Raw genomic sequence first — 72,089 nt, forward strand, 5'->3', positions numbered from 1 at the left:
TATTCCTATTCAACTTTGACATAAAGTCTGCTTAGTGGCAGGAGTCACCGAATCATCGGTAACGCGCAGCGCCGTCTTCAAAAATTGGGTACTTTCAGTTGCAGCAGAAAAAGAGTCCTCGAATGACAGAAGTCATTCACGTAGGTCAACGGCTGCGCGGTATTTAGGAAGAAAGTCCATTCCCGCCATTCATTGCCCGAGGGCACAGATACAATACGAGCTAAGACCCTGTGAATGTCGACGTACGGATTTGAATGCGTGCTACGCACGTTCCAATAGGCATCACCAGATGGGCACGAGTCGTGTGCAGCTTGGGACCTTGCCATGGTGTGGTAACCTTGTTTACTCCAGATGCCAGTGCGGTGCTCAATACTGAATAGTCGGTGCTGGTGTCGACGAGGGCTCTCACAGCATGATTTTTCACGAAAACGGCAATTGTGGCAGAAACAATGTGTTTTGCTGTCGGAGAACACTGAAAAACCGGAACTGTCGTCCTAGGGTTGTTCCGCCGAAGGAGGTTCTTTGGCTGTTCGCTGGACCGCGACATCATCTCCAGAAATCGTCGTTTGTAGTTTAAACTGCGGGGACTTCGTGACTGGCTTCTGAAAGGAGCAGAAGACGATGAGGGTAAACTAGGTGACGTAGACCGACAAGGAGGTGGGGCCTCGATTGGTGGGACTGAATAGCCGAAGGTGTTAGCCGGCCTATGAGATACGCGTCAATTTCGCGGGGGTGCTCACCATAGCGTGGTCAACGAGCGTGAGGGTGGAGACATAGTTGGCGGGACATACAATGTCGGTACGCGAGACCCACTCAGCACCGTGGCCAGTTATCCGACGTGTGCTACCTGCTTGCCTTGCTACAATTCTGTCTTGAGGCAGAGAGAAGAGAAGGGTGCGCCTGGTTGAGAGTGCGCCTGGGTAGCAAGATGTTAGTTCTTATCGCGAAAATGCAATGCAAACTTCCGGGGCATCATTTCTAGCTCTTTTAGCTTCAGCGTCAGCATCTTCATTGCCCATTATGTCACAGTGAGCAGGTATCTACTGCAAAGTAACATGATGTCCTATATTTGTACCAATGCAGATTTTGCTATGGCAACCTTTCTGAAGTATAGACCTAATATTAAGGCATTGGATTTGCAACGTAATCTGATCATCAGCGTGAAAATGCGTCTCTTCTGAAGGCGCGTCTGTATTTACCAGTTATGAACAATCCTTTAAAGTGACAGCGTTAAAGAGCTCCTTTCGCGGAAGTGCTGGTGCCATCGTCGGTGTCGTTAGTTGTGAGCGTAAAATCATCATCTTATGCAAGACCTATAAATTGAGAACGATGAAATTAAATAAGCGAATGATAAGAAATCCTGAAGAAGAGCAGAGTTCAAACCAGGGCTGTTTTGGTCCAAGTGGGGATCGGACCCAGCTTGTTTGCGTATGTTCTACAACACGGCCACACCTCTGCTTGGGAAAACAGTGAAAGCCGGTACCACAATACAAAAGCCGCACACGCTACTGCGGTATTTTCTTAAGGCCACGTAGTGCATGTATAGCAAATTCGTAAAAGTTTCATGCACTAAGTGTTTGAAATAAGCACTAATAACAGGATGCCACTATCACGTTGAACTCCTAAAGGCGAAGATTTGGGTCTCCTAATTTTTTGTGCCATTGGATCTCGTGATATCTGCAGTCTCATATGCATGACACTATTTAGTGTATAAATGTCAAGGAATTAATGAGAGTTTGAACATTTTTACCCAGCTAAGCCGTCCGTTGAAATAACTCGCTATCCCGTATGAATATCTTCATTATTACAAAAATAGACCCTGATTTTTTTTGGCATGGCGCATACATTGAAGAAAGCGCATTGGGAAGACCTATGTTTAAGAAACAAAATAACAAAGCAGGTTGCTGAACGCACTGAAAGCATCTCTATTGCTCATATTCAAAACCTTGGAGCACCGTTCCTTGCCTATGAACGAAAATGTGTACGTGATTCTGCGGACATCGCTCTTTTGATGTTTCGTAAACTTTACGGGGCATTAAAGAATCATAACCATATCGGCTTCTATATTTCGTTTTTTTTTTTGAAAAATGACCATCTCAAGTGAGAACCAAGTTTCTCAACCGCTAAAATATGTCTTGATACCTACGTGCCGGGCGTTCAAATGGTTTGGAGCCTGACTCGGGAACAATAGCTCTGTAAAATGTTTATAACAGGCAGCGCTGGAACATCAAACAACAACAAAAAACATGCGAAGCCCTATATAGAGGACAGGAAGAGCAAGCGAAAATGTGATTTACAAAATATATAATTGAAGTGCACTAGTCAACACCAATGGTATTGAAAATTCTACGTCTCACTTGGCCATTAAGTCAGCTACTGCTTATTCGGCTTCTCAGCAACAAACTCTTTTAAAATTTACCCTACATTCAAAGTAAAGAATGAGGCATTTTAAAGATTGTAACAGTCGTTTAAACTGTAACAGTTTAAAGAGTGTAGTCGTATTTTGAGATTAGTTTAAATATTGCATATTCCTTAGCCGTCACCATGAGTGAGCTGACGTTGCATGAAATAGGATGTTGTGTTAGTTTTTGTTCGTCTATGTTCATGCGGATAAAAATGCAGCTTTCACTAATGATATTAGGTCAATATAATAATACAAAACCAAACGTTAGATCTTTGAAGTACAACTCCTAAAGGTGGTCGCGTTGATGGCGTCAACTTTGTGTAACCGAGAAATTGCATCCAGGCTGTGTCAACATTGCTAAAATTCTGTTTATTCAGTAGGCACTGATTATTTTCGTCCAAAACTTAGTATAAACATAAACAAAAGAATGCTAGAAAAGCAGCAAGAAACACGAGAAAACATATAGAAAGACCTACTACCTTCATTGCTTTTACTGACATCACTTTGTCGCCTACATTTGTGCAATGTACAATTGCTAAAACCAGGCATAATAGGGAAACTACGACCTCATTATATGTTCACTGCGGAAAGGGCAAAGTTGGTGGCTTCAGCTCCCCCCCGCGTTGTTAAATACAATGCATGGCCATGATATGCTTTATTTTTGTGCCTTCCTCGATATGTCTTTCTTCCCTCCTCTCTCATTTTGTCATTTTTTATCTCCTTCCTGAGTCTATGGCGAAAAAAAAATCATATTTACGAAAACGCTTACTCGAAGAGAGTACCCGGATCACTGTGCGTTTACGACCTTCGCAATGGGTCTGTGATTACGGGTGTTAGAACGCTGCCTTGCCAAAAAATTATTTTGTGTTATTTAATAAAGACGATGGTGTTTCTTGGGGACCTTGGACGGAAAAATTTGGTCTGTCTGTATGTCTATCCGTCTGTATGTCTGTCTGTCTGTCTGTCTGTCTCTCTGTCTGTTTGTCCACTCTTACCGGCATCGGGTACTTGAAACGGCCGACCCCATCCGCAGCGATCACCAATGTTTCTCAAGGTTGAGCGTTCATGCTTGTGCAATTGTTAATTAATAAGCAATTAATGCGCATGTCTGGGGCACCATAACAACACGCATATATTCTGCATATGCATCTCTTATTAGAAAACACATACCAAAGTAATTTTAAGGACCGTAGCGCTTAACACGCTGGGCTTACCATGCAGCGCTTACACAGAACGGGAAGTGTTTGCAACGCTTTGCTACGATGAGATGGTGGTGGCACATACCCGTCACCTCGCGTTCTACAGCTTATCACCTCTGAGACGGGCGCGCACGGCCGCGCGCTTTGTTTGCCAAAAGAAACTGCCAGATGGCGGTCATGTCTCACGTTCGACGTGACTTGATGCACTCGTTTGCCTCCGATGCACGCTCGAGGCACTGTGACGCAGCGCCTCCGGAATACCATTCACCAATTTTCTTGCGCAGAACATCAAATCAACATTTTCTTCACTCTCTCCATACGCAAGAGTGTCGTTTTTCGATGACATTTGCAGATTACATGCAGATACGGGGCCAAGTTTTTCTTCTCGATTTTGTTCTCCGTTTCTTCTATCCACCTTTCTTTCAAGGTGTTCCCGAGGGAGGCATGTCGACGTTATTGTTTTGGCGAGAATTTCTCGCAAATGCCTATTAGTCAAACTTTATGTTCCATTATTTATTTAATTATTTTACAATATAAGATTACCGTAGTGCATCACACGAAATGCAAAGTTTTGAGTCACCTGAGTAAGTCTCTAGCTAAATTGCAAACTTGAGTCTTCAATAACTGCGCTGCTAGAATGTTCTGTTTAAAGCCGTTACTGTACGCTTGTGTACCCTTTCCTGACTTGCCGGCACGTTCTGATTTTTTTTAATTGTGCCCACCCAACAATGTATTTATTTGGCCAATATGTGTGTTCTCTACTGCGTATTTATGATTTTTATTATAAAGTGCAGCTTTCTACAGCTCATCATTGTGTGCTCAATGTTTTTTTGTCTACAAACTAAACCCACTCATTCATGCAAGTGTAATTTTCAGCTAAAATTTTATATGTGTGGTTTAACGTCCCAAAACCACCATATGATTATGAGAGACGCCGTAGTGGAGGGCTCCAGAAATTTTGACCCCCCTGGGGTTCTTTAACGTGCAGCCAAATACAGCTAAATATTTGCGCAATATGAAAATTTTCTACGTGCTTAATTTATTTCAAGAAAGTTTGAACCCTTGCCTTGCTGTTTCATTCGTTATGTGCACTAGAAATTTCCGTATTCATCATCAGACGCATGTATTAGGGTGTGTTCCCTGCTGCATTGTGCCATTTATATCACTAGTCAGGTCTGTGCCGAGCTAATCTATTCGCATTTGTTTACATGCATTTCTGCAATAGCCAGACCAAATACGATACGGCGTGCTCAGGTAAATTCACCGCGTCGATCACTGTTTAGTTATGTGCATGCATAATTAGTCAATACTCCCACCCTACACAGTCCTACGCCAGGATGTCGAAATCGTATCCTTCATTCGCAGCTGGCTGGTCCGTCTTGCCGCCGGTAACCCTCTTCCTCCATTCTACATCTGTAGTTATCATGAACAGCCTTGTCGTCAAAGTAAACCTATCGCCTCTTAAGTGCTTAGAGCGAGTTCGAGGTCCATGTTCAAACTCGCTCCTAGTTCACATGAACAGTGCTAGTGTCAGCGCACGCCTCGCTTCCAGCGATCAGAATTCCGAACGCAAACAAAAGAGCGAAGTCGCTAGCGTATGTATTGTGTATGTGCGGTGAGTTCTTTGACGATGACCTTCATAGGCTTTAAAAAGCAAGGAACCTGATTATGGTATCATACGGGATAAAAAAATGTTTTCCAATGTAGAAAAATGGCCCCGTATCTGCATGTTTCACTGCAAACGTCGTCTAAAGATGATTGTCTTCCGTGTCAAAGAGTGAAAAAAACGTTTACTTGATGTCCTGCGCGAGAAATTCGGTGAAAAATTGTATTCTGGAAGCGCTGCGTTAGGGAGTCTCGCTCCGTGCAGCCAAGGCGAACGAGCGCATCGAGGCACGTCAGACACGAGCGGTATCTGGCAGTTATCTTCGAAAACGAAGGAAGGCGTGCGCAGCCACGGAGAAAGATGCGCGCCTCACTCGGGCAGCGACAGGTAGGTGCCACCACCATGCCATCTTAGCAAAACGTTGGAAACACTTGCATTTTTTACCAGTGCGTTGCATTGTCAGCGCAGCGTGATAAACGCTAAGGGGTTCTTAGGATCACTTATGTGTGCCTTCTCTAGTATAGAGCGACACATAGAAAATATTGACGTGTTGTTAGGGTGTCTCAGATATGCGAAATAATTGCTTTTATTTGACAATCGCACAATTATGAGTGCTGAGATTTGAGCAACATTGATGGGCGCTGCGGATGGAGGTGGCCTTTTGGGGTATTGCTTGGTGCCGGTTGGGGTATCGTTACGGCGGAGAAACAGACACTTGTACAGACACAGAAAGACGGACGGGCAGATTGAAAATTTTGCTTCGAAGTAACCCTAGAAAGACTATCGTCCTTAAAAATGATTAAAGAAGATCCGAAGATTGATAACAGGTCCTGGCGCCTAAAGGCGTGGGCGCGTCGAAGCGCTCAGAACAATTTGGCGCAAAGCGTGTTCCAACAGAATTCCTCGCGGGAATAAGTGAGCAACGCAGTCTTGCTTGGTCTATGTTTTGCCGCATAACTCAGGTGTGTTGGGAGAGAAAACAGGGGGGGGGGGGGCTGTCGTTCCCAAAGAAATATTAAGGCACATGCAGCAGCCTGAGATTCACGCTGTGCCAGGCCGCGCAGTATTTTATTATATACTTAATTTTTGTGAAGCCATGATCTTGGAGCACCGGCAAAATTTTGGCGGCCTGGAGGCGAGATAAACTCCGTAGGCGCTCTGAAATGTGCATCGCAATATTCTCCTCACCCAAGACTGACGAAGCTACAGATGACATTTCTCACGGGCATTGCTCCCATTTAGTTTTAATAACGGGTTGCACAAAGTAAGAATATGTTCTGGGTGTTTCTTTCTTTCTGTTTTAGCCATTGGCAGAGACCTGCTACGTGGAAGAACTTTTGAAGCCTTCAAAAATATTTCAAGCATTAGTTACGTGGTTTCCGCCATAGTAAACGTCACTCGAAATCTTCGGAATTATATTAGGGCTGACAGAAAATGTGATACCCGAAAATGCTCCCCCGAAAGTGTCGATTTGCTGGGCTTGAACCCATATCTGAACATTAAGTCAATTCATGTATTCGTTAATTGATGTATTATTGTGTTTATCATGAAAAGCCATTACTAGAAAACAGTTCAAATTAATCTGAGTGCTCTGGACACTTAGTAATCAAAACTACAGAAAAAACCTGCCCTGGTTTAAACATAACCATCAAATCTAACAGCTCCTGCTATGACACGCACTCTGTAGGGGCACATCAAGCAGACCATCAAAAACTGCGCGTGCTGAATCTTGCATTACACATTGTGCACAAGATCAGTGCACAGTTTCCAACAGATATATAGTTATCGCAGGGAAGTTACTAAAATCTGTAAAGCAAACATATTGGACCTATAGGAAGCGTATCTCACAGCTGCTATTGCCACTGTACCATGCATCTTAAGCGCAAGTTTTATGGAGCTTCTCGGATGTTTTTGCGTTATATAAAGAATTCTTTGAAGCAGTCACACCTCTTGAGTTTCGAAAATGATAAAAAAAAGAACTTAAGCGTCCAGCATAAGTAGTGATTGTCACCAAAATTTGTCATGTTGAAGCACAGGCAGCTCATTGCTTATATGCGATTTCAATTTGGATTCATGGGAGCTCTCATCTTGGGCTGATAAGCGATTGTTATGCCAGTTTTATGTCGTAATAGGAAATTATCATGGTCATGTAACGTTTGGTTTACCGGTCCAAGTATTTTTGTGCGTGCGAGTTCGCCGCAGTACTATTTGTTTATTTGATACAAATACAAAACTGCCACCCTGTCAGTCTAAAGGGGCGGTGCTCGAGCGTGTCTAGAAAACTGAGTATAAAACAGAATGGCTCAAAGTGTTCATATGATTCACTCCGAATATCAGCTCACCATTACCATTGCGGAAAAAGCAGGCATGCGTGATGCTTGAATGTTCATCCCGGAGGGTGACTCACATACTTTTTTTTTCTTTTTTCCTCCCAGACTGTGACAGCAACCACTTTCGTATGAAGATTACTGATATATTTATTATATTGTTCGCAGTTTTGTCTGTCACTTAGTATACTTACCAGTGACTCATCAATAAAGAACTCAGGTGAGTTCTCAGTCAACGGTGCCCGAACCAGTGGACAGACAGATCGATACGCAAAGAAACAGTCGGGCAAACGAAGTTGAAGTGTAAACAAACCACACGTATTTTGGCGAGAAAAATAAAACAATGGACTCCTTCTTTGAACCATGTTCTATTTTTTCCTTAAACAAGTTCGGGCTCTGATCTTGTAGCAGTTTTTACAGAACTTTTGTAAGACAAGTTGGGAAGAAATTGTTTATTTGGCACGTGAGTGTGAGGTTGTGGTGAATATTTCTGGTCTTTTATTACTAGAACAAACGCACCTTGTTCTGCCACTTTTCTGGCACTTGCGCTGCGTCAAAAAAAGACAAAAAATTGGTGTAACCCACCATTTTTTTGTTTTTCAGCTAATATAACGATGTACCTAACGTTTTCCTAAACCCGGAAATGGAAAGACTGCGTCACATAACATGCCCAGCTGTGGTGCCGGCCATGCATCTTCCAAGAGACACTTTTTCAGGCAATAGGCGAAATCATCTTGATGGGTGAGGTAGGTAGCAGCGTAGCTTGTTCTTGAAATTTGTGAAATTCATACAATTCAGTTCACCGTTTCAGGCGCCAGGTGAGTCGAGCTTGCGTCTCGTTTTGGCCATGTGCTGTGGTGTATATAATAAAACAAACATTAAACATGAGTAAGGTGTCAAACAATTTCATTTGAAGTTCAGCGAAAATGAAGTTAGGAAGAATAATGAACCCGGAAGCCTGCTTAAACAAGAAGTGTGAGCATGTATCCGATGTACAATGTAGGCCTAAGCTGATTTATTTTCAAAATATTTGGATGCCACAGTTTTATAGTTACACGGGCATCGGGTGTAAGCATTATTTACATAGCCTGTGCAGAAAAAATACAATGCGGCTTAATAAATAAATGCTGTCATGTTTGCACCATTGCCTGATCCCAAATAACTAGTTTAATAAACTAGCTATAGTAAGTTCTTTTTCCCAGTTTTGTACACAGCACAGTACGTTCTCTGCTAACAGCTAAACAACGTAATTAAAAGAATAACGCTTGGTTCGTGTAATGAGACTAACATACATAACACACAGCTGAACATATGAAGTAAATATCTGCACAAGATGTGAATGTTGCCTTATGGCTCAAAACTATTGCAAAAAGAACAACGCTATTCCTACAAGAGACAGCATGTAGAGTTAAGAAACACTTTGAATGTGTTAGCTCTTTTATGTGAATAATTTTTATTGTTTACCCATTTTCAAAACCTGACAATTTAAAATATGCCATGCTAGAACATCAAAGGTGTAGTCGCAGTACTTCTAATACAACTAAATAATATACTAAAATAGCGGATGCCACTTACCATGATAGTTAGTAATATGCGAAGCATGCATCAATCATGTATCTAGATTTTCACTCATTAGAGTTTATTAGGATGGAATGCTTGTACCATTGTAATAAAAATAATTCTTGACGCCTGTTAAGTTGTGTTATCCAAGTGTTATTCATTTAAACACTCACAAATGTTTGAAGAATATGTTCGTCGGGCAAGAGCCTGACCGTTGGCTACAGGCATCAAAGTTTGTGCCGTGGAGATTTGCTAACACCCCTAATTTACGCGACTGGTGAACATCAGCTAAAATCGTACACCAAACACGCAACTGCGTGGAGCAAGCTGAGCACGAGGATTTCACGGCGAACAGGTGCACGATGCTCTAATGGAAGATATCAAAGAAGTGTACACTATGTCAAGGAAGGTCTTTCTGGCCAAACTTCTCGTATAGAGCTGCGGAGTGTGGGCATGATCAGCTAAGGTCTTAAGCTGTTTTCCTCTCAGTGACATGTTTATAAGCAGCTTGACCGGTCATCTAGCTTGCCAGCTGTGTTGGCTTAGGCTGCCATTTCACTTTTCAGCGCATATTTATTTTTGGCTAGTGTACAATTACTTGGGCCATGCCTTTTTTTTATTGAATTTCGAAGATTTAGGGAAAAGTTAATTTTTTATTAAGCACAAAAACGTTTTTATAAGTGTAAATCATGTGCATTTAAATCAACGCTGCTGCCGCGTTGGAATTTACACTTTGGTAAAGTCACTTTGTCTCATTGCAAGGAGCAAAAAGTTTCTTTTCTCCAAGATCTGGTCAATAAAGACGTTAAACATCTCAATTGTGTTTATTCGATCAATTTACTATTGTAGGTATAACCAATGTTCGCTACAGGCAACGTTCAGGTGGTAATACTAACAAAAATTTTTCACACACAAAAAACTATGGAATCAAACTTCAGATACGTTCGCAAGTTGTCGCGAATCCTCTGAGTACATATACAATAGAAAAGAGTACAAAAAGAGCAAAACTGTATTAGAATGACTAGTATAAACTGGTCGGCTGCACAAACAGAGCACACAAAAATAAATAAATATTGGTACTTCTGCGTTTTGTGAACATTCTGCTGCTTGCGCAAAAATTTTCCTTTCGGCCTCTTGTGTGTACAAATGCGTTTCTTCAGTTTTTTTTCCTATGGGGACCGATCCAAACACTGTTTCTCGTGTATTTGTCTTCTGCATCAGATGTCACAAAAAAAGCCAGAACGATAGCGTCGTCAAAGTATGAAGAAGAAACTTAGGGAGCACAATAAACTAAATCGAAGCACAGGAAAAAAACAGAACAAAAAATAAATGAGGGCAGCTTGCGCTGCAGACGCAATGCGAAAGTGACAGGGGAGCTGATGACAGAGGAGCGTATATGTAGTCCTGGCTCTTGCCGTCTTGCTATATTTTGCAATTTTTCAGTTTCTCTCTATATATTTATGGGCAGCATATGTTGCCGTGTGATTAGGAGGCTTGCCTTTGAAGCGAACGGAACGCGTGCTCGACAAACACCATGTGAATTTTTTTTTCGCCAAAAATCCACGTGTTTCCCTTTGTCTACTTTCATTTGTTAATTCCCATCTATTTATACTTCCCTTATCCATGCGACTTACTACAATAGACACCGGAAAAAATCGTACTGCTCTTACAGTACAAGCTAGACGTTGACGAGGATGAAGATGACGTAATAAACGTATGCTGCTCAAAATGATGATTTCTTATATTTCTCGCATAAAAAAGTTCGGCATCTATGGGGAAACTGAACAGCCATGCCGGCAAAAAAAAATCTATTAACCGAGTCGCAAAAAGGGAACAAGCACCATTAAGAGTGTCGACATGTATTATATCACAAAGCCTTATGTAGGTGTGACGTTAGTGAAACGTCAAATATGGTGACAATGCTGGCTGTCAATTTCAATGAGCAATACGTAAGTACTCCTTGTTACAGCCGTCCCATCCTGTTCATGTGAATGGTAGTAAGGTGCCACGCACTAAAGTCGGTTTCAGTAACACAATCCAGGCCTACCGTTCTTGCAAGCACAAGGGCCGCATATACCGCTACTACACCCTAAAAAAAACAACGAGTGAGAAGGGAGTCTTTTTGTCCCACAACAATATTTGTCATCTATATTGCGTGCCATCCCTGCGCTATCGCCCCACGCCCGGTACATTCCGGTCACGATCGATATGCCCATTATCAGGGTTACATTGCATTCTCAATAGGAAAGTGGCCAGTGCCGAGTTTTCAAGAAAGGAAGCGCACGCAAGCCTGATGACGATTATTGTTGGGGGGCCAAAAGACACCCTTCTTACTTGATAATTTTTAGAGTGTACCTCTGCGGTAATACCTACGTTGCTGTAGGCATCAGTGATTATTGTTATAGAAGGCATCGTGAATGCCTATATATAAAAACATACGCGACTGTTTAAGATACGTCTGTGCGTACTATTGCAGATCTGTTCAGCGAAAGTTTGTCGCGTTTCGCTCAATAAAATCTTCACCACAGTCATCTCGTCGCCGCATGTTTCGCATAACATTGTTTTTCATGGTACGTGAGATCTGCTCAATGTATTGTGAAATATATTGCTTGAAATATGAACAAATATTTCGGAATACTGATGCAAGAGGGCATGTGCTTGGATACAAGAACTAGAATATGTTTTATATTAGGTAATACTGATCCTACTAAGAGGCATTCTTTTGGCGCAGAAGAGTATTGTGATTAATGTTTCACTTCCCTCAAACTTTGAAGTCAAGAATATCAATCGAATCTCTAACGCACTCCAGTGTATAAAAAGATCACGAATTTTTTCATCGCACAATTTTATTATTGCTCAGATAATTGTTGCAGTTACGAGCAGAAGCTTCTAAAATAGGCTGTCATTTAGACAACGTCGGCTCGGCGTCAACACAAGGCTACGAAATGACTTGCCACTCAGAAAAAATATGATTGCGTCATGACGCAGACTAGGAGCGCATAGCACAAAGACAGTGAAGAGGCTTGAATAGATATGAGCTCAATGCTTGGATGTGTCATGCCTCTAGTCTTATGCGCTTTAACCTTGTACATGTCAAATTAACAATTACGAACAGCTACACTGGAGATGTTTCATTTACCTCTAAAAGCAGTAACATTCATCAGCAGAGTGTGACTACGGCCTCCGCAATTTTTCTATCACAGCATCAGGTACATCATCACTTATGCCAGTCTATGCTTGTGGGGAACCCTTAGCCTTTTCTCACTCTGTCAGTGACCAGCGGCGTCTCCTTGCTTAGTGTAGCACAGATGTATTCTGCTACCCTTTAGAAAGAGGTAAGCTCTTTTTCGAGAAAGAAAGTAACGAGATATCCCTGTTATGTGAATTATCGCAATGTAGGCGAAGAATCTTAAATACATTTCTCTACAGAGATGCAGATGCATTTTGGAATATATCACGATACAGAAACACGGATGCCAAGAAAGTATCTCTACTATATCACCGTGATGAGCTTGTCGCACGATACTACCTAGCCCTGATGAGCCTAAAGCCTGGCAAGACACAATTGTCTAGCATTGGCTTTTCGCCATGTGTTAAAAAGTAAAATTTACGTTTCTTTCTTTTTTGTCGTTTATGTTATTGAATTACTTACTGAACTAGCTAGAAAATGCAATAAATATAAGAGAGATTTATTATGTACACTTCATTCTTGTATACATGTCTACCAGGTCATTAGAACTCCAAAGGTACCGAACATTCATGCACGCTGGGACGTTTTCTAGCATTAAATAAAGTGAACTTCTCATGTCATATATGCTTAGGTGATAAGATCTAGGCTTTGCTGGGCAGAGGATCAAAAGAGAGTCGAAAATTTTGATCTAGTTTATGGTAACATGTCTTGTACCCCAAGCAATAAATTCATCGTCTGCCGTCAACGGAGGCTGCAATATGATTATATCTTCACACCTGAACTTTGCATAGCATCACCTGAATGTAAGAGGCAACTACGTGTAGTGCCTGAACCACGTAGTTCTCTGGAAGCAGACAAAAAGTGAGTGGATATAGTATTCTCACAGTGATAGAATGATAGACGCTCACAGATATATCACACGCAAAGCGCCACTACCCTACTGCTGAAATTCGACTAGCATATTCCTTTCCATGAAAGCATGCAGCCATTGCTTCCGGTGGTCACGCAGCTCGGAAGTTATTCACGTTCCGGTTTCATACTGGTCCTTTTCTGACATTCTTGTTCATTATCCTCGGTCGCATCCGGGTCATAATGTTACTACTCATCTCAGCTCTCTTTCCGCGCTCTGTACTGACTTGTCTTTCTTCTTCCCGATAATACTCTACAAAAAAGCAAACTGAGTGGACGGAAGTTATTCAAAGTGAATGCGCTTATCGCGCCAGCCGCAAGAGAAACAAATGCCACGCTTGACCACCAGTGCCAGCTAGAGGCAGGAAAAAGACAACTGATAAGTGAAGGGTGGAAACGTGAAGAAACCCTGTGGTAATACGCGCCGTGACCCTTGGACCAGTCCTCTTGCGATTCTCCGGGGGCATTTGCGAATTGCATTCGCCTCACCGCTCACGGTGCACCGGGAAGGCTAACTCAATTGGGCTGCACCAAGTATGCGGGTGGCCTCTCAGCTACATCGCGCGATGAATGCAGATGCCGAGCCATTATGCAATGCATACCAAGAAAATATAAAATGAAATTCGCCCTATTAGGAAGCCGCTGAGAGAAACGATGGCGCCAGACTTAGTACAGAGCACTACACCCAATAATTGCAGAAATCTTTTTGTTTGCCGGCATTGTGTTGCGAATGTATTGAGCCCTAACCCCACGGCCATATTTCAATGTCGTTGCTAATTTTAACCTACAGGGCACTCTCCTACATGCTCTATATGTCCCCTCTACGTTTTTTTTTCTTTTTTTGTTGTTTAAATATTGATACTGTTAGCTTTTTTTTCATCGAATTAAAAATTCCAGGTCTGCAGAAAAAGTGTAGCCCAGTCACAGCGAAATAAGAAAGCACTGGTTTCGAAGTGCTTGTTGTAAACTCTCCTGAGGCTACTAATACAAGTACGCTTTTAAAGTACACACTACGCCATAAATTATAATTTTTGTCAAGTTGAAAAGCACCGAAACTCTTCTTCGTGAGGAACACTAGTTACTGAACTTGATTAAGATTGATTCATTGCGTTTCAGTAACTGTCATTCAGACCCAAGGGTTTTGATGTCACGCCTTCCACACATGTATGTTTCAGTGGTCTCAAACTGACAAACTCGTTTAGAAAAAAAGAAATATAATTCTGAAGGCATTATGTTTTTTAGCGCGATGAGAATCGCACCATTGTAAGTGCAGGTGTGGCACTTCGAAAATAACACGTTAAAAAAAGTACAAACTGTCGGTGCTGTGGACAGCAGAGCTCTATTACAGAGCAATAACATTACTTGTTATAGGTAAATGAAAACTTCGTATTCATAACACGTTATTTACTTTGGTTACGCATGCGTAAAGATGCCTTTCAGCGCAACCGTTTCATGGAAATTGTTGTTTTTGTATACAATCGATAATATGCTTCAGGCACTCAGAACAGCTGATTTACATTACCTGACATCACTAATAATCTACTTCCTTGCTGGCCATGTCAGGTACTCTAACATTAGCATATACGACGCGCTACACACACACATACACAAACACACGCACACAAACACACAGACACCCATACATAGAGCAAAGAAAAAGAATTAAGGCAGCGTTAAACTGCGTGTAGGAAGCCCCATGGAAGTCGAAAGCTGGGCCTCGTTTTTTGTTTCTCTTCAGTTTTTTTTTCTGTCCCCCTCACTTTCTTTGCTCTTTCTCTTTGTTTTCCTCTACTTCCATTTGTCTCTTCCCCTCTCTATTCAACATGTCTTTGCTCTTTTTCGTTATAAATGTTAGCTTCCCATAGTTTTTCTTATCTTTATTCGTATTTGCTCTCTCTTGTTTTTTTTTTATTTTCATGCGTCTTTTGCCTGCTTTTCGTGTAGTGGACAAGTTCTTTGTGTGTTTATTTGTTTTTCCAGTAATCATCATCAATGCACTCAAATAACAAGGGCAAGAAAACTTCTCCTTGGCGCGAGCTAATCCTCACAATGCAGAACATGGAGTGTTACGGCTAGCGACGACGGCAGAATACAACAGCACTCAGCAACCTGGTCCCCTATAGGATGTTCCTTATTGGTAACGTTACTTTTATGCCACCAAGGAGAGCTTGATTGATTGATATGTGGGGTTTAACGTCCCTGAACCACCATATGATTATGAGAGACGCCGTCGTGGAGGGCTCCGGAAATTTTGACCACCTGGGGTTCTTTAACGTGCACTCAAATCTGAGCACACGGGCCTACAACATTTCCACCTCCATCGGACCCACCAAGAAAAGCTATATTCTGAGTTGAAAAAACCGCATCGAGCATGCCTAGCTACCTTATATTTCATGATGGTGGAAGATCGACTCAGCAAAGCATTTTATGATCCGGGCACTTTCTTCCCTCATGTTCGCTTTCGTTTAAGCTATCGAAGAAACGAAAGCTACTGAAAGAATTAATGCGCTTTTTTATGTTACTTTTTTTCTAGCGTGCTGAGTCTGGATATCGCACTATACCATTTCACAACTCTACCGCCTCGTCACACGTGATGTGTAAAACGTGGGATCACATTGCTTCAACTGCTTGTTTTTGTGGCTCCACTGTGTTCAGCTTATTTGTAAGATCAGTTGGCCAGGCAGGCCAGCGCTGGGCAAGAATGTAAGCGAAGCAGCGTTTTGATACTAGCGAATGCATTGGTGTTGCAAACTCCAGCGAATCGGCTGTACCTTAAAATGTATATACGTTTGAATAAATGGTCTTTCGCAGTTCATTTCACCTTTGGAGACCAACAACGTTAGCCCAACTGAGGAAGACCAAAGCTTGACAAGCCGAGGTCACTCAAGTGGATAAGAAAACACTCAACCATGTTTGTCTATTTTCTGCCCTACGTGGTATTGAAATAAACAGACAAGAAGCCAAGACCTCAGTTCCTCCGTTATGAATACCAAATGTCACTCAACTTCGCCTTCTAAAACTGCAAAATTCTACAGCTCTCGCCGCTTAGAATAAATAGTTTGATTTCTTTTTACATAGAGAAAAAGAATATGGTGGAATCAAGGCTTTTCTTTTCTGAGCCTGCAAAGAGGATTCAAGATTTTCCATGTGTGATATTTGAAAAAGAATTGCTGAACATAGTTTTGCCGAGTTGTCCGTTTCGACAAGTGAAGTGAGAGCTGGTAACAATAGACGACCTACATTTATGTGTGATCTTTTGGTGAAAAAACGCCTTCGAAACACGAAGCCGATTTTTCATGACAGTCAAATGGGGTTTCAAATGGCACCAAGTTCACGTACTGCGTATATTTGTTTCACATTTACACTTCAGTGAAAGTATACTGAAGCACAAATTAAGGTCATTATCTCAATCACTACTGCCAGCTCAAAAAAACTTGATGTTTGAAAGTCTAGAACTGTTGCGTTCTGCTGGTACTAACCGAGCGGTAGAAATTCACGAGTACAGTCAGTTAGGCAACTCGAGTGTCAGTACGAGTAAGCTAAACAAACCTTCTCAGCTAAATGAGACACTAACAGCAGATGTATATTGTGTTATTATACACCTACGTGTTCATCCACACTTCCCAACAATAGGTATGAAATTTTCGCTACTTCCTGTCATAACGAAAAGATTTATTTAAAACCGGTGCTTCAAAGGCTGACAAAGATCACACACACAGCGCTGATTTTTGATAAAGTTTAGTAGTACGTAGGCATGTGAGCTCATCCAAATTAGGTGCTGTGTGTGATACATGTTTGCCACTCTTTGTAGCTCTGTTCATCTATTCAATTATACCCTACAAACATACATAGCTTTCTACACTTCATTACTAACTATGAATTACTTCGTACACCTTAACACCAATAATGAGTTCGCACTAAATCACTGAACCGTTTCACATAAAATGTTGCGTTGACCACTCACATTTCGTCGTCAGTCGAAAGACGAAGTAGTGAATATAAATGACAAACTTGTGTCGTTGCGGCTCGAATGGCTGTGAGTTTCTGCAGCCTGTGTCGTCATACCCGGCTTTGTGGCGACCGTCACTGCGCGTGCCAATACCGAAGCACACGTCGTCTCCGCGTTTTGCTGCGGGTTGGACGTGATAAATAAATGCTACCTCGCTACCTGGTAATGAGCTCGTTTGTATGCATGTGCGTGCCTTGACAAAACGGGAACGTGCTCGGCTGGACCGTGGTCAAACTACTAGGGGAAAGCGTAAGCTCTGCGTTGCCACATTCGCTCAATGATCCGGGCTGGTTTCGTGGAACAGAAGTAGGCGCTGTAGGAGTGACTACACATTCACTGTTGCTGTTTTCTCATCCTTTCAGCGGAGGAGCCACATTTAACGAGTGAAATATTTGTACGTAATGCATTGAAAGCTCGGTGGTGAAACAATCTTGGCAAGAGAGCCGTAGTTAAAATTATAATGAAGGAAAGTTTGGTGAGTTCATACGTGTGTTTTAATAATACTCACCAGTATGCTATACGGTTTTGAAACAACCTGCTTTTAGTTTAGAGCAGAAGTGATATAGCAAAATATAGGACTTCCACCACTACCTGACGTGCTAGCCTCGACAGCTTCTTTTGACCAACTGATTGCTATTGATTTTGCGTTTCTTTAATACAGTAGAGAAAATTCTAAGAAGGCAAAACCTTTAGATACCTTTTAGAGCACCTTTCTGCACTGAGAATCAGTTGCCACAGTGAAAGCGTCATCAGGAGTAAACGAAAGTAAAATGATTATCAATTGAAGAAATTATCATCATGTCATATATATCCAAGACTTGTGACCTTATAGTGACATCACATGACGTGATGTCACACGAAGACATAATCACATGACATTATTCCATGCCGATAGTTCGCCTGAAATCGAAAGCAGTGTAAAACAAAAGTACGCACAGGATGCTTGCTATGCTCATTATTCCCGAGTCAGTGCTATACCGAACCGCGTTAGGTGCAGATTTTTATCGTGAGAACGGGTTGAGAGGAAGGCCAGGAACGACTCTTTTTTTAGAAGAAATAGAAGACAGCTTGCGCCTTCCAATATATTTTTCGTCAACTTCTTTGCGTCGTGGACCCGCAACGCACTCGTTTATGAAACGATTGCATTTATCAACTGATTAGAAACAGGAAGTAGGAACCTCATAAAATTGGAGCTCGAACAGTATGTGCTAGAAGGAAGGAACGAGTCGTTAAACTATATGCACGAGGCATTAAATACATCTATAACTTTTTTAGCTCTATTCTATGTGTTAAACGTTCATAGAACTTCAATGTTCAATTGAAGTAATGCGCGAACCACAATAGTCAAGGTATCATTAGGGTAAATGCACTTCTTTTGTTCACACAATGTGCGTTTATTTTTCACCCAATTGTGGCTAACAACCTAACAACAGAGGCGACGCACAATTTTCTGCTCTACTCGCTCAGTTCACTAATCCCATTGATACTTCCTGCAGAAAAAACGCAGTATTCATCTAAAGGAAAGCACAACTCTGAGTAAAAAAAAAAAAAACATCTCAGCAATTGGGAATGAGAACACAGAAAAGACAAGTGGTAGGAAGTTTCTTTCAATAGCTGCTGTGGGCGATTAAAAAAAATATATCCACGACGAAATAGCGTTTTCAGCAATAATAAATCTGCAATATATACAAAGCATCCTAATGCGAGAACATTTTCGCAAAAGCTTAAAAAAGGAAATTCAATGTCTGAATAATAGCATAACAAACCCGAAAATACACGAATGAATATGCTTAACCTGTCCTGCCAGTACTTGAAAAAAAACAGCTGCATATAGTGAAAGAACCCAATTATTTCAATCACACCAGCTGACCAATACTAAAAACAACAAGCATTTTATTACTGTTAGAACAGTTCGCAAGTTTTAGGGTAAAGATAACCAAATATTCCTAGAAGAGATCTTCACGGCCAATCGCAGCAATTTTTTGACCATGTCGGCGTAATGGTGCTTCTATGTTCCTTTGATACTCTTGTAAAGAGCCCGATAGCTCAACTACGCAGCCAATTCAAAAATATCTTAATTAGCAAACAACCACAATACCGAAACAAAGAGAATACTTGTTACGATGTTAATTCTCAAAACCCCGCTGTATATGAATATGTGAGACGCTTTACAGGAATGCTGCAGAAATTTAAGTGACCTGTGGTTCCTTAACGTGACCTAAGTTTAAACATACTTATTTCCAGCATTTTGCCCGCAGCACAAAAGTGACCTTGTGTCTCATAATATTCGGTTCACCAGCCAAGCACCGTGACGCCTGAAGCACCGGGGAGTGTTTTAAAAGTAATGACCTGACAACCTTCACTTCTCTTGAGATTGACACTTTTGTGCTTGCTTTATTTTCAATGATGTTCGCTTGTGGGAACACGAAAGCTATTTTTTATGAGAATTTTTTTTGCTTTGTTCTGACGTATGATTTATTACAGCTTATACATCCGTCAACTTACAAACCAGTGATATTTTATTGTTAACACATATACTCAAAGTTCGCCATGGCAACTATCTGCCTTGTTTGATTACCTACGCTGCATTTGTAGCCTTACTAGAATGTGCGACATTGCTTTCGATGGCTAATATACTGTTTACCTATCTTAATAGCATACACAAATTTCTATTACAAATACAACATGAAGCGCAGGTTGTGCAACATACTCTATTACACTCACATACTCTAACATAGAGTTGTGTAACACACAGAGTTGTGTAACATACTCTATTACAAATCGCTTCGTGGCAATGTTTTGGCGTGAATGCCCCTGCGTAGGTTCCTGCAACAATTCTCGACATCGGGATATTATTTACGTAAACATAAAGTACAGTGAACAAGGATCATGCTCCAATTATTGGGCTTCCTCCCTCCTCACAGTGGAGCCTGCTGTCTCAACATGAGCGCATGCCTCAACTATTGCAAGAAAGAATTGATTGAAGTGAGAGTGTTGAATACGTTCCGCCAAAATAAATAATTTTTGCCAACTAAGGTCCTGGCAATATGACCTTAAATATATATATATATATATATATATATATATATATATATATATATATATATATATATATATATATATATATATGAGATCTAACAGACAGTAATGCCAAGGAATGTATAGTGGAAGTTATTAGAACAAATGGAATGTCAATAAGAAGAAAGAAAGGTGGGAGAAAGAATAACCAGCCGTAACCTGCTCACGGCTGGTTATTCTTTCTCCCACCTTTCTTTCTTCTTCTTGACATTCCATTTGTTCTAATAACTTCCCGTATACATTCCTTGGCATTACTGTCTGTTAGATCTCATTAATATTGTGTCAAAACAAAAAGCGAGCCCTTAGGTATACACTTCTTTCCCTTATATATATATATATATATATATATATATATATATATATATATATATATATATATATATATATATATATATATATATATATATATATATATATATATATATATATATATATATATATATATATATATATATATATATATATATATATAGCGTGTTGTGTACGCGCCGCGCAGCTTTGCTCAGGAACGAACTTGGAGTTAGGCTTAATAAACTGGACGCGCGCTTGTCGGGAATTAAGTCTTATATCTTGAGATAGGATGCACTCACCCAAAAGAAGCAAGTGTCCGCCGATTCCTCATGTCTTGGTGGATGAAGCTGTGAAACTCTTGTGTTCGTCACTGGCCTTGTGTCGGGTTAAAAAGCACAAAAAGCAGGAGCCCATGCGAAACGCGTCTGGTCTACGGCCCCCTAGCGGGGGATCTCCTGCAGTATGGAACATTTATTCCAAAATTACATTCCTTGACAAAGTGGGCATTTCGTATCCCACAGACTTGTGTTGTATATAGTACTTCAGCACATTGCTTTCTTGTTTTGCGAAAATAAATAACTGCCTTTTGTGTCTGAGAAAGTTCTACAATTAAGCCTATTTGATTGACTATGTGTGCAAGCGTTGCTACACACTCTCACTCTTTAAAGTATTTTTCCTTAAAAGGTAGCTGTAAAAAAGAATAACGAAAGATTTAAGCACTTTTGCCAGAGCGCAAAAAAGCAAGTGCAGCAGAAACTTCTGTGTCAACATCGTCATAGTTTGTGTTGAGAGACAAATTAGCACTCGCCGAGAGCGGAACTTTTATATAGACGCAAATAAATATTGAAAACCTCATTTCGAGTGACGTGACAATTCAACTAGGTATTCGGCGTGGCAAGCAACCGTTCTACAATGTAGCCAGGCAAGAGCAGGGAGCTATTTCGAGGAAAAACATTAGGACCTATTCATGAAGTGAATGATGATGAGTGAACGAAGCAGTTGGACCATTCGGTGTTAGCGTAAATCACCCCTGACATTGACCTCTCGCGCATGCAACTAAAAACCAAGCGGCGCACAGTTAAATACAGGGCTTCTTAAATAAAGCTGTCAGGTTCTATTAAGCTTGGACTTTTTTTTTCATTATCACTGCACTGTGGTATCGGATGTAGCCTGAAGTTGGCAAAAACATGTCTGGGAAAGTTCACCTGGTGTTTGTTAGTGTTCTGCAGTTGTAAAAAGCGCATAGTAGACAATATTAGGACGTCATTACTACACAATTCAGCCATTTGTCGTAGTCATCATCTGCATGACCTTTGATCGTCATCATCGTCATCGCTATCGTCATGGCGTTAGTGGGTACCTTGTATGCGCTGTGCTGTGATGGTAGAAAAAGAATGTGGGATCCGGAACGCGCTTATTCTTCATAGTAATCAGCATCATTGTCCTTATCATCAGCGGCTATCCAGCAGACAAGCCTTGACCTTAAAGAGCTCCACTCCTAAAAATCTTAGGAGGAGTGGAGCATGTAGGGCTGCGCTATCGTGAACCCTGGGAAAAAACGAAGCATTCGGTGTCTTGCGAGACATTCGGCTGCTAGTGCCTCATCAACTGAATTTCTCCCAATGCACTTAATCTAACGCAAAACACCAAGCCTGAAACCGGAAGTGAAGGAACGCTGTTTTCGCCCCTTCGACGCCGTCCGAAAACTGCGTGGAAATGCAGCTTACCTTATAAGCTGTTGACGCTTGTTTTCTCGACGTGCCCGGCTTTTGTTCCTTACGGCATGCATGGACGGGTGTTTTTCGCCCACTAACGTCATCGGATTATTGCTGGGCTAACCGATGTCTTCCTCCTTTTTAGTAGACCGGCAGTGAGTCGTGGAGATTAAGCCTTTTGTGGCATATATCCATTTTCATGATAGACCTCGATTGCTGGAAACACCGTGATGACAGGAAATGTCGAAAAGTGTTGCCTATGATGTGGTTCGCACGTAAAAAAACAAACAAAATATAATACTTCTCTCCTGAACGCAATGAACTGCAACATGGCTCGTCAAAAAGTTTAACGCTCATATTTAAAGCATGGTATTGCCGCACGCGTCAAAACATCAGTTGCACGGTGACTGGATGCTTTAAACGAGAACTATTTACATATGCAACGGCATAAACAATCATCATAACAAAGGACAGCTTCAACCGTTTGTACAACTGCATTGGTGCACATGGCCTCTTGCGGAGGTGCTAAGAATATTTCTCCATTTCGTGAAAGTTCAATCTTTGCCGTAGTCTACCCCTAACAGCTGCACCCGCAGTATACGAATTCTAAGGTTGTTTGAAAAAGCCAACGTTGCACACGCAGGCGTAAAGTTTTTTTTTTTTTTTGCCACAATGTCCCAACAGAGGTGAAGTGAGGCTAGCGATTGGGAACGTTGTGCGAACGGGACCCGATTAGGCTTATGTTATTATCTAGAGAAGTGCAGTCACGTGCTCATCATATCTGGAACTCTGCTACTTGCTGTCAATGCAAAAAAACGAAACCATTTATATAAACTTGGAGTACATTAAGCTTCGCCTACACAAGAGCACGAGAGCATAATCGGGTCTCATTGACATCGCCTTCTCAATCGCTCACCTGAATTCACTTGCCGGTGGACACTGCGCTACAAAGAAATGAACTTCTGTGAGCGTAATAGTAGCTGCTTATAATTACCCAATGACACCTACAGCAAATGCAATTTCAAGCAGTAGCGTGCGTTTATGTAAACACCTCATCACCACGCAGAAGTACTGTATTTGATTTCTACTTGATCCAGGAATTTGTGTGGTTTATTTATTTGCATTCATTGCAATTGTCACTCACAACCATTGACGCCTACACCAAAACACATGTGAAACGAGCTTTTGACACATTTCGCGTTCAATATTGCTAAGAAGAGCAGCGAGTACGTAGCGGATACATGTAGAATGGAGTTGAACAGAAGAAAAGGTGAAAATCTCAACAGCGCCTGCAAGTAAACTCGAATTCGTAACAATTGCTTTGAATGTGTCACCTGTTTACAATCAAAAACAATAGATAAATGCAATACTGTTCAAAGAGAGAATTTACTCACTCAGCTGCCAGCAGTTCGAGCCGGACCGACACAGGTAGTTATTCATAACGCAAGCCTTCTACCTCTGTTCAAAAGAACACGAAGATTCACAACTCGCTGTTCCAGCCAGATATATATCCTCTGTCCGGCTGAAGTGGACAGAAAATTTCAATCCAGGGATTACGACTGGGTGCAACCGTTGTGACGTGAGCTTGAGGACTGAGAAAGAAGATGAAACGATGGAAATTAAATATCGCACATCAAAAAAGAAACATTTGACCAGCATCCTTCATTCAACCACGCAGAGCGCTTGCAAATGAACAGCAAATCAAAGGGTCTGCAACGCGTTCGTGGTCTCCAGGAATAATAAACTTGGTCACGTAGATGACAAACGTTTTACGATCGTCTGTGCGGAGTTTTATTTCGAATATTGATGTGACCAATGTTTTATAACCACAGGGAAACCACATTTGGTCATCGAGAACTTGTTAGCCAATGCGTCTACGACGAAAGGAATGACAGCAAGAATAGTCGCATATCCACTTGCACCTTTTGGACAACACGATGCAATCGTTACAGGTTCACGGCATTTCATTATTAGGTAACGGAGAATGCTTTAATGAACATGGGTGAATTGTTTCACACTTAAATAAGACCTTAGTTTGGGGGAGATGGTGGTTTCGAGGTCAGAGAATCTTTAGAATATTCATACTTCACTACAATTCCCGGGCACAATCAAATGTTCTTTTTAAAGCAGAGCTGTTATTTTCCAGCTTTTCCAGGCTCCGTAGAAAAAAAACATTATCATTATTATGAGCTGACACGTGATTTCTTTGCGCTTTTCTTTGGCGTCATTTTTTTCCTGTTATGACTCACTCCCAAAACACGTGGTTCAATACCTCTGGCCTGTAATAAAACTACTCATAGGACAGTGAAAATACTAAGAGGTAAACACAGGAACAGAAAAAGGGACAACAAAAAGACGACTAACAATGAAATGAGAGAAGTTTTCATTGAAAATTATTTCTTTGTAGGATGACATTGGAGCCACATTACTCAACGTTTGAAGGCGAAAGTTGTGAACTTTCAGTTATAGACTGCCGGTAGCAAAGCAACAGGATATTCTTGTAGAGTACATGGCATGGCGAATGCTGGCAAATGGAAGTGAAGGTCAGGAGGACATATGTTAGGGTGACAAGAAAGAATGCAAGTCAACAAGGCTTCTTGCTGAGCTAGTTGGTTCGTACTCAAGGAAAAATATTACAACATGTTCACGAAGTGAATGATGATAGTGGGACGAATCGTCCATCCGTTAATCTGTCAGTGCGTTCTTTCATCCGCCTATTTATCCATCCATGCATCCGTCCTGGGTCTGTCTGTCTGTCTGTCTGTCTGTCTGTCTACCTTTCTGTCTGTCTGTCTGTCTGTCTGTCTGTCTGTCTGTCTGTCTGTCTGCCTGCCTGCCTGCCTGCCTGCCTGTCCGTGCGTCCGTCAACAATATGAAGTCGTGGCTTTACGAAAACCATTAACGATATCGCAGGGTATTCTTTTCAAGGATATATACAAACAACACCATCTATTTTATGATAAGGGAGACGCTATTGAGTATGCCGAAGAGACAACAGATTTCCAAAGACCATAAGGAGCTTCACAAAAAACATACACGGTGCAAATAATAGTGTGATGAACTGACAGACACGGGCGCGAAATCGCAACTGTTTATTCACCGAAACCACGCCGATCTATAAAGGCTGTCAAGCCAGGCATTCTCATATCAGGAATAGTCACATATGCGGTCGCCGAATGCTCCAGTTTTGTTTTAGTCGCTCATGATGACTCATTTTCGCCCAATTATCTGTTATGCGTGCCGCGCCATGAGAACAGTTCGTATTCGAGATCACATATCTTTACCATACATCGCATGAGAAAGGCCACTGCACTAGATATCAGTGGCAGCCCAATGAGAGTGGCATCACACTATATGTACGCAATATAGGTAGTTCAACGTAGATGGCCTGGCGTTTCTTACTCGCGGCTACGGAATAGCTTTGCAGGTACAAGAATATCCAGGAAACTTGTTGTTTTCGTACATTTAGGACCTCGAAATGAGAACTAGGTGTGTTAGTGAGTTTTACGACTACTCTTTGTTGCTTGTAAACATAGCAGTTAGGCCTAGAGCACATATCTACGCGAACATGAATCAAAGCAAAATCGTGCAGCACCAATTAATACATCAGTATGTAGAGATAAGATTGAAAAAAGTTTCTCATAACATTTCACAGATGCATCAGCGTATAGTCGGTACAGGGTGGCACGCAGCATCTATATAACCATGCAGAGTGCTGTTATAGCAAGGCCGCGCAGGTGAATAAACACGCAACGCGAGAAGTAATGCATGGTCCTGGGTGCTTTACTGTAAAAGGTTGTTATAAGTGCATGCAAATTCATATCGAGAACATGGTGAAAGTGTGTCGCGCTCGTGGGCATGTGGGCGTGCATATGTTTGCTTCAATGCGTGTGCGTAACGTCTATAGCCACATGGCTTGGGCTACAACAGCAGGTATTTGACGACGTCGCAGGTACAGACAATGGTCGACGCAAATGAGTGTCCATGTCCCCAGAAAATTCTGTCGATACGGTAGCGTCAAGTGTGCGCAAGGATAAAATAATATATCTGCAGAGGAGGCCGAGCCTTGTCATGTGCACTATAACGAAGCAAGTGCTTCGTGTCGGCACAGGCGTGTTAACGTCCGTTCTTCCACTTGCGTATGCAAATACGCTCGCTTCTTTCCAGCCCTTTGGGAGAATGATGATCAGTGAATAACTCTACCGTAAAGGAGTGGTGTATGTTTGAGCAGATAAAAAATGCGCCGTTGGTTGTGGAAATGGGGCCACAGTCATATTACCATATGCTGGAGACATAATGATGAACCAGACAGACTGTCTTGGTTATCCATGTTTTAGGGGCGAAGCTCCTTAGAGCGGCACCCGTTCATCCCTCGTAGCCGTTGTAGTAGTGTGTAACGAGTATAACATCTTGACCTCCAAGGTGTTGGCGGTGAGAGACTTCTTCTGTGCGTTGTTGAACAATCAAAGATAGTGCTGTATGTACATGCCAATGGCTGCTAAGGGGGAATGAGAGACAGGAGAATTTGGCTTTTAGTTAACGCGCATGCTGCTGGTTTTTATTGTTCAACTATGCACAGAAGACAAGAAAGGATTGCTACGTTATACTCACTGGGCGTAACCTCCTAGGTTTTAGAAACCTTTAGCGAGCGTTGTGCCGCAGTGCCATAAATACAGTGAACTTGTAAATACCATGAACTCGAGGTTGTTTAAAGGTGACAAGTAGACACGAAGCGCGAGCCGTAAGAAAGTGTGCGTGTGCCTCCTCATGTTCAGTCCTTGGAATGTCCGCTGGATGGCGGTGCTTCTATAAGAGGAATATATGATGAAAAGATGTGAGATGGTGGTACTTGGAGTGTTGAATAGGTGGACGAACGGACACAAAGACAGATGCATGGACGGACGCACAGATGGCTGCACGGACGGATGGGCGCATGGACGAACGCAGGAGCGGATGCATGGGCGAAAGCAGGGACGGACGCACGAACAGACGCACGCACGGACGGCCGGACGTGCGGGTGAGAAACACGGGGCCCGTTTCGATCTGCTTGTTATTCTGCACGTGACCTACCAATTTGTTGATATCACGTTCATCAGTTCGCCTTTGCGGCAAAGGTGACTTTATTTGGTATGGGGGCTACAACGAACACGAACTTGCAAAAACTGTACCTGATGCAAAAGAAGTATATCAGCATAATTTTTAACTTGTCGTATGATGCTCACACAAGCAATTTGTATTCACAGGCTGGAATACTACCCGTACATTATCTCTACGATTTTAAGTTAGTATTGGCGATCAGGCTGGAATTGAAAAAAAAAAAAGTCGACATTTTTTGTTCGACCTCTCAAAACTGCAGCCATATACTACATTGCTTCAAACACAAAAAAAAACATGGAAAAGAAAGACTCGGAGAACCAACTACTCCACAGATAAGTTCTCGTACATAGTTTCTAAGTTACCTAATAAATATGTGATAGCTGGCATAGATTTCTTACACTGTACACAGACTCCATTGCGCGATATACACGTGTTTAGTTTTTAATATTTCTTTGCAGTTGCTCTATTGTTATCAGTGTTGCTAGTTTCATTTCTGGAATTTGTACTTAATTTGTTTTTTGCTTTTTTGAGTTCATATTGCTCACTGTTTGCCACTGTTGTCGTGCTAAAGGGTGGCTGTAGGCCTTTGTCAAGCTGCCTCTTTCAAATTGCAGCTTTAACCTTGATATGTGGGGCTTAACCTCCCAAAACCACCATGTGATTATGAGAGACGCCGTAGTGGAGGGCTCTGGAAATTTCGACCACCTGGGGTTCTTTAACATGCACTCAAATCTGAGCACACGGGCCTACAACATTTCCTCCTCCATCAGAAATGCAGCCGCTGCAGCCAGGATTCAATCCCGTGACCTGCGGATGAGCAGCCGAGTACCTTAGCCACTACACCAAAGCGGCGGGGCACCTGCGCCCTATCTGCATTCTCGAACGCCATCGGAAAAGGATGGATAGATGGACGGACGCTTCGCCCCACTCATGTTCATTCACTGTATGGATATACTGTGATCTTTTTTTTTACAAAAGCACAAAGAAATCATTAGAAACTTGCCTCAGAATGTCGAGCATTGCTTATTTCTAACCCATTACATCTGCAGATATTTAAATATCTTTAGGTGCTGTACAGTGGACCAAAAGTACGTCGCTACAAAGGTGTAGATGAAATCATTTTCCTCCTTGTTTAGTGACCAAAAAACCATGTTGTTAATTATTCTACGTGTAGCTGTATCGACGAACTCACTTCTAAATGGACTCACTCAGATTCTCATCATGTCCTGAATCTCAATGTGTCCAGCTGAAAAAATTCATTGGGCTCCAAGTTTTCAATAGGCCTGTCTACAACTTTTTGCCGAAAAATTCCCAGACGTTCAAACTGCGTCATTGCTGCCACATTAACTTCGGCGAAACTTTCATTTTCATCAAGGTTGTTCCAATTCTAGCAATTGAAAGAGCTGTAAATAGTAAACTAGATCTCTAAACATGCAATACCGGTGTCGTCATGAATTTCAGGTCCCGCCAGATACATATCCTCGTTGCTACCATAGGGGTTTGAGTCTGATCACTTCAATAAGCACCGCCACTCGAACAATAACTATTCTAGTTTGTTTTGTGCGCCCTACCCAAGCACATCATTTTCCTTTAGTAAAGACGTACATGTACGTTTTGAACAACACGTTTGTCGAAAATGCAGATATTACCACGTCCCTTTTCCCAACGTTTCTTATCGCCCCGTTACAATATGTTCAGCGCAAAACGCGCCTATGGTGTTAGAGGCTCTAGGAGTTCGTTTTCCTTAGATTACGCCCTCCTCGTGAACCTTTCAGATTATTCTGGAACGTACGTAGCCGCTAGCGATAACACTAGAAAGTTATATAGCAACTGTATAAATGTCGACATGCTTCTGCGCTTGTCAGTTGATTGACGACCGACGCTCTGTTCGCCGCTATCGTGCCACTGTGTATCGCTTTAATCTTACTTTCGTTCGTTGGCCATAGGTTTGACCCGAATAAAGAGTTTCATCTGATCATCAAGTCTGCTACTTTGGTCCACGTTATGACTACGTGACAATATGTAAAAACGTCAAAAGCAAAAGTAAAAATATCACGTGTATCTGTGACGACATAGGAACGTACGTAGTAGACAAAGAGGTATTGCTATATGTAACTTAATGGCTGTTCGTCAAGCCTACGTTTTTTTTTCTCTCTCTCTCTTCTTATTTGTACTTTCAATCCTCAATCCTCTTACCACGCAGAGTAGCAAGTCAGGGAGTTTTACATGCCAGCTAAATTCTCTGCATTTCAATAAAGAGTTTTCTCTCTCTTTAACGAACAAGCCAAGCGACAAGTTAAAAAAAATAATTCTGGAGTTCAAGTTACGTGGTCGGGGAGCTTACACCAGTAGCCAGGCGTGATTATATATACCAGAATTGTGGTACGAGTTGTTTGATTGTGGAATAGAGTGAGTTTTAGGGGCGAAGCTCCTTAAAGCGGCACCCGTTCACTCCTCGTAGTAGTGCGTAACATGTCTTACGCTTTGACCTGTAAGGTGGTGCCGGTGAACATTTCTCCTGTGCGTTGTTGAACAATAAAAAATTCGCAGCGTGTGTGTTAACTAAAAGCCGAATCCTCCTGTCTCTCATTCCCATTAGCAGCCATTAGTATGTACGTTGAGCACTATCTGACAATAAAGGGTTGTTACGTTATAGTCGCTGGGCGTAATCTTTTTGGTTTTGGAAAGGTTTAGCGAGCGCTAGGCCAGAGTGCCATGAATACAGTTAACTAGTATATACCATGAAATCGAGGTGGTTAAAGGTGGGAAGTAGACACGAAGCGCAAGCCGTAAGAAAGTGTGCTTGTGCCACCTCTCATTTAGTCCTTGGAATGTCCGCTGGATGGCGGTGCTTGTATATGGGGAATATATGATGAAAAGATGTGAGATGGTGGTACTTGGAGTGTTGACTAGATGGACGAACGGACAGACAGATGCTTGGACGAACGCACGGATGGCTGCCCGGCCGAATGGACACATGGACGGACGCAGGGGCGGATGCATGGACGAACGCAAGGATGAACGCACGAATGGACGTGTGGACGCACGATAAGACGCACGCACGAACGGGCAGATGGACGCACGAACGGTCATACAGACGGACGTATGGATGGACGGAAGCAAGAACGAATGGACGGACGGAGGCTTCGCCCCACTCTTCGTCATTCACCCCGTGGATATGCTGCCATTTTTTTTCTAGCCCGGAACAGTTCAAAATGAAAAACCGAAAAACAATGAGACATAGAAGAGTGATCTATGATTTATTTTGTTTTATTTTTTCTACAGAAAAACAACCAGTTATTTTGAAGGTTCTTAATCTTATATCAGTACATCACAGGTAAAATGCGTAACAAACATGCGTACTGCTACGTTACATCTTCTTTCTTAAACCACTGCTAAAGAAGATGTACTTTTTGAGGAGTCATCTTTATCTGAGTCATGCGAAAGGCATGATCGGTATATATCCTGTGTTATGTAAACGTCGATGCTTTGAAGGACGGAATGATAACCAATTTGTACGTCATGCAACACATTTGATCAATTCTTGTTGGATTACCAGACATCAATCATACAACGTACAGTACAAGATGAAGTTCATGTTTGTCCTTAGTGCTCAGCACTAGATGTATATTTAGAAAATCAAAGTGTTGTCGAGGGCAATTAGCAAAGTGTGCACTAATTTTAATAACGGAAGTATGCACACACTTAAACTCAATCTTACTGATCGAGTTTAACTCGGGAGACTTACCCCAGAGCCCTAACATGTGCTAGAAAGATTTTATTTTTTATCTGCTTGGCTTGAAGGCTAACGTTTGTGTAAGCTACTCAGAATGCTTTCAGATGCACTGAAGTCATTAACCTAATTGGAAACTTCCTAACCTCTTCTGTAGCTTAACCGAAATAGTTCGTGAAATCGGCGCCTTTAGGTGCACTAAAAACGAGGGAAGCACATAGCAAGGCATTCTTCTTAAGCATGTAATTGTCAGTGCGAATTTTTACTTCGCAGCGTCAAAGAGATCAATTGTTCATGAGCCTTTGGTATTGGCTCTGTGCCCATTGAAGTTGATTACTCTAAAGTAACAATACGAAAATGTGGCGTGTAGCCACGTAATCATACCCCATTTGTCCCCCTTCATTCTAAAGGTTTAACGAAAAATTTATTGCTTCAAATTGATCTCGGGGATATGCTTTTAATGGCTGTAGACTACACCGCGAATGAGATTAAACGTCTGTCGCACTGGGCATCGCTTTACGCCATCTGTAGAAAGTAGCTGCACCAGTTAGTTCAAACTTAAGCCTAAAAATATGGAAAAGTGCACTATGACTTTCTATTGCGTGATTGAGAAAGAACAAAAACATTGATCACTGAAGCTTATTGCTGTAAGGGATGGCTCGGAAGCGTCATAACACGCCAGCGGAGTTCCAGAAAGCAACAGATGAAGACAAAGGATGAAGCAAAGGATGATGACAAAAGATGAAGCAAAGGATGAAGATGTTGCAATAATGTTTTCGTATTTGTATGTATTGATGCAATGATGTCGTCTTAGTGAATTGAATAAAATCAACATTTGCTTCGAAGTTTGATGCAGACATGCTAAAGTACATGCATGTCTTAAGAGGAAAATAACAGAAAAAAACAGCTTGTAAATTTTCAATTTTTTGTAACTGTGCTGACGAGTTACGAAAGTGCCCAAATAGCCATTGAAACATTTAAATACTGGGAAAATCCATCACTGAATATTTCACTCTTTCATAATTGATACTTTTTAAAACGACAATGATTGCGTAAAGCCGCAAGGCTTGATGCAGCAAAACCGCTTCATTATGAAGGTTATTCTAGGTCCGTTTAGATTCTGTAGAGGCACGCCCAACTCCCCCTCCCTTTTTCATAAAAAAATTGTTCTTATGCCTCTGCGTTTCAGATAAAGCACAGACAGCCACAGACATGACACCGGCATGGCGTCGTTGGAGTAGGTCTTCCATCCCATCAGGGTTTTCTCACAGCCACCGTTGCCTATCTCGTTTGCTGCAAGCCCATTGGTGAGTATTGATATTTATCATATTTACTCAAGTATCAATTTTCTACGTACCATACCACATATGTAGCACCTCCAATTGAAGTATGTGGCCGTCTGAGGTGCACAGTTTTATTCTTGTGCATGCAGGCTACAAACAGAATATTCAGAATAAGACGCACGGGGCTGCGTACAGTTTATATGCTTTACTCCGGACAAAGATTTAGTGATGAAGATATACACGCATAAGGTTTGATTTCACTGCCGGAAGCGATTGTTCCGATTTCAAGAACAGCAATATTTGCGCGTTAACGCTCAGCCATCAAAATCAAAGGCCTCCTAAACAACGCTACTGATGTTGACAAAAGCACTCCGTCTGAACCTAACTTTCATTTATTACGTATGCTAAAGATGATGAGGACCACGCTGAAGTAGAGCAGTGGGCAAGCAAACAGGCCTAGAATGATGTTAAACATTTTCATATTCCACATCCTTAACACGATGAACATCCTTAACACACATCCTTCTACATTCCTAAAACCTTAGCCGTTGCTGATGAGGATAATGAACGACGACGATAAAAATATAGAGTCCGGGCCCTTAGCAAGCAGCCGAGTGAACGTGTATGATGATAATGACATCTTTGCTGAACGAGTTGACTTAAATTTCAGTTAGGTACTGGATAAAGAAATGCGTAGAAGTGTTATGCTCTTACCAATGCCACGAAAATAATTTCAGGCCTGCCGCAAACTATGACGTGACTACGTTTATACTGCCGTGTTGCGGTGCACAAAAGTGCACCGAAACACAACAGTCCAAACAGAGTCACGTCAGTCCGATGCTTGCGCACGCCGTTTGGCCGAAGAATTGCCAAGCCTGGTGAAAGTTTTCGTAGCGTGCTGGTGTGCTCGTTGACGACTCAAAATACCATGTTTATTTGGTGCCTGTGAACTGCAGCGTGGATATGTGATGCCGACTGCGCATTTGATACTCACATAGTGCACGGCTACAAATACGCATGGAGGGATGATGCTGCGTTACGACAATAGATGATGGCTGTTACGACAATAGACCTAGCTGGTGTGAATTTTCTCGTTTCTTAAGGGTGACCGAAGAACTAAATAAGAGCTTGCCGTTCGTAGAATTTACGTCGACATCCGCCGGGTTCATGACCCGAGTGCGCGTACGTATCCGTACTAAACACTTCCAAGTCGTTCCAGTAGCACAATTCGAGATACAATTCGTTCTTGCTCTAAAATAAAAATTTCGTGCGTGCTTCGAACTCGTAAGCGTAAGCCTTGATGATGAAGAAATAAACGCGCGTGACACTACGCTATCAGAACAGGCGCTGCTGAGTGTCAATCAGACAATAAGACATGCTGTTTGTGCAAGGCAAATCACGCTGCAGACGATCCTAACTGCCCTGCAAGATCAAAGGAACTTCAGGTGATTGAAATCATTGAAAGGAGACGATGCTCTCGTAGAGAAGCAATTGCAGAAATTCAAAGCAGGAGTCAGGGTTATGCCGGCATAGCAGCTCGTCCACCTCTTTCTATGGATGCATCACTTTCTCAGTCTACTTCTGCTATGGTAGAAAAGGCCGTAGAAAAAGTATTAGAAAAATTTTTACTCAATCTGTGTGACTCACTGAATATTATTATGGATTCACAGATGTCGGGCGCATCTGATTGAATGACTAAGCGTTTGCAACCTCCTAGTGCCTCAATTATAAGCCTGCCAAACATCAGTCAGATGTCTCTATCGATAATGTGGCAATGCTTTCCAGTACTAATACAACTGAGCAGGAAGGTATATCTGATTCAGAATCAATAATTAATCATGATGTAGATATGGATGCTCGCCTTTTGAAACGCACCAGATCACCCACTAGCAAACTTATTAATTCTTCTCATCCAAAAACAAAAAAGAGTGTGAAAGAACCTAGGACTAAAGCGGACTTCTTAAAAGATAGTATATTAGATCAAGCAGTTGCTACTGCTTGCTTATCATCATACACTCTAAGCCGAAATTCGGCAAAGTTGGACTAACTGCAGTCGTTAAACCAATGAACGAACGGTTCGTCAAACAGGGACTAAATGTGTGACAATGCGTGTCTTGCGCAAACGCCCGGCAATGAAGGGACCAACGGGGAGGGCAACTGCGCCGCGATCGCCTCCTGTCGATGCTGCACTGCAATGCTCGGCGTGGTCGGCGATCATGAAAACAAGTTAAATAGGCTATACGCCACTGTGAAAGTGAAGCACTATGAAACGAATAGAAGATGTTATGAGAGGAAAGTAGTACAACACGCTGTCAGTGCACACAGCAAGTGCCCTCGCGTTTCCACCATGCCGGCATGGGCGTGCCGAAGCCAAGTGAAAGTCTCCGCAAACACGGGCAATGCCGAGAAGTCGCTTTAATGTGCTGAATAAGTTCGAACTACGGTGAACACTGACAATGCTAGGAAAGGTAAGCTGTTCATCAGCGGTCGTCTACCCACACAGTGACTACAAGTTCAAAGCGATAGATAAGAAAAGTAGGCTTCGTACGTCATCGGTATCAAGCGGGCTGCCGGTGTGAGTGCATTGCCGGCACAAGCGAAGGAAACGTCGCGTACAAGTTCACAAAAATAGTAGCTCACGCAAACTTATGTCTTTTTATCCATGCGACAATCTTTATCAAAAATCCAACGTGTAGGCGATCGCGGATACGACTAATCGTGCGGCCAGCGGTACACAGGTTTTGTGCCTTACCAGCACGATAAAAGAACCGTGCCTGCGAACGGTCTCGTCGCTGTAAGTATACAGATATCTACATCACTCCGTAAGACACTGCGAACATGGGGCACTTACCTATTGTTCATTTGTGACTATAAAATAACGACGACGAAAATTTCACGCGAGCCGCATGTTGCGATCGCCGGCGGTCGTTGAGCCGTACTCCTCGTAAGCCTAGCGACGCCGTCGGCAAGCCGACACGGTATGGCATCGGCGGGGCGCCTGCAGCTGCTTCGCCGGCTTTCCCGCACAAGCGCCGCTGCTATGTTTGTGTTTGCGGACTCGTGCGCCAGCACTGCGAACGCTGGTTCGGCCGACATGATCGAATACCAGCTGATAATTCGTATTCTCGGGCTGGAGGCATGTTGAAGATTAGATGGATCCATATTAAAAGATCGATGCGCATCGGTGCTACGAATAAGCCCATGTAAATTTTCGCGTTACGGTGTCAATATTTATTGTTTTCTTAAGCCGAGTAAAAGTCGCCCACTGGCACTAGATGGAAGGTCAAAATACTGTGCTATATATACCCGAGAGTCTGTTCTCTGTAGTACAGCGCGGGCCGTCAGTGTTTGCGGTGTTTTACTTTGAAATAATAGTGCGTATGTATGTGTGTGTGTGTGTGTGTGTTGCATGAATAACATACTATGATCTTCAGTGCTGATTAAAATTGGAATAAACATAAAATATACTGCACAAACGCAGTGTCGCCATTTTTTTTTGCCATTGGTCCAGACGGTTCAACTGTTAGTCCCACTGGAGCATTCTACTTGGCCAACATTTAAACCAAGCGGAGTAAGTGCTTGGGGTAACAGTTGAGCCCTTGCAGTTACTCCCGCAGTTAGTCCAAAATTGGTTCGAAATCTGTGGCAGCGCATTTAGACCCCTAAAGGACCAATGACATACCCCACTTTAGTCTTTTTTGGCTTAGAGTGTAGGGTACCTTAGAGTACTTCAGTGGAACTGCCGTTCAATTCTCTCTGCAACTACAGACTTATTACACCTAATTTCTCAACAATATGCAGACGTCATAGTTTTACAAGAAACTTGGCTGTCTGCTGATCAAAACTTCTATCTAAAAAACTATCAGTGCTTTCGACTGGACCGAGACTCACGTGGTGGAGGATTAATGTTTTTCATTTCATCCAAAATTTGCCATAAAGCACACTTAGTTTACCAACAAATATCACACGATTATGAAGTATTGGTTCTGGAAATTCACTTTCCCGGATGCGTGCCACTATCTATAGTCAACAACTACTTTCCGGCTGGAATACATGATGAAAGAGCCCTTGACGAGACTGTGAGTTTTTGCAGAAACACTATACTATTTGCGGGAGACTTCAATTCCCATCATGTTTCATGGGGATTCCGCACTGACTCATCAGGAAAATGGTTGTGGGACTGGACTAATCGGAATAACGTTACTTGTTGGAACTCCAGAGTTCCGACACTCGTTCGATGTAATTCGAGGTCCGTCTTAGATTTGACATTTGCTAGCTCAAGTTTGACAATATCGTCTTAGACTGTTCTTGATACAGCTACAAGTAGTGATCACTACCCCCTGGTATTTGAAGTCAGCATTCCTTCAGTGACGGTAGATCGCCAGTTGCAAAGTTTTGTAAACTACTCTAAATTTAAGAAGAACTTACAGTCAACGCTGTCTTCCTTGCCCAATATGAAAGCAAATATGAAAGCTATGAGCCTTTGTTCCCCACCTAAAGTGTACAATTAAAAAATCACAGTTCACTATATCTTCAACAAAGGGAAAATTCATATCTGCCTGGTGGAATGCGGATTGCGCCAGAGATTATAGACGCCGCAACGCTGCATGGAAAAACTCCTCACCAACCAATGTCCGACTAATTGGAGAAACTATTTATTTGCTAAAGCGACCTTTAAAAGAACAGTTTCATTAGCGAAAGACGATTATGAAGAAAAACGGTACAGCTACTTATCCAAGAGTGGCAACAAAAAAGCTCTATTCAGATTTCTCCGTAATCCTAAAGCTATTACAGCACGCGTAAATATTGACTCAGTTATTTTTTCTCAAACTGATTTGGAAGATACATTACCGGAAATTGCAATAGGATTGGAGAAGAGATTTACATCACAAATCAAAATAAAGTGTGCGAAACCGTCATTCGGAAATGATTTTATTGAAGTAAGTAGGGATGAACTTGCGCACGTCGTTCGTATTATGCCAAACACAGGTCCTGGACCAGATGGCGTCACTTCAGAAATGTTAAAAATATTATTCGACATCTCTCCTGAAGACCTTCTTAACGTTGTCAACTATTCACTTGAAAATAGTTGGATACCTCCTGACTGGAGACTTGAAAAAATAATACCGCTTCTTAAAAAACAGGGAGTAGGAATGCAGATAGATAATAACATTAGGCCAATCGCTTTAACATCACATGTAGTTAAGTTAATAGAAAGAATACTTTACATTAGAGTTACGAAGTTCATAACAGATAATGCGATACTCAGTGCGTGCCAGATTGGATTTAGACCAAGTTACTCTATATGGTGGGCGCATGTTGATTTAGAGGCTCGTATAAAGCTTGCTCGGCAAAGACGACAATATGCGGCCCTAGTAACCCTTGATTTAGCCAAGGCATATGACAATGTTGAACATCCTATTCTTATCAATGTCCTAAAAGAGCTTACGTTCCCGCAGTACATAATAAATTGGATATACAAATTTTTAAAAGACAGAAAATTTTATTGCTTCCAACGAGGTGTTTCCACACCGAAGTATAGCCAAACGAGAGGTGTTCCTCAAGGCTCTGTTCTGTCGCGTGTGCGATTTAACATTTTGTTAAGTTCAATACCACAGAGTGATAAGGTACAAGTATATGTATATGCAGAAGATATCGCGTTCTTTGCATCTGACAACAATATTTATTCACTACATTCGACATTACAGTGTTATTTGCCAACATTGGAAACCTGGTTTCATAAAATTCATATGAACCTGAACGTAACTAAAAGTGCTCTAATAGTTTTTTCGTTGGACGCACCAGTTACTATTTCTCTTCAGTACTATCAAGAAATAATACCCCAGGTTAATTGCATTAAATATCTGGGTGTACTGTACGATCAAAAACTGAGCTGGCGTGACCGCATTGAATATATTAAAATTAAGGCTACACGCGCTGTAGGAATGATAGGTATGCTTGGCCGCCTCCGTTCCGGTCTTCGCAGAGATATGCTGATCATGATTTATCGCATGTACGTTCGTCCAATTCTTGAATTTGGATGAGTACTATTCTCTGGTGGACCAGCATACAAAATAAACCCCCTCATTCTCTTAGAGCGGGAAGCCCTACGTAGTTGTTTAGGTGTGCCAAAATTCACAGCTAACAATGTTTTGTATAAGAAGCTCGGATATCCACCCTTGATTGCAGATTTCGTATTTTAACAGTAAACACCTTTTTAAAATTTTCTGAATCCATTTTAAGAAGGCGACAATTTGTATTCTTTGCCGAGCCTGGTATCTTTTTCAATGAGCATTGGTCCCGTGTATATAAACCCCCCGTGCGATTTCTTCAAACACTTCTAGATGCTTTAAATAATAATATATTTGAGATCACACCATCTGTCAAACCAATCGGCCAAGTGCAAATAAAATTTGACGATATCTTCCTCATGAACGGTAAACACTTCCCCTTTAAATATTATTAGTTTATTAGAACAACACCTGTCTCAATTAGGTACTAATATAGTAATTGCAACGGATGCATCTCTGAGTGGCGAGAAGGCAGGTGTGGGTATTTTTCTCTCTCATTATTCTGGTCATTTTCATTACGCCTCCCAGATTATACACTAATATTTAAAGCGGAATTAATGGCCGTTATACCAGCTATTCGTAAACTTCCTGCGACTCAATAGACAGCTGTGATGGTGTCTGACTCGTATTCCGTGTGTCCATTCTTATCATCGTCGTCGACAACAGCAGTACTAGAGACTTTTAAATCATTATTCCCAACAAACATTCGTCTAGTGCGAATGATATGGGTGCCAGGCCATCGTAGTATATTTATAAACGAGATGGCTGACACACTTGCGCGAACATCTCTTGATCTTCCGATCTTGCCAATCATGCCTCCTACAGCTTATGTAACAGCAGCGAGGTTTAGAAAACTTTCCCTTCTTCAAGACTCATCAAACATCATGATACCGAACCCAGATTTCTCGCACCTGCACTTCACATGGAATAATAAATGGTGTCCCACGCGTAAATTGGAAGTCTTGATAACAAAATTACGTTGCCGTGTACCACCTCTTAATTTCTACTTAAACAGGTCTGGTCTGGTGCCATCCCCTCTGTGCTTAAGCTGTAACGAACCTGAACATATCGATCACTTTCTTATCACATGTCACCGATTCAAAAATCAAAGAAAAAACTGCTTCAAAATTTTATTCAGAAAACTAGGAATATCACTTAATACTCCCAATATATTGTCTTTTGGGGCCACTTCATTAGGACACAGCGACAGGAACATCTGCGGGCCTCTCTGCGAATTCATATATAACACAAGAAGATTACCTTGCTGAGTCAGCGATCAGCTCTCGAATTTTACTAGCCACACTACCACTTATTATTTAGCTGATGCACTGCAATGATTCAACTTTCAGGAGAATTTCATATAACGATTCCACCTCAGATATTCAACAAATTCTATTATTTCTCCCCCCCCCTTTTTTTCTTTTTTTTTGACATTGCGCCAAATTAATTTCACAGTCAAAACACAGTAATCATATTCCCCTACCCTAGAAAATCTATAGGTATTGACTTGCATTAACCACCTGCTTCTTGGCCAATCCCCCTTAGTGGGTGAGAGCCACAAAAGAAAGGAACAAGCAAGCAAGCAAGAACAGGCGCTGTTCCTTCAGGATCAGTGAACAATTCATCATTTGCGAATAGCACAGAGGGCACTTCTATTTACTTGTTCGAGAAAAAAGAAAAATGGACTGGTGCGTACAGCTTAGTGCATCAATTTTTTTGTACAGTGTTTCTGGCCAATGTTGCAAACGCTTTTTTGCAGTGTTATAATTTTCAGTCGATCTCGCAATACTACTTTTTCCTGAAACATAAACTGATCTAACTTCAGCTGAACTTATGTGCCTGTAAACATCTAGAGTAAAGTTATTTCTGAAATGGTTTTCAGGGGTGTGAGCTTCACTTTAAGCCAAAGTATTTGACAACCACTGCAAAGTATACCGATCCAAGAACCCACCGTGTAGTAGAAGCTCCCACGGGGGCTTCTCCAAGACAGAGTGCCAACCATTTTTTCCAATGGTCAGACTTATCTGAGTAACTACACACCAGTGCGTGAGCCACTCAGTGTACCTGTCACAAGCCATTTTTTTAACTGAAGATTGCGATGTCGCAATGCTGATCAACCTGACATTGTTCTGAATAACATACTTGTAGCAGCAATCAACACTCTGCTCAATAAGTACCTCTTCACATTTACAGGTGTTCTTATGGGTACAATGGCGCTAACTCCGCAAACAAAAGTTCTGGAACTTTGAAAATGAGTGGGAACGGTTGCTGCACATAGTATGCGTGTATGTGCGTGCTTCCGCTCACGCGTGGGTGTGTGTGTTCATGTATGCGTGTGTCTAAATAATAATTGGATAAAATTAGCCCTATGTACTTCTTCAGTTTGCTGGTCCTTAAAATTTCACGCTTATGAATTGATCACACGATCGAAAGCCCACAATCCTCTCTCGCTTTTTTGTGCATAAGTAAGTGGTTTACCAATCAGTCACCAAACAAGCAAAAGCTTAATAACTTACTTTAGCCAGCACGTTTTGAGAAGCAAAGGGCAAAATAAAGCTGTCACGAGTGTAAACGTCACCGCAAACGTTTTGTCTTTTAGCGGAAGACAATGGTGGCCCGTACACGTGCTCGCTTGGTCAAAACGAGTGACGTCACGGTGGCAGTGAGCAGGCCAGACAGTAATTTCTAGGTGGCATTGGCTTTTACACACATCATGAAATCCTGCCTCAAGAAATCTCAGCAAACAAAAAAGACGGGGTTTTTAGGAGGTGCCACGCCAAGCGGCAGCACATCATACCAGCATTTAAAAGCATGCGCTGGGCGCAAGCGAGGGAAGGGTGAAGAGGGGCTAGAGAGGGAAACGGCAGTAAAGTGAACTAGCCTAGTTCACTACACACGGCAGAGAACCCCAGCGGACCACATCACGGATCCTGGCTGTTCGCCTAGCCGGCCTGGGCCGACTAGCGTGGGCCGGCATCGTTTCCCTTTCTCTATGTCGGCGTCACCAGCGTGGCGGCACGGCACGCTCACGTGTCGCCATTTCGTCACGTTGTCTTGTTATCGCTTTCGAATTTGCAGTGGTGTCAGCCAGATTTGCGTGTTTCGAGTTGGCCTTTCGGCTGTGTTCTCAACGTTGGAGGTGATCGGCGCTTTGTGAAGGCAAAAGCACTCTCCGTACTGCAAGCGCGTTCAATACGTAGTGGTCCTGGACCTCGAGCGAGCCTCGCGGCGACGTGCTACATAATTCTCACGCTGCGTGCTCGGCCCAGTCCGGAACCCGAACGGTAAGTACTGCTTCTGTTTTCCGTTTGCTCGTCCGTATCAGGCGCTTTCAGGTATCGTTCTGCACTGTGTGGCGCAGAAAGTACAATAAAAACAAAGCAAACTAAGATACAAGACGCACATAGCAACGTTGGGAAGTGCCTGATGCACTTGTTAAAACTACTGTGAGGGCAGTACTTACATGCTTCGTACGAGCTGCTACTCGACACGCGAGCGGGCTTTTTAGGAGGTGTTTTGTGTGCTATGATTGCTTGCATTAGAACACACATGCCACGACGTGATTCTAGGAAATACTGAAGCAAAAAATCTGCATTTCTCACTCATTTTTTACCAGCTGGACAAATCAAATCATTTGTTACTTATCACGCTGTGATTTCGCTACATATGCATGTCCTTTGGCCACAGCTTTTCATTTTGCTCTGTTCGCATAATTGGGTTGTTTCGTGTTTATGGCTAGCGTTGTCTTGTGCCCAATACTAACACGTGGGATATCCACGCCCCCCGTTTTAAAGCATTTGCTGTTGATACAGAACTGAACTACCCTGGATGTCCTTGTTCCACTGCCGTACGCTGTGAAAATTTATCGAGGCAAGGAATATCGGTAAGCGAGATGAATTTTGCATCGCACGCTATTTCCATCTCAACAGCAAAAAAACGACCAAAATAAGCTACGTTTTCTTGCAATGATAATCGTGGTTTTCAATGTGATTATTCATTTTAGTACAGCATGAAAAAAAGAACAATAGACTAAGGTACACAAGCCACAAGATGGCTGCCACAAACGGGCTCAGCGTGGCCTGCCTAATAGACCTATACCATTCAACACCATGTTTTCATTTCACTTTTCTATTCTCATGATACCCGACATGCAGACTGAAAGTCACTGAAGTGATATGTCTTTGCTCAAACGTTGGCTCGAGAGCAAGTTTCAAACTGCGAATCCTTTTTTTAACGCGAAATTCTTTTACGCCAGGGTCCGCCAGGTTCTGTTGACGTATTGACGTCTTGAATATGACGTTCTACAATATATACTAACAGATTAGAAAAAACTTAGAACAAATAGATTTGTTGAGGGCCTCAAAACAGTGATCTCTCACAGCTCAACGCAAACAGGGACCAGAAAGCTTTTGTTGTCGTGTTTGCAAAGAGCTAGCTATTTATATTCGCAATTCCCATACACTGTTGCGCCGCTTCTCGGAGTTTAGGAGCGTTCTTCGAGGACAATGACTAAAAAAACAGTCCATTGTTTGGCTCTGCTAGACTCATTATTAACACTTTAGGAAGAAACCGACACAACTACTTCGCATGTTTTGCGAAGTAAGTAAATAAATTGGCCCATCTCTGACGCTAAAAATCCGATTCGTTCTAGCGAGACGCGCAGTTTTCGTGAAAATACATGACAACTCACGCTTTCTATTATAGACCACAGAGTGCACTTATAGGGCTCGCGATATCTTCTGTAGCCAGGTAGGTTGATGATAATAAGGGTTGCAGCGCGAGCACGAATGCGCTAGAAGAAACAGACGAAAGTCGAGGTACGGAAGGCAAAGAGCTACTAGCCCAAAGCGCCATTCTTCTCCAGGTAGGTTGGTTAAATATTTTCAACCGTCCTTTTCAGTGGAGACTCAGCTTCGTGCGTATATCATCCGTCAGTGCGTTTGTGGTTCTTGAGTCCCATTGCATTCAACGTACCCAGAAAGTCGCGTGTTTGCTCTTCTAAAACTTGACCAAGGCTGCACCAGTGGTTTTCGTTCGTTCGTTCGTTGACGGGTGGCAGCACACTGCAAGCGATTTGCTCGAAGGAGGGTTTCAGAGTGAAATATTCTCCGTACCCAGATAAACGGGGTGTGTGACGTGGTGTTGGCCAAGAGAAGTTGTAAAGAGAAGCTACAAAAAAAGCCTACAGGACCTATAAAATTTGAGTGGGAGTTCAACTAAAACACTTTCGACGACCCCCTTAAGAAGAATTTGCAGCGGTCGAAATTGGCTTTTCTAGTATACTTTGTTTCAGAATAGTTCTTTTACTGAATTTTTTTTGAATTTGGCGAGGGAAGAGAGGATGAGTCCTTGCTAGCGGACGCCTTAGCTCTCTTTTGAGCCCTATCAATATGTTCTGCGTCTATCATTTCCATATCGTGGATAGGCTGGTTTTCAAAAACTATGGTAAAAGATAAGCTCGTCCTTCCAATTTCACATTCAGGGTTCGGCATCCCAGGTCCTTCCTCATTAGTACACTCTGTTGGTTTCATAATTAAGAGTGATACAGCATCGTCAACAGCAGACTGAATAAAGGATTTTTTTTGCTTCTAAAAAGCCAGTGAAATGCTATCTCCAAAGTTCGCTTATAGCTGGTCCACTTCTTTTGATACTGTCTTTCTCACAACTGCTTTATCGCCCCGCCGCGGTGGTCTAGTGGCTAAGGTACTCAGCTACTGACCCGCTGGTCGCGGGATCGAAACCCGGCCTCGGCGGCTGCATTTCTGATGGAGGCGGAATTGTTGTAGGCCTGTGTGCTCAGATTTGGGGGAACATTAAAGAACCCCAGGTGGTCCAAAATTCTGGAGCCCTCCACTACGTCATCTCTCGTAATCATAAGGTGGTTTTGGGACGTTAAACTCCACATATCATCACAGCTTCTTTATTATTTGCAGTAAGAGATATCTCTGGAATTACATTATGTTTAGCAGCAACTCATGCATATCCTAATGCCCCTTTTTCCCGGTGATTTTCTCTTCACTCCTAGAACATCGCCGCTTATCTATTCTTTCTAGAATTTGTATTTCTTAGGCATGAGTTGAACAAATGGGATAATGAGAGGTGTGATCCTACCACACAGGCAACACCGCTCATATAGAAAGTTGCAGTCTTTTTCATTACCAGTCTTTTTCATCTTGGTCCCCACATTTAAAGCAGCATAGGCCTGATTTACATCCGCCTACACAGTGACGACATCAACAGCAATCAGGACACTGAAGTAGACGTGGTGATAGTTTGTCATTTTAAATACCAGTGCCCATACTCTAATCTCTGAAGGGCATGTAGAAACCACAAAAAGTGGAAGTAACTGACTCAGTGGGCATCCAGGTATTGTCAACTATTCTGCTACAGCGGTAGACAGAAATAACGCCAGCTGCCGCTAATTTCTTTAGTGTTTGCTGCGGAGTTAGACTAGCATCGACACCTTTTACGTTTCGCTTGGTGCAAACGAGGTGAGCAGGAATGTGGTGCATCTGAGTAAATCATTCAGACAGCCTGGTCTGGTGACGAGCACATAATCTTGACTGAACTCTCCTCGGCCAAACTGCTCCTCCACCGAACTGTCTCACATCTGTTATCGTCTGGTATATGGCAGTGGCAGCATGAAGGGATTTTGTATAGCCTGAGGGTTGTTCAGAAAAATAGAGCCTCCACAAGAAGGTCCCAAGGCCATCCGGATACTTATGACTCCGCTGTATGAGAAAAATTCCAAAAGTAGGTCATAGAGTAGGAGAGATGCCGACTAAAGAGAAAAACCCCTGCCATGGGAGTTCTTAGACATCGGCCTTAGCTGAAGGTTTAAAAGCTTCGCAGAAAAAAAACGCAAACACCGTGAAAGAGAAGTGCTACTACAGCTCGATTCTTAGCCAGTCCACCAGTCGTGACCGGTTGGCGGTTATCTTCCCTCCTTCGTCAATCGCAAGACACATTCTCTTCATCTTTACCTCCCTCTCCGCCAGATCCACTACACACAGGTGCACATATGTAAATTAAGAATGTAACAATAATATAGTTGAAATTAAGTAGAAGAAAAGGACATGGTCTGGGCACGTAGCGCGTAGACGAAATAACCGTTGGTCATTAGGGAACTTACCAGATTCCAAGGAAAGGTAAACTCCTGAGAGGCAGACGAAAAACTAAGTGGGAAGATGAGATTAACAAGTTTCGAGGCACTACGTGGAAGAAAAACAGCAGAAACATGGTAGAGGCGCCTTTGCCCTGCAATGGGCGTAGATTTGCTGATGATGACGACAATGACGCTTCTTACGGGAGTGTTATTGAAAATCACGTTGGTGGGTTATAATCGATCTGATAGACAACGCCTAAGGACGACATCAGATGTTGCATATTTCAGGAACATTCTGGACTCATGACAACTGAATTCGTAACGCGCGCTTCCCCGATGGCTGAAGGCTATTTGGTTGATATGTTTTACAGGTTAACAAACGGTAACGCCGAGTTAGTTTGAATACAGCGTTCCGCGGGCTGTTACGTCCTCTAAAGAGAGAGGAAACGAACGATAGAAAAGAAACAAAAAAGGAAAGGACAAAGACAGGCTTCAGTAGGAAGCCTTTTCATGTTTGACTTGTATCATGTGCACCTTTTTTCTCACTTTATCCGTGCTCAACAATTGCTGGTTGGATTTGAAAATTGTGTCAATAATGTAATTTGCCTCTTTGTTTTGCTATCGTACTCAAAGTACACTCGTGCACATTGCTAATATTCACTTTTATGTTGTTATTTTGCTCTTTTATGCACATATGTATATACAACACCACCAGGACCTTGTATAACATCCCAGCTCCTATAAATATTATTAAAATAAATGAATAAATGCGGAACAAAAAAGTAAGAAATGAAAGACAAGGAAAAGCAGCACGTGAAGAACGCCCACGTCGAAAGTTTTGTCCCTTTTTCTGAAACATAGACAAGGTCTTCTCGATATTTTATTTATTTTTATTTATTTATTATACCCTCAGGGCCAGAGGCATTACAGAGGGGAGTGGTACAGAACAAAGGCATAACATGAGGTAGCATGGTTACAAAAACGTTGTGTACATAAAAAGGAAAAGGAAAGACAAAAAAAAATAGTATTATTGCAACAATGTGGTCACACAAACACAGATTAAACATCAGATATTTCTGCATATACAATATTGGCTAAGGCAGCACGGAACAGTTGGTTATCGGTGATACCCGCAATTTCAGCGGGAAGGTGGTTCCATTCCCGGGACGAATGGGGCAAAAATGACTGAGTGGCAGATTTTGTATGATAATAGTTAATGCCAACCTTGTGACGGTGGTCAATGCGATGGCAAATGTATAGTGGTTGGGGTAAGAGTTCGTTGCGCAGGAAGGAATGATAATATATTTTATGCAGCATGGTTAACCGAAAAAGTTTCCTGCGTGATGATAAAGAGGGAAGGGAAAGGCTGCTTTTCATTGAAGATATGCTGGCAGTACGGTTATAGTTTGACAGGATAAAGCGAGCGGAATTATTTTGAACAAGCTCGAGAGAAGCGATTAGATTTTCTTGGCTTGGATCCCATACTGATGCTGCGTACTCTAACTTGGGGCGTATTAAGGATTTGTAAAGCGATAATTTTAGTGACGATGGGGCTCTAGAAAAATTGCGGCGTAAATACCCTAACATGCTATTAGCGTTGTTGATGATATGTTCAATATGTGTTGACCAGCTGAGATTAGTTGTAATGTGCACTCCAAGGTACTTATATGATGTAACTAGTTCTAATGCTATGTTGTTTAGGTAATAAGTTGACTGATGCTTGGGGTTGCGGGATACATGCATAACCTTACATTTGTTAATGTTTAATTCCATCAGCCAAGTTTGGCACCAGTTAAAAACAGCGGTTAGATCAGACTGAAGGATTCTAATGTCGTCACTATTATTAATCGTACGAAATATCACACAGTCGCCTGCAAACAAATGAATATTAGAGCACAATTTTGAAGGGAGGTCATTAATATAGATAAGAAATTGAAGGGGCCCTAAGACGGATCCTTGTGGGACCCCAGAGCGCACTTCGCTGAAAGAAGAGTTAAAGCCATTAGCATGAACAAATTGGGTGCGGCGGGTAAGGAATGATTCAATCCATTGTAGCACGTTTCTATCAAGGTAGAGGTTACTTAGTTTGTGAAGTAGAAGTTGATGACGGACCTTATCAAATGCTTTAGAAAAATCTAAATAAATGCAGTCTGCTTGAGACGAACTGTCCTGGATAGTGTGCAGTTTTTCAGTGAAGGTTATGAGCTGTGTTTCACAGGAGTATGTTTTACGAAACCCGTGTTGCGCAGGAGTGAAAAAGGAGTTTGATTGGAGGAAATTTACAAGATTTGTGAATAATACCTGTTCTAGAAGCTTGCAGCAGGTGCTAGTAAGGGAAATGGGGCGATAGTTAGTAGGAGAACATTTATTTCCGGATTTATAGATAGGAACCACCTTCCCGATTTTCCATTGAAGAGGTAGCGTAGATTGATCAAGTGATTGCTGAAAAATTTTTGCCAAGATGATTGAGCTAGTTGCAGATGTATTTTTCAAAAATTTAGCGTCAACGCTGTCATAACCAGGTGAAGAATGAAACTTCAAATTGCTTATAAGGGCGGCAATACCAAGAGCGTCCATGTTCACTGGTGGCATTTGGACGTAATTGCAGTAAGGTAGGTGTGGCAAAGAGCTGTTGGATTTATGCGAAAAATTGTTTACAAATGTTTCATTAAGGACACCAGCACATTCACTTTCAGAAATATAATCACCATACATATCTAGGAGAGAGATGGAATCATTAGACGTCGGGTTAATAGTGCGCCAAAATTGTTTCACATTTGATTTTAGCATGGAAGGTAATACATTCGAAATGAAATATTCTTTAGCGTTTTTTAGAGCTGTCACATAGCTATCAGAAGCTTCTTTGTAGGCAGCCCATTTTGCATTTGTCTCAGAAAGTTTAGCAGCACGATATAGACGTTTCTTTTTGTTTGATAGGCGTTTGATGCTTGGGTTGTACCATGGGCATTGTGCATGAGTCGTAATGAATTTCGTGGGGATGTACTTATCGGTTAGTCGGCGAACTTCGGAAGAAAACATATCCCAGTTAGTTTGAACAGTTCGCTCATCATAATCCTTCAAAAAAACATCAAGGAATACCGCAAGTTCATCACTTATGGCCTCAAAATTTGCTTTCCTGTAGTTCCTTATTTTTTTTTCTTTTCTTGCTACATGTGTGGGATGGCGCATTGATACAGAATGTGAGTAATGAATGGTCACTTATATCCGGTAAGCAGGTAATGTTGGACGCAAGGTCAGGTGTATTTGTTAAAATTAAATCAAGGGTGTTGGCGGCGTGAGATGTTACCCGCGTGGGTAGTATAACTAATTGTGTAAGCGAAAAAGTCGATGCGCCTTGGAAAGCTTGCTGCATATTACTTGAATCTATTCGCACAATCATGTGTTTTTCTGTTACATTGGTCCTAATACAATTTGATGCAAGTCACATATATCAATTTCTCTAAAAAAGCTCAAGTTTTCAAATCTAATTTCAACAATTTAGTGAGAAATATTATTGTGTAATGCAGTCAAGAACTGGCGTCATGTGTGGGGCTTGGTTTCATTAAAAAGTAATTTTTTACGACACTTTCCTCAAATATTCGCAATTATACTTGTCACCCACTGAGTTATACACACCCATTTCCTAAGTGGAGTCATTTACGACATTACGAAGAAACTGCGTCATGCAAAGACGTACTTAACGACATTTACCTAAAATACGGCTTGTAGCACACAAGACATAATAGCTATGTCAATAAATTTATGCCGACGAAAGGGACTGGCGCCATCAAACGTTGATTGAAGTCGAAAGAGCAGATTCGGAGCTGCAAAGCCCAACTTTCGCGATGCTTATCCAGGTCACTGGTCATTAATTTCTCAGGTACTATTGACTAAGGACGAATGGTCTTGGCGATTTACTGTGAATGGTGGCTGATGTTCCTTGTCGGCAGCCGACAGCGCAAAGACATCCGGCTCCATTAATGCTGTACGCCACGAGGCAAGCGCCATAATCATTCAAAGAATGGGGGAGCCCTGAAATATGGCTTTTCAGGAAGCGAACGCATGGTTACAAAAAAGAAACTTGGCGAAGTAGAAGTTGGTGGCCTAACTTGAACACCGACTGACCTAGAGTGAGTGGTTTTGTTCAGAAAGAAATCTAGGGTTGCTTAAACTTAGCTACAAAGATTTCTACAGACTGATTCATTCAAAGCGGAAAAAAATGAAGGCTTAGTGCGTTCAAAGCACCGGATGGTTACAAAAAGGCTTGCAAAACAAACAATGAACACGAGGCAAGCGTAAGTGTCCAACGTGTATACAAGTTTTTCTGACACTATTGAAAGAGGAGTCATTATGAAACTACAATATTAAGCTAGCAAGCTGTCACTTTAGAGGCCCATTAGAGTTCCGGTGCGTACTGGTACTCCTCATAATGTTTGTAATTTACTTACTGAACCGACATATAGGTATTTCATTCAATATATGCAGCATGGTACGTAGGGTGTGATGCAGTTTTTTCAACAACAAATAAAAGTAGCTTTGATTTTACCAAACCTAGTGTGCGGTTAAAGAGTATACCAGCAGGGCTCAAAATCGCTCCAAATATGAAGCCTGCGTATTGAGACACCACGCCAACACCACGCCGTGCATCACTTGCAAAAGCCGCAGTTTTAAGTGAGTGTTCTTGTTCATTAACTGGAGGAATGAAAAAACTCGGTGTTACTTTGAAAGAGTTGAGTGTTAGGCGAGTTGGTATGAACCATCGTGAAAAGCTCAGCGAGAGAGAAGGTGCAGAGTGCGTCTGTTCTCGTTTGTTCCTTCTTGTGTGTTGTGCGTAGTTTACTCCGGGTGGTGTCTAATACATCCCATAGAAATACAATCGCAGTAGACTTCCAGAACGGCTTCCAGAACGAACATGGCTAACGACGGCTAGCGCAAATAGAACACAAAAAATATATCAGAAGACTCTAGATAAGCTACGTGCTTCCTCTATTGCGTTGTGCTGGCATCTGCACCATAATGAAGCTTCTGGACTCATATCATCATCTGTACTCACCTGCATCAATAAAGAATTACATCATCACTTTTGCCGAATCATTCTCAATATAGAGTTGTCTGTTTGTCTTACTTCGTTTGAAGTTTTCAGTTGTGCCCTGTACGCTTACTTGTTTTGAGCCTTGTCGCTACTGCTTGGGTAAAACGGCCTAGAGTAAGTTGTGAGCGAATAAAAAAAAAAGACACGAGACGAATGCTGCCTAACAACTGAAACTTTAATTAAAAAAACTTGGCTTTAATGGGCAAAATAAAAAAACCAATAACAAAACCTTATCTATTTTGACCAATCATCTAATCACGTATGCGGTACATACGAATCTTCAGCATTAGTGAGAGAAATCGAAGGCTGGCTCATACACTTGTCTTTCTATTTTATTCCCCCTAACTCAGCCTTCATTCGCATCATTAAGCCGTTTAACGAAACAGCTTATTTTGTCTATTCTTCAGCATTTTTTGAATAAGATTAACCAAGAGCGCATTTCTCCAATACAAGACGCAGTGACACAACAATATAGTATATTGTTCATGTCAGGCACTGACATCCCCTTCTGCCTTTTGTCCTCTTGAAAGGCGTACCCGAAAACCTCAGTCATTCCATTCAGCGAGTATTGTCCGTCGTTCTGCACATGCTTCAACCAAGAGTTTCTTTTAAAAGACCCCGCCACTTCCAGTTTGCTGCTTTGGGCTCTTCATTCAACGAGTTTGTCAGTGTTCACATTCTACAAAGCTTCTGTTGATGTTGAAAATGTCACAGCAATCTGCGTTTCGCTACTCAGTGCACCCAAAGAATGCACTAGCATGCTCGCTTTCTTTTTTAGCCCAGGCTTTTCATTTTTACCTCTTGTTTTTTTTTGGGGGGGGGGGGAGGACTGTTTGGTATCTAAGTCAAAATAGAGTACTGAAGAGCCGTGATGTTTCATTTACATTTATTCTGCGCACGCAAATTGCTACGTTCATATTGGTGTTTTTGCTCCTTAAACGTGTCCTTCTAACTTGTTTTTATCACTATTGCTTTCGTAGGATCTCCGCATTGGTTTTTGTACCTTATTAGGTATTACCGAGTGGGCTTGTTTGTTTTCAGTCTCATGTGTGCTTCCAGCTTTTTCTGTGTTGACTTGGCACTGTAGAATATCACATGCTTATTCTAGGAAAGAAGCATCCCGGCATCTCGCTGGCCCCTTGTGAAACTAACGGTTGTTTTCATCAAAACTACAATATATAACGATCCGTCAAGATGGGCTGTCATTGAACAACTTTAGCCGAATAGAAATTCATGGCTCTACCGCAAAAAAAAACGAAAACGAAATCAAACTCAGAACCAGGGCTCTCGTGGTACATCTAGTTTCATTCGCGTCCAGTAGTGCTTCCACTGCTAAAGAGCTAAACAAAAATTTTACTTTTGCTTATGGAACTGAGGAAATTTCTTTTAAAAAACGCCAGAAAAACATCTCAGCAGGCCTCACAATTTTAACATTGCCCGGCTCTGATTTATGGCTTCGACAGAAACGTGGTGCATTGAGCATTATAGCTCACTTCAGTTGAACGTACGAATTTGTCTATGAAGAGCTTATCGCTAAAAATTCCCTATACTTAGAAGCACTCTGGAAGCCGATACAACTTTGAGGGAACGTTCTGTCACAAAAAAGTTTGTTCGCATTTATGACTGCTGTCTTTTACTGCCACGATTAGCCTCGAAATTGCTGTTCTTCATTTCGTGTACTGAATAGCTGTGCTGCACCCGCCCCCTATATTTATTTGTTTCTTTGCGCATTCGTTCTGCGTGGTTCTGCATTCGTTCCGCGTTCTGCGCATTCGTTCTACATGGTTGAAAGAAAGCAGGTGTTGCACACGTTCACAAGGGTGGTTCGAGAAAAGGTGTCTTTTATTACACGTCTCTTTTCCTCGCATGTATTGTATGGAAGCTAAAGGAACATTTCATTTACACAGTTATGAATTATCTCGCAAGGAACAGAAAAAAGAGAGAGAGAGAGAGAGAAAGGAAGGCTGGGAGGTTAACCAGATATTGGCATCTGGTTTGCTACCCAGCACTGGGGGTGGGGAAGTAGGGGCAAGAAAGAGGGGATAGACAGAGAGGAAAAAACGCACGTGCACTGATGAGTAAACGAAAACACACACAGGAAGGGCGTTAAGGCTACAAAAGCCCAGAAAGGCCGGTAGATTGCAAAAAGTACATTAATGCTTGTCGTTATTGCAAAATTCTTCCCTCTGACAGAGGTTTATTATGTAATTTTCTAAATTCCTTGCGAAGGCATTGTCGTTGTCTGCTATACTCTAGGCAGTCACAAAGGACATGTTGGATGGTTTCTTCTTTGTCACTGTGACCACAGGCTTCATGTCCTGCACGACACAGATTGCAGAATTTCAATGCAATTAAGTGTGTGAATTGGATGCTGCGGGCAAAATTCATTGTTTATTTTAGCATTTCGACAAGCCATTTACACGGTTGACCACTCAATACTTATTTACGAACTTCACCAGTCAGGTATAAATTAGCGATGTTGGGAAAGGAATAGAGAATTCCTTCTCAGAGCGCCGCCGGTGCTCTATAATAGTAAAAAAAACAGCATATTTACGGAGTGCATGATGATGAGTGAGGAGAAGCGTCCATCCGTCCGTCCGTACGTTCGTCTGTGCGACCAAACGTGCGTCCAGCCGTCCCTCCGTTTGTGCGTCCATCCATCCATCCATCCGTCAGTCCGCGCATCCGCCGTTCCCTGAGTTTGTCCGCAGGTCTGTCCCTGCGTTCGCCCATCCATGCGTTCGTCCGTCCGTGCATCTGTCTGTCTGCCCATCCGTCTATCCATCTGTACATATAGTGAGCACTCCAAGTACTGCAATCTCGCATTGTTTCATTATATATTCAGCCTAATGAAGTACCACCATCTAGTGGTTATTTCAAGGACGAAATGAGAGGTGGGTCTCACGCACTTTTTTGCGGCCTGTGCTTCGCGTCTACTTTACGCTCTTCACTTCCTCTAGCTCATGGCTATATACTACTTAACTATATTCATGGCACTTGCTAAAACCAGGGAAGTTACGCCCAGCGAGTTTAATGTGGCAACTCTTTCTGGTCAGATGGTGCTCAAAGTGTGTCCCTTGTGATACAAGTTTTTTTTAGGAAGCATCAAACTCAATACAACTTTTATTGGAGACTAAGTCCCCAATACTCGTCCCAGTAAGGTTTTTCATAACAACTACCTTTTTTGTTTTTGTATAACGTGCATAGGTTTCTTCCTGAATTGAAAAGGGTGTGCGCGTCTCGCTCCTCTAGTCCGGCCGTGGAGGTGGTTACCTACTACTACGACTACTGCATACATCGCGGACGCACTACCCACAGCATAGGCAGCTTCGCCCCCAAGATTGAGTTACGTGATTGTTACCTTCCGTGTCCCACAGGGATCATCACTGGTTCCTATCCTAACCAAACGCAGAGTGAGTTTAGAGTCATAGATTTTGGTAAACCTTCAAAACTACATTTTGCGCGTGCAAAAGTGAAAAGTGTTTTATATTTGATGTCACTTGGAAGCAGCACGTTGCCAATTATACTGGACATGGGTACTATAAGAAGACATTTTTGGGGAACAGCACGTAATGGACGCCATTGACAAAAAAAAACTCGCAACACACATATACTTTTATTCACTGCTTCCGAACCGAGAATACAACTATTGATAGTAATATTAGCGCTAAAGAGCTCGTTTTGCAGAAATTCTGGCGCTGGTGTCGCTGGTTGTGAGCGAAAATTCATCATCTTCACAGTGACCAAAGAAACGAGAAAGATGCTAAGTAAGATGAATAATAAAAAAAATTCAAGGTCCCAGTGAGCAGTGGACCCAGGCCGTTTGAGTGGTCACAGCGGTCCTACCACCTAGTTATGGATATGCTTGGATATATAGTCAACATAACCTACTCTGCTTGTGGATGCAGTGAAAATAACAATCATGCTTTGCAAACACACTCATGTTGTGTAATATTGTCTTAGTAATGCATGGTGCTAGCTAGCATACATTGCTAACTCGTATCAGAGGACGTATTATGTCAACCTCTTTGTTTGCACCCGGTCACCCAACACAAAATGCCCCCCACGTTAAGGAGCGTATTCTCTTACGACCTCGTAGAGGGTGCAAAGCAATTCGAAAACATTTCTCGCGAATAGATCGTAGTTTAGGTCATGCTACCCACTACACAGAATGCACTGGCTACAGGATATCGCTATCGCGTTTGAACTCTTAAAGCTGACGCTTAAGTATTCTTACATAATTTTTCAGTCGTGGCATTACTCACACAGGCCTATTATCTGCAAAATGAAATGCCTGAAGTTTAAATGTAATATAACGAGAACTGCAGCAAAAAATGGTCTACTCTCGCGAGAACACCATGAGAGTGCACGAGCGTATTGTCGTGCTTTTGTTGTCATCGCGACCAAATGTCTATTGTATTAGAGTGCATGCAAGAGGGTGCTTAAATATTACATTCTTAGTGTGCGTTTTCCTCCTATTAACACAAACAAATGCTTAAATACGCTTTAAGACATTCATGAATGAATATAATTTCACCCTCTTCTTAGGTGACAGCGATAAAACCCGTCAGTGCTTAATTCCGTCATTTCAGGTGCTGGTGACAGACGAGGCACGTAAGATGGTGTTCCTTTTTTTGTTTAGTCACAGGGCAGGTGCTCGCAGCATCGCAAGATGAAAATTTGCGCAGTTTGTAGGCTCCCCGTCCGCCACACACAGTCACATAAACACACACATAAGGTATGCACTCACAGCGCCACAGCATATTAAAGTTGCGATTTTCACACATGTGTCCACTCTCACACCCCCTAAGCCAAGTTGGCCAAGTCAAGCTCCGTCTATCCGCTGGCTCCGTCGTGTCGTCGGCTTGTCACTGCGCTGGTTCGTCTGGGCAGGTTGCTGGTGCTGTGAGCTAGCCGGTACATTCTCTGCCAGTGTTTCAGACGTAGCTTGACACTCTCAGTGCGTTCGACTCAGATATCGATGGCATCGTCTGAGAAACCCACGTACTCTGTCAGGCTGTGCGTGGGGGGGAGGGGGGGGTGCCTCTGATCCGAGTTGCGAGCAGGTCATCATGATGTGATTGATGATTTCTTTCGGGACTCCACATAAGCGACATGACGGGTCCATCTAACTGTCGAACAGCTCTCTACGCCTTTCCTGCGTAAAGGGTGACCCCGTGATGGCTTGAAACAATAGGGCGCTTTCCCGATCACCTCTGCAGTATGGCTCGTACTGTGGCGCCCACTTATGTTTCATATAAAGCTGCAAGCTTCGTTTCCATGCTGCCGCCATGCGCCAATGTTCTGTGCTTGCTTCGGTGATGGTCTTTTAATAATTTATGCGATTCTTGTTCAGATTTTGTTCTTTCTAATTTCCTGTTTGGCCGAATTCGTTTTCCAGGCAAGCCAATCTTATCGTCGACTATGTTTTTATACCACTGTGTAGGAGATGCTGATATGTGTGGCTACCGCAGTTGGCTTCTGGCGAGAACTTCAGCCTGCCTGCATATCGCATTTTCGATTATGCTTCTCGGGGGTCGAATGTTGTCCAGCTCAGTTCCCCAATTATGGCTGCGTGCGAAGACATGCCTTCGCTTCATTTTCACAGCATAGCGCGTCAGCGCAAGATTGCAGCTGGTGCTTTACGGCAGTGAATCATGCATGTCACCGAACTCTCTGTAACTTGTGTTTGTATTACTGCAGTAAGTAAGGTCGAAATGTGGAAGTAGTGTTTTCTTTATGAAACAGTATTTTCCCCATTGGACCATCAAGGGCAGGTTTCTCTGAAGAGTTTCTTAATCCCAAGCGGCAGAATTTAATCAGGTCGATGGTCTGCACTATATTATTAAGGCTTTGTGTGTTTAACGTGTAATGGTTAATACACATTTTCCTTGAAGTAATTACGACCAAATCGAAGTATTTTGTATTTAGGCTGTTTTTATAATATTTCATGTATACCCCAATGCGTGACGCTTACCACTGGTGTGCGCGACCCATTCCAATCAGCCTTCTGGGAGTTTAGGTCACTTTCTCTGAAGAGATATGCCATTGAAAAAAGCAATGAAAAATATTGTTATTGCATAAATTAGCACGGAGCGATGCTGGAAGCCTGTACATAGGCAGACGTTCCAAAAGTCTTGATTAGCTATGCTTCTTCGATGGAGTATTGAACACAAACACTTTCAATCGAAATGCCAGTAGCGTACTCGTACCTCATAGAGCCTTCTGTGATGTAATAACGAGATAATCAATGTGTTGATTGATATGTGGGATTTAACGTCCCAAAACCACCATATCAATATGAGAGACGCCGTAGTGGAGTGCTCCAGAAATTTCGACCACCTGGGGTTCTTTAACCTGCACCCAATATGAGCACACAGGCCTACAGCATTTTCGCCTCCATCGGAAATGCAGCCGCCGCAGCCGGGATTCAATCCCGCGACCGGCGGGTCAGCAGCCGAGCACCTTAGCCCTTTAGACCACCACGGCGGGGCAACGAGATCATCAATGTAAGGACGAGAAAGAGAAAGCAGTGGCGCATCCTGGGGTTGACACGGTACACCTATGACTGCCTTTCAAGCGGCCTGAAAAGAAGGCACTGAGCTTCACCAATGAATATGCCAAGAATGTCAAGGTTCCTTCCCGAGCTTCTTCGACGTTCAATAGCAGAATGAGCCGATGAACGCAATTATGAAATGCGTCGTGTTACCAGTCCGCCTGTGAAAGGGCGTTCCAAATACAGTTGCAAACTGTTTGTAAGCATCCACGCATTCGAAACACTAATTATTTAGAGACAAATTCAGTTTTACGCGGTGGCATATAGCGAATATTGCTTTGACTATTACCGTGCTTACGCCTCACATAAATAATGCGCTCCTCATTTTCTGCCGTACTCATCCGAGAATACAGTGCTTTATATCGAAATCAGGCGTGTAAGCTAGACACCTTGAGAATCGATGTTATCTGAAGTAATCAGAAGTGCATTAGGCAGATTCTTTTGTTTTAGCCCTCAGTAAGGTGTTGAATAGACATCCTTGTGCAAGCTGAGTAGCTGCGTGCAGCTGTGGACTTTCCAGCCACGCTGAGTACGCTATCGCACACAAAGACCGCCTAGAACGAGGAAGAAAAGTAATGAGCTCTTAGCCCACTTCCTTAAAAGATATCCAATATGGTGGAACCAAAATGTATTCCCTTTGCCTGACCCAAAACGTTCCTCGCTGTTTACCGGCTTGGTTCGTTCTAAACGTTAGTACACTGCTTCAATGAACCACGTCGCAAACTTCGTGCTTCTAATTTCTGTCCAAGCGGTAATCTGTATTAAGGCAAAAGTTTTAGGTGCTTCATGAATTGAGAAATTTGACCGTTGCCGCCGTCTTCCCAGTGGCGGCGGGGATGACTGGAAGTGAACATCATCATAACGTAAAGACGTCACTTATTGCAAGAACAATTAAGGCGCCGTTACGATGTCATGACGTTTTGCGTCATGTCATGACGGCAGACGATGCTTCTTTAGCGCCCTCCCTCGGGTCTCGTACAAAACAGCAGAGCGCGCGACCTCGACGGAAGAAAACAAAGAGATGGCCAGGGCACGTGTTCCTTGCTCCATTCTATATCTGCTAGAAAGAAAAAGAACATGCCTTTCACCTTTCAAACATGCTTGGTGAAGGCACAAGAAACACAAAACGTTTATGTGACTTCCGCAAACAGCGCTCAAGCCTGCTACCACTGCGCTATTTCAGGCGGAAACTGTGCCTCCTGCTGAAAGAATTTCGTAGTTCACACTCACCAACCTCAAGGCAGTGCACCTTAGCGAACCGAAGTTTGTGCTCTAAACTGCTGCTCGTGAACTAGGTCGACCTGCTCTTTTGAAGCTGCAGGCACATGCGTGTTCCACATCAGCTACACCACAATATCGGTGTAGAGCCTTCATACGAGCTCCTTCGCAACTTAATGGCACTAAACGGTAACCTGGAACTGCTTCCGTGTATTGACAAGCACGCGGAGAAATGGAGAAAAGAAGAATATTCCTCATGACACCTTGCGCCTCAGTTCCGCTGCATCGTTATCACGCATGTTGGGCTCCCCAAATCTTTGCATGTGCCGTGAATCCGACCTTGTTTCTTATGTACAACGTCGTTTTTGCACTTGTCAGCTGGCAGCGAGTACGCTCTCGCATTTTACTTTCTTTCGTATCTATCTGGAGGTATCTCTTGTCCACTTTTTAATACTTGTTTGTACATTGCTGCTTTCGGTACAGTCAGTATAGCAGCTTGCTGTTTCCTCGCTTAGTGGTCACAACGAACGCCAGTGTGTACTGACATGGCCGCCATGTGTAATAAATATGAACGGAGGATGCAAAATGGAGGTAATGGTGGGCGAATCGAATGCAACGATAAGCGGCTCGTGGGTGCACTGACGCGATAGTGCGAATGTCTCCGAAAAAGAAGGCAGCGCTTCCAGCCTCTTATATGTCGAGAAGCGAAATGTATGAGTGCGTTCCAAGAAAGCAAAAGTTGTTTTATTGAGGGATACTTATCCACTCGTTTTTTTCTCGTTTTCGTTCTTCTTTCTTTTTTCCGGAAACCCATCTAGTAGCACAATACCTGCTGTTTTACAGCCGAAGTACCATGTTCCTTAAAAGGCAGTACGAATACCACTTCCACCGGCTCCTCTGCTCTAGCCTGGCCTTTTTTACCTTGGTATTATGTAATAATTATGTACTTTGTATATGCATTATTTATGCATTTCACCTCATTCATTTGAACATCGTATGTTTTTTAGGCATTTCATATTGCTAAGAAAGCGCTAAAGCTTATCAAAATGCGTGTTACTGTGCGAGATTCTCATGCAAGTTTTTCATAATTTAAATACACAGTTCAAAATATTATTCAAGCTCTGGAATGTGACGTTAAGCAGCCCTGCTATGAATAAAGGCACCGTTATGGGTGAAAGAAGGTGTAACTTTAAGAGCCACTTTATTTGTTAGCCATCATATTAATGATAACCAACAGACAATAATGCCTATGAAACTATAATGGAATCTAATTAAAAGTCGATGCATTGTAAATAGGAACAAAAAGTTTATGAACAGACAATATGCCACCGGCAGCATCCGAACATGCGACCTTCGAATAACGCTTTTGACGCTCTACCACTGAGATATGGTGGGTGTCATAGCTCTGTCTACAATATCAGGTATATATGTGTATTTAAACGTGAGGGCGTGAGTCAGTGTCACCTGTTGGCACGGCGGCGAGGGTGAAACACTTTTTTTGCCTGTTGGCATCAAGTTGCACGTGATCTTACTTCAAGCTGGCACCTCACCAACAACTCCTAACGTATACTATGTGAAGGCATCAAGTCTGCCAGGACCAGACCCCCGCTATCAGTGAAGGAAATACGTCTGCGTTCAAGGGCTCGTTATGTTTGTTAGATACAATAAAAACACAATATAAAAAAGAATTACCGTACAATAACGTCAAGAGATATATAGGGGTGTTATCAGAAGTAATTGTAAAATATAAATGTGAAAAAGAAGAGTGCACTAAAAGATTACTTGCCGCCGTCGGGATCCGAAGAAAAGTGTCATAATTTGTTTCACGACTGATTTCAAAGGATCCTTCATTAGATGCGTGGAATACAAAATGAAACTAAAAAAGCACTTTTAAGGTTTTCCTGCCTTAAATATTTGATAACAAATATTCTATGGGGTGCCTGCTCAAAAATATTTACCATTATAATATGTTTTATTAGGTTTTTTACTACAATGTCCGCTCTGCTCCCCTAAAGAGAAAAAGTATAAATCGAAAGCAGAAATGGTAACTTGGACTCAGTCTGCTTGGCTCCGTGGACTGCAGAAGGTGTGCAAACTATTCAATGAACTTGCTTCGTACATACTGGTTAACTAGACGAGTGTTATAGCTTGATATGGTACACAAAAAGGAAAAAAAAAACATTCCATGCTCCAGAAGTGAATGCTGATGAGTAAGTGAAGCAGTAGAATTGGTCATTGTCGCGGTAAACCAGCCATGACATTTACCACTCACACATGTAAGTGAGTGACAAAGCGGTGTACAGTAATATACGCATTTTCCATCATAAGTGATGTGTTGATTTTGGCTGTATATTTCGTTTTGCACTCATTACTAAATGCGAAGCATATTTCATTGACCTTCGGCGACTTTGAGCGTGTCTATCTGTCTATCTATTTAACTATCTAGCCGCTTACGTTTGGGTGCTCCGTAATCACCCCCATAACTTGGCGTGAACCAAAATTAACATGGGAGGGTTAGATGGTTTAAGGAATATGGCGCACTGGTCAAGACATGAATAATGTGCCAATCCCATCGCGTACGTCGTAAAACACTTCACGCCAGACAGTGGCACTCACCCATGGGCGGGCATGTGCTGCTAGTATGCGGGTATGTGCCAGACGTGATTGACACTTAGTATCTACCCAGGAACGACGAGAAGCCCTGCCGCGGTCGTCTAGTGGCTAAGGTACTCGGCTGCTGAGCGGCTGGTCGCGGGATTGAATCCCAGCTGCGGCGGCTGCATTTTCGATGGAGACAGAAATGTTGCAGGCCCGTGTGCTCAGATTTGGGTGCACGTTAAAGAACCCCAGGTGGTCGAAATTTCTGGAGCCCTCCACTACGGCGTCTCTCATAATCATATGGTGGTTTTGGGACGTTAAACCTTCCATATCAATCGAACCGTCAATAGTGGTTACAGTGCTGCCTACACAATTTTATAAACATTACATATGTATTCCTTTGATTCAGCCGTCACGTCGGGTTGAATTCAATTCTGGTTAGTTGCCATGCGCTGAAGTTTATTTATCTAGCAGTGTCCAGGGCCAGCACCCTCGCGAGCATCAGCGCTTCATATCAGCTTCTGGTGTTGCTAATATGCATGTTATAGTTGGCATTGTTGCGCAAGTGTAAACAAATGGCTATATAAACATCAGCAACTCTTCAACATATGTCAGTGCGTGCAACATTTGTACAAATATTTAGCGTCATTTCATGACGTGTCGCTCAGTAAAAAAATGCAACACGGTCACATTCCCTCCGCATGCTTTGAATAACGTCGATTCCCAGGTACGTGGGTTCTGCCGAATTTTTCACTGCTTTGTGGTATCAGATTTCGCCTCAAGTTGGCAAATACGAGATCTGTGCACGTTCCCTTGGTGGTTGCTCCAGTAGTATAAAATGCATATAGAGCATGCCGAGGCGTTAAAAACTGCACAAACGAGTCTTTGTCCGTTATAATTATCTTCATCACCTTCATCGTCATCGTCATCAGGGGTGCGGCACATGCCATCGGACAAGCCTCGACCTTAAGTAGCTTTGCGCCAAGAAAACTTTAACGATAGCTTACCTGTTGACAAATATTTCGGCAATTATAGGTCTAATTCTATTAGTCATTTGCTTTCATGTCGACGATCCTTACTGCCATAAGCAAGACATCGATTATCGAAAGAAGACAAATGAAATGTAAGAGAAGGAAAGGCGGTGAGGTTAACCAGTCCAGGGAAGCCAGTTTGCTACCCTATACGTGGGATAGGGCTGTTCTAATGAGTGAGATGAAGGAAGTTTCGCGTTAATGCAGCTGACGTTATAACAGTTGTTCACTCAACATCATCCAATGGTCGATCTGTTGGGCAGCCTTAACTGGCAACATTCCCTTTGCGACCTTCAGCAGTGCCTAGGTGTCTAAAGGCTTCGCTATCGCAGGCAGATTAGGGCACCAGCAATATATAGACCCTGCCAAAGTCTGTTTTTCTAAGGAAAAAATCTCTCTCTCTCTCTCTTTCTCGCTTCACGAGTGTCTGAGCTCCCGCTATTGTGCTTACTAAGTTGCCTTCCATGATCACTTTCACAAAGTGTAACAAAAAAAAAAGGCGTCAGCACGTGCATTTTTTAAAATAGATATAAGGACAGTGGAACAATGTATTTAGGTTTGATTCACGTGAGATGTCTCACAAGATTGTTTCCGGTAAACTTATCTGCCGTAAATTTAGGTAAGAATATTTCATGTATACTCAAATCAGTTGCCATTTTAGCATTAAAAAAGCAAAGAACTGTGCCTATATTTTGCTTCAACCCACGCAGCTGAAGTTTCAAACAAGTGTGTCAGCAAAATCACGACAATTTTAGTGATGGTTTTTAGTTGCTCTATTGTAGCAATAAGCCGATATATTGCATTACCGTTCATCGTGCTCCTTGTTGCAAGCGAAGGTGGTAACATATTATTATAGCAGGTTTCTTAAAAAGACTTGCGAAAATTTAAGACTGAATGTATTGTAGTAAGTCCAGCTTTATCTGATAGAAATGATAAGCCGTTCTTGCGGAAAAATATTCGGGCACCGGAAATGAAGAGTAGAGGGTGCTTGAGCATTGCACACGCCATGGAAGAGTAGCGGCTACAGCACTCGGCTGCTCATCCGCAGGTCGCGTGAATCAATCCTAGCCGTGGCGGCTGCATTACCAATCGAGAGAAAATGCTTGAAGCCCGTGTGCTTATATTGGGGTGCATGTTAAAGCAACTCAGATGAGCGGAAATTCCGGAGCTCCCTGCTACAGCGTCCTTCATGAATATAACGGGATTTTGAGACGTTAGCTCTCACCAATATAGCTAGCTTCACCTTGAGAAGCAAATCGCGATAGCGTCATCAGGACTCGTACACATCGCCTTTTGAACAGCTGGGCTGCTGTTCTCGGTGCATGTCTCAACTGTTCCGTAGGAAATGAATCGCTGGTCACCTACCATTGAGGGTTCCAAAAAGGTAGGATTTAATTGTCTCAGAGATACACAACCTTAGGATTTTTCAATCACAAATAACGGCGGCCACACTGATTTGACAGCGACTTCATAATTTCAGTGAAATCAACGCTCATGCCATCGCGTTCATTGGAAGTGCCAGAACTAATCTGTCAGGCCGTCTCAACGCGAAAGTCACGAATAGCAAGTTTCGCCGAAATTGTGGTGCCGGTGTGTGTGTTCAAGCTGACGTCGTTAGTTGAGAGCAAAGCCAAAAAATCAGCGTTGTTTGTTGGCCAACTTGATGTGGGATGCAAATAAATAAGTGTTAAAGACAGTGGTTCGAGTGGGCATTCGACGGCGGCCGTCTGCTTGGCAAATAGGTGGTATATCACAGAGTGATATCACTGCTTGGAGCTGTCAGAAATGCGTGCCTCAATTTTTCATAATGTCATTCAACACTAAGCGCTCAGAATTCTTCATCGTCTTCAGGCACAGTGTCAACAATGGGAACTATGCCGTAATGCTGTGGACAGGGTAGCTTGCTTGTCTGGAAGTTGACGAATACTGACATAGTATGTCCTTCTCTACTTCACAAAAATTGATTGATAATATCGATTTGAGTATACCTTGTGGATGTACTAGAATTATTAGTTGCCACAAAGTAGTTTACAGCCGGCTACAGAACAGGAGCACTTCCTGCTCTCGTTAGGGGTTTAAAAATTAAGCCTATCCACAGAGTGAATGATGATGAGCGGGGCTAAGCGTCCATCAGTCCGTCCATGCCTCCGTCCGTCCACTTGTTCTTGCTTCCGTTTGTCCGTGCAATCGTCCTTCCATGCGTCCATATACGTCCATCCGTCCATCTAGTGAACACTCCAAGTACCGCCATCTTCCATCTTGTCATCATACAATGATCATATACAAGTGCCACCATCTAGTGGTCATTCCAAGGAATAAACAAGATGTGGCTGTCCACTACTACTACTACTACTACTACTACTACTACGTATACATCGGGCACGCATGAACCACGGCTTAACGAGCTTCGCTCCTAAACCATTCATTAGAAGTGAGGGATCTAGGCAGGGGTCTCTTAATGAGATTACGGCACCCACAACTAGTTGGTGAGGATCCCTAGTAGAGGACCCCATTTGCATCGGCCGCTGCCTGGGCTCGTCCAACCAAGGTTTTTTGTGCCTGAAGGTTGGAACATCCAAACAGGGTCCCCTCCCACTCATTCCGGATAGAGTTGTGAATAGGGGGTATAGCAGGGGGTGAGGGGCAAGCCCACACAATGTCTTCAATGTCCGAATACTTCTTCTCACAGTGGGAACAAGTGCTGGAAAAGGTGGGATGGACGTGTTTGAGTGCTGCGGGTCAAAACAGTGGTCGTGAGAAGTCGGAGTAAAATCCACTCTTCCACTTTACTTAGGCATTTGCACGGGCGTGGAGAAAGGCTGTGGTAGGAATGATAATGCTGCACAATTTCACCGAAAACACTCACTTTATTTAATTTGAGGTCATCCTGATCGGGGTACGTGAGTGTGAATTCCCGGTGAGAGTGCGCGCAGGTGGAGTCGGCTGCCTCATTCTTTTTGAGTCCTACGTGAACAGGAGGCCGGACTATACGGTGTTGTGCAGGATTCCCTGATAGTCTGAACGTTGCAATAGTTGGTATTCTAGGTACGCGGCACCAACTTTTACGATGTTTTTTAGGCCCCTCAAGAGTCGGAGATGATAGTTTGTGATCTGGGGTGACAAGCTGCCAGTGCAATAGCGACTTCGTCCACGCAGATTGCGTTCAAGGCGTTCGAAACGTGAGCCTATAAACTGTTTGGTTCCCGTGCATGACAGCAGCTATGTATCATCCCCCATAGTGTGTGCTGGAAGCGCAATTTAGAATACGCCAGGTTTCCTATTCATGATATCGGACCAGAACTTCCACCCGCTCTAGGCGCCAGCGTTGGTGGTCCTTTTCAGGCATGCTCTTTGGAAAAGGGCGCATGTGGAGGGCACATCTCCGCTCGAATTAGAGTTGAAAAAGGTATTCCGTGATTTCAGTGTGTTCAACATGTAGGCGGGCTAATATTAGCGTCGCGCTACCATCTGTGATAGTCCAGTGTGCTAATTTGTGAGCTTTCAGTACTGCTCATACTATACATACAAAATGTTCTGGAAATTGTGAACAAAACGTGTGTCGCCATGCCAGTACTGCCAAACAATATTGGCGACAGTGTCATACTATAGCTCCACGCTCGAAGTACCTAGATTGTTTTACGTTAAGTACACCACAAATGGACTATTTCTGCATTATTAAAAGAGTAAACTAGCAATGACTCCACAGCAGTTACAAAGAACTCACACGTTGAAAGCATACAGAGATGTTCACTGCGGCTTTGAACGAAAGAAAACACTGTTATGAGGTATAACCACAACGTGAAACAGATCGAAAACAGTGATGAGCTAACAAGTTTCTCCAGGAATGGTGCGTTCTTAATACATACGTGGCATAAATAGAGGAGTAATAACATTCGCACCACATACTACAAGACCTTAGCGACGCGTTTACCAAAGCAGAATTTTGCGCGAATAGCAGAAAACATCAGATAGCATAACTCACCGGCGTTTATGAACGCGTTTTACGACCAGCCAGGTATAAAATGTTGCATGAAGAGATATGGCATCATGTAGATGCCGTTAGCCATCGAGCAGGCCGCAATGCCTGTTCTTGCCGCTAGCCAAACCTAATCGATAGGGTGCCTGTTACGATTCTTGTATACGTTGCCTCAGATGTGTTTACTACTGTTTACCATTACTGATTTGTTCGCTTCATTTATCTGGCTGTGCGAGAAAGAAGGGTCAGTTATTATTACAGACATGTAGAGCCAGTGTGAGGGCATCTTCCTTCTTTTATTTTGTGCCTACAACAAGCAAGGATGTCATTTTTTCAGCAGAGACGTTACGCTCAACATCGTTTTTTGTAGCGCTTAGAGATGCGGAGTCATCGTCATAAATGGACATGCGCTCTTTTGGTGCTCTTTGGCGTTGCTCCCAGAACAGATGCAGCTGTTTGTGTAGCTATCAAAGGGGTGTAAAAAGGAGGTCATATATATATATATATATATATATATATATATATATATATATATATATATATATATATATATGAATATATCCAGCACTTGTACTTGAGATACTTGAGAAATACTTTGAATTACAAGGTCTTTCAACGCGAAGTTTCTGTAGATAACACCAGCGTAATTCTTTGTACCCTATATGAGCTTGACAAGCCAAGAGACGTCACTGAGAACTCCATAGGAGCTGTTCACACTCTAGAAGTGCACATATCAATTAATGAGTGAACGCATGACTGATCAGAGAAATGAAGAGGTCATTTAGTGATTGTGTGAATGAATGAACGAATACATGGGTCAAAGGTTTTTAAGTAGTTTCTCTCTCAAAAAATTGGGTGACATGAGAAATGCTGCCAGCTTCAGCTTCAAAAGCTATAGCTCTTGTGGTTCATTACAGCCACTACTCTACAGTGCACATTTAAAGAGAAAGTGCGCGGGAAGTGAGGAAACACTACGATAAAATTCATGAACATTGACAAACGTAAGAAAAAAATTGTGGGTGCTACATGCCAGTCGTAAAACATTTTAGAAACGGCATATCTGGTGGAGTTGACCTCTTCATTTAAAGACGGTGGTCTCTCTCGGGGTACTTCAACGCGGACATTTAAGCCTGTTTTTAGGTGTGCCTGCCTTCTTGTTCCCATGTGTCACTCAAATAAGCGACCAGAGCGGAACTTTAACGCGATGCTCAGCTACCACCCATGTTCTCTTGGCCCCGCTCATAGTAGTGAACACTGTCAAAAAAGCAAAGATTGCGCATATTTGCGCGCGACATCCATATGTGAGTGTTGTGTACTGTGTCACCTTATTTTTACAATGCATAGAAACTGTAGAGAAATAAGACTTATACGACGCTTTTCCTGCAGGCCCGCTGTTCTTTAACTTCGTTCTTCTCCTCCTCCGGTACAGCTACCCGCACGCCCGAGTCCCTGAGCTCTTTGTCACTACTCTTCGTCACTACAATACTTAATTTTAAAACGCCAGTGCTTTTTCGTTTTAATAGCCACGTGACGCCATTAACTAAAAAGACGGTGTTTCCTACGCTTTACTAAAACTACGCGGTGCTGCCACCTACCAGTGGCTTTGCATTCTATTAGGACTGTTTGTTCAAACTACTGCTGGATAGCGCTCTTATCTCATGCAGCGCCTCATCACCTCGTGAAACGTGTGAGGACGGAGGTCCCCGCCAATGGGATCCTGCAGTAAGGATCCCACTCACTGATCTACTTGCGTAGAAAGTCCTAATAAACGTTTTATTCCTTGTTTCTCCAGGCAGAAGACTATCGTCTTTAGACTGCATTCGCCAGCGAACCGCGCATACTCTTGCTTCACTTGATCACCTCTTGCTATACTTTACTGTACAATACTCTTCTGAATACCCTAGCTTCACTTGAGCACCTTTTGCTACACTCTATACTGTACAACACCCTTCCGTGTTTCAGTCTCTCAACTCCTTCTTTCTTGCCTCCTCGCCTTTTTATCTCTTTTTCACGTCTTACTTTGATTCATATATGTGGGCTTTAACGTCCCAAAAGCACCCTATGATTATGAGAGACGCCGTAGTGGAGGGCTCCAGAAATTTTGACCACCTGGGGTTATTCAACGTGCACCTAAATCTGAGCACGTGGTCCTTCAACATTTCTGCCTCCATCGGAAATGCAGCCGCCGCAGCCGGGATTCGATGCCGCGACCCTCGGGTCAACAACCGAGTACCTTAGCCACTAGACCGCCACAACGGTGCCATGTCTTACCTTTATATGCTATATATGACTATGCTTGATCTCTATTAGTTATCGTATTTTGTGCGTACATTTTTTGTCATTTTCTCTCTGCTTATTGGTGTTCTTATTCTATGGCTCTTTTTTTATTCGTTCTTCCCTTCAATCTCCGAATTTTTTCTTTTCTTTTCACTGTGTCTCACCTTCTGTATTTTTTAGTTTCTTTCTTTCAAACTCTATATCTCTCTTTTGGAACTCGTTAACTGCCTCATTGAAGTGATTGCATCTCAAGCTAGACATGTTGTGGCGCACGCTCTGAGATGAAAATTAGAGCATTGCTGGTTCACGATAATGATAGTCTTCAGGTCGCTCCATGCGGTAAAAGGAAATGCCAATCAGCTAGGCTATGAAAATTCTGCAAGGACATAAACCAACAAATGCACAATGGTGCACCATCTCCGCGGTTATAGAATAAACTACCATCTATTACCAGTACCATAACACCCCATACAATGCGAAAGAGGGTATTCGTGTTTGAAAATGGCACTATCATTGTCTTTTCTTGCGTTACTAAATTTTATTTCTCTGTGATTGCGCTTGTTGTTACATCAGTACAATGCTTAAATTAAGCTTCTTTCTTCTATAGCATTTTCATCAAAAAGAATCAAAGCCTATATTGTTTGGTTTTGTCTGAAAACCACAGAGCATACAAAACAGAAACGTTGGTCATAACGGAAGACAACGTTGCTTCGCTCGAGCAAGACTAGCTTTGCGCTCACACAGAACCATTTACAGTTGAGCATAGTAGACGTAGAAAATGCGACCATAGCTTACTGCAGTCGCAGTGGTACTCGATACTAACTAAACCCCTAAATAGTTTGACATCGACGGTGAAAGGGCCACCCGGCAAACTTGTACAATTCATGTTCACGTCCTCCATTTAAGCTCATGTCATACGAGGATGCTCCCACGCACCAGGGCACAAAAAACACTAATTGCGTTCATAGATAGTCAACACTGATAACTGCGAGCATTTTATGATTGAAGCTAATATAGATAAATAACCTTAGGAAAAAATGAGTTTTTATACCAAAGGCCTGCTATTCCCGGATGACACCTTAAATGCATTGTGCCCGTGCCCCTTGCTACCTTGGCGTGAAGAGTAAATTTAAGTGACAGATCAGTAACTCAACAAGTCTTGTAGTGAAAAAAGTGGGGCAGGAAGGCACCATACTGCGCACCGTAAAACTTCTCTCCCGCCTATGATGCAACATACCACACCGCAGGTATAAATTGATTGCGTTGGTTTTCCTCTAACTGAAAGTGTTGAATATTAGAAGAATATTTTGAGGGAGTTACGCCAGATATATGTGCTAAAGCTTCCAACATGGCCAGGCATCTCATACTAGACTTCCAAATTTTGCTCGTTTAAGCATCGCAAAAGTGCGAAACCATAAATTATAGTTTTTCGAGAGATGCCCACAACAGTTGAGTAAAAGATGGTACGGGTATTGATTAAAACAGAGGACCGCCTCTAAGTAAAAAAGGTAATATTGTGCAAGGCGTAATTTGTTGCTTTTCAACAAGAACTTTTGTTATTCACTCTGAGGCTCTTTTTCCTAGCGATTTATCATTTTCCCGAATAATAATTCTGAACGTTCTCTCTTATTATAATACCGCGAAGTTTTTAAACATGGCAATTTTTCAGTTTCGCCTGAAGTGTGAATATTTGCGGCGTCGTATCTTGTTTGTTCGTTATCTGGTTGTTCGTTATCTTGAACCAGTGAAAACAAACGCGAAGTTATTGGTGGATGGAGTGGCTGACGCAATACAAACTGCCGTCAAAGCTTTCTATGTGCTTTTGCAAATATTGTTCTGGTACCGGACAGCTAGATCAAAAATCAATATTGTTTCGGCGAAGTTGTTCTTAGTCTGCTTTCTCGTGTTTCACAATAAGGTAGCACTTATAACGTGGTTCATTTTGCGGGTACGGGCCTGAAAAATTCGGCAAATTTCATGTTTATTATTTACATTATGAAAAATAAAGAAATGTGATTTATTGCGCGAGTATGTTTCACAGAACTAAGGTAAATCCCATTTCTCAAGACTTCTTGAGTAATAATGGCGAAGAAAGCTATTGTTTTAGAGTGGAAGCAGTTAAAACTCATCGGAGACACCTAGGAGAAAATGAATAGTGCGGGCACCAAAGGAAAACGCAGAAGTAATAAAGAGCATAATACAAAAATGGCAGATCCCACGTACAGTGAGAATTAATGATATGCGAAGCACGAATGAGAAATGTTGATATGTCATTTTAAAATCAGCACAACGTTACGAGGTGTAGGTAAAGGATGCGGTACATGACTTTCGTGTCATGATTATCATGTTTGCATGTGTCGTTTACCTTCGTCATATATACACGTCACGTGATACCAAATTTAGTGTATGTGGAGCTATCCAAACGGCCTCGAGCACGCTTTGAGCGTGGTATGTTGTTGTGTGCTTACATGACACGCGTGTCAGGATTATAATGTTAGCACCAGTCATATATTTCATTATCCATTAACGTCGCGTAAGACCAAATTTGGTGTACATCAGCGAAAGTGAAGTTGTGAGCGCCGGAGCCATTTGCAGTCAGAGCATCTGCGGGGACGTCACGCTTCCACGGCTGCCGATCTCGCCAGCGTTCAGCGTCTACTACGTGGAGGAGTGGCCGCCACCCAGACGTGAGAGGTCTGGGTGATTATAGCGGCAAAAGATGACACAGCGAGACGTTTACCACGATCACGGCACCGTGCAACAATGCCAGCGTCAGGACGTCTACTTTGCCTACTTTGAGCCCGCTGGCTCGGCGGGACCGGATCTGCACCAGGAGCATCGGCTTTCCGTCATGCTTTTACCGACGACCGAAGTCTATAACTTGAGTTAGACCGGCGAGCCTCCATCTTCGGCAGGCGGCGGAGTTCGCCTCCGTGCGCGGATCCACTGGGCCGACATGTGGTCTTGTGTGCCACTTGCCGTTCGTCGTAGTCAGGGCTAGCAGCAACTGCATTCGCGTATTCTTTCCACTTTCGCCGAAGGGGAGGGGACAGTATGGGAGGCGCAGACGCGAGACTTCCAATGACAGAAGGAAAAGGAGGACGACAATCAGGGGTGCGCTGAGTGGCACGCGGCAGCCGCTGGCAGCGGGCAGTTGCGGCCCGGGTTCCGGTCTGCCTCTGCTTCTTCTTTACAGGGTTCTGAACGAGTAGCCTAGAAGTCCCTACAATGTATATGAAAAGTAGCTTTTAAATGCGAAGCATTTCTTAGTGAACTTTGGCGACTTTGCGCGTATCTATCTATCTATCTATCTATCTATCTATCTATCTATCTATCTATCTATCTATCTATCTATCTATCTATCTATCTATCTATCTATCTATCTATCTATCTATCCGCGTACATTTTTTGGCTCTCCTGGCTCTTTTGATAAAGGTATTGATACCAAACGTAGCATGGCATGACATGACCGTATGAAGAACATATTTGACTAGTCATAACATGTAAATCATGACATGTATGACATGAATGTCATGATTTACATTTTATGGTCCTGCAGCTCCGGCGGTAGTTTCGTTCGTATAGCATGTTGCAAAACTGGTATGGTATGGCATGATTGCATGGCGAACACGTGACAGACCCTAACCTGAAAACCATAACATGCGTGCCATGTAACAACATGTCTACACGCCACGCTCATGATGCGCTCGCGGAACTTTCGCTAGCATCACATATACCAAATTTGGTATTACGGTAAGTGAGTG

This window comes from Rhipicephalus microplus, chromosome 5 (assembly GCF_043290135.1).
Source record: "Rhipicephalus microplus isolate Deutch F79 chromosome 5, USDA_Rmic, whole genome shotgun sequence".
Lineage (NCBI taxonomy): Eukaryota > Metazoa > Arthropoda > Arachnida > Ixodida > Ixodidae > Rhipicephalus > Rhipicephalus microplus.